Raw genomic sequence first — 70,388 nt, 5'->3', positions numbered from 1 at the left:
GTATCCACTCTGGAAATGATTGTATGTTGACCTGTGTTGAAAAGAATACTAGAGCTCCAACTGACACTTATTATCAATTAATCTGCCAATTATTTTCTGGATTCACAGATTGATTGCTTTATAAAATGTCCGAAATATATAAAAATGTCCTTAAACCAAAAGGGACACCTTGTCAAATTATTGAATAATGCAAAAGCCTTAAAATATTAAGTTTACTTTCACATAAAACAAAAAAAATGTCTTATATCTAAGACACAGATATAAATGTATTATTTCTTTTGTTTGACTTAATCGACTATTCGTTTCAGCTCTAAAGAGGACTCTGGTCACTTTTAGCCAAATATCCAGGTATTAGTGGAAAGAAAATGTGTGTGTGTGTGTGTGTGTGTGTGTGTGTGTGTGTGTGTGTGTGTGTGTGTGTGTGTGTGTGTGTGTGTGTGTGTGTGTGTTTCTTACCTGTATTTGGGAAACAGAAGAATAGAGGGAACATGATCCACCATGAACTCCCAGGGAAGATCATTACGCGCAACATTCACCCTACACAGAAAAAAAAATGTGGTTATATTATTTTTATTTTGTCTTAAAAAGGGTGGACCAGAAAACTAAAGGTTTACTGTTGAACTGAAATTAAAACAACCAAAAAAGAATATATTACAACACACAGTACTGCCACAATACCTGCATCAGATCAAACATAAAAACAGACTGTACCTGGCCACAGTGATGGTGCTGTTTCCCTGTAACAATCTGGCCAGCTGGATGATGACGTGGTTGAGAACGGAGCAAAATCCACACCACTGAGTGTAGTAGAACAGCAGCACATCCTACAGAACACACACACAAACACACACACACATTTATATTTTTCTCCACAGATCAAGTCAGTAAACTCGATACTGAATCCTTCACACAAATGGACCAAGACTGAAAATGTTGAGAGTGAAAACTAAATCGAGTCTCTTCTCACCTTCTGGAGGTCCATGACGGAGGGCAGGAAGGAGGAAGTGGTCAGTTCCTTGATGAGGAGGCGTGGAGGCGAGTGCTGCCCGGTCTCCTCCTCCCTTCCTCCTCCTCCTCCTCCTCTCCTCTCTTCTTCTCCCACCAGGTGTCTCTGTAGGAGGCTGTATGGAGCACTGAAGTTCCTGATGAAGGCCTCTTTAATAAGAAACACAAACACAAACAGAGTGAATACAGAGACTTATTACGGTGGATCAAGAGACGCATGCAGAATGGTTAAAAAGTACATTTGTTTCAGTTCATTAGAAACATGAAAATGCAGATTACCATGAAATCATTAGAGCCAAACATAACATTTGCATTTTTCCTGTGAAAAAGTCAACACATAGAGGTTCAAAAGGAAACAACACCATGTGTCCAAGTTATTTCAAGCCTCATTGCAAACCTCCAAAACATCTGGACATACTCAGTATGCAAAAGACCGTGAAACTAAGATATGAGCTGATCTGCTGATATGCATAATATGCAAAAACTGCTGTTTGCTTTGAACTTAATGGTTTGATGATGCCTCGGATTTGCACTTTGTACATGGAATCAATGAACCTAAACAGACATGGTAACCACACAGTAATATCCTTAACTTTTCATTCAGATTTCACAGAAATTACCAATATTTAAGCAGGCTTTACGCATGAAATGTGTTTCTAAACTATGGCTGCATCCAACTTATTGGACTTAGCCCAGACAGGCCTTTATTCTGCAGATCTAAATCTAAATTTGGAGTTTAGCAAAACTGATTGTGTAGCCTATTATACTGAACAATAGCCACTTTTCAATAGAAATACGAGTGTATCCATTAGAATGAGTGTAAACTCTCCAATGTTATGCATACTCTGAGAGATATGTGGATTTTAAATGCATCACTTTTGTACTGTAAACTATTGGATGGATTTTGGGCTATTAATGACGCATTTTTAGGGTAGATGCCAAAGCAATGGTGACACGACTTCTCAAAAATTGCTAAATTTCATTAACTCAAGAGAAGTAATGGGGTCAGTGTGCTTCAAAAAAAAAAAGTGCTTTTTGGATCATGACACAGCATCTGAGACCAACCAAGTGTGTGGTGAGAGCAGGCAAGACTTTAGCTTTTCTTTCAAGCTTCCTTTTTTAGTCTTTACGCAACTATATCTGTCACTTTTGGTGAGGGCAGCTAAGTGCAACGCTATGAATAACTTAGAAGGAATGTAAAATTGTGCACCATTGATCACATTAAAATGATAACTGCATCCCATCTTTCTCCTATGAACTTCGAATGTGGCCATTTGGAACAACTATAAACTCTTTTGCCCTTAGACGTGATCTGACGACATTTTGTACAAAACTGTTTGTTTCGAGCACATCCTCAGTCTTTAGAGCTACAGCCCAAATAAAACAAAATACTGCCCTAGTCTTACCCAGAGACTCTGTCAGCGTGGATGCTGGGCTGCGGTGGAGAACGTAATGAACCTCATCCTTCAGGTTCACAATCGCTGCAAACGACCCGTCGCCGTGTGAACCGGCGCCCTGGTGAGGAGGAGCACTCCTGTTGCCTGTCGCCCCGAGCCTCACCGCCAGAGGCCAGTTCAGAGCGACATCCAGCACATAAAACCTGAGCGTCCTGTTGGTCTGACACCGCAGCCCTGTGATGCCGTCTCCACCCTGCTCCGGGGCGGAGGACGGAGGGGTGGAGGAAGGAGGAGGTGTGAGGGGAGCTCCCTGCAAGTCCGGCTCCTCTTTGGCTTGTGATTCATTGAGTTGAGGTTCTACTTTTCTGCAGCAGGCACTGTATTGACTGAATGGGCTGTAGCTGTTCAGAAAGTTGGTACAGCCCGCTGAGGTTGTGGTTTTGATGGACACAGCAGGTAGTTGGTGTAGGCAGCAGTGTCTGAGATAATCCTGCAACATGTCTCCTCCCTGAGCCGTGGAGGAGGAGAAAGAGCAGCGTACGGAGGAGCTGGTCAGGCTCGACCGTGACGAACTGAGGCAGACCTCGCACACACTGGTACTGGACTCTGGGAGGAGAACCGACTGGCAGCACAGCGGGTTGGAGGAGAAACCGTGGTTATTGTTGACACAGGAATGGTAACGCACAGCAATGTCTGCAACCTGAAAGACAGGAGAAACACAAAGTAATAAGAGTATATACATATATATATATATATTAAATGTAAGCAATACAAATTAACTGGTAGCCAGTGAGGGAAGGCTAAGATAAGGGCGATGTGGTTTGTGTCCTCTCTGCCCTGCTCCATGTTTTTTATTCATATCATTCTTGCTAAGTTTAATTTTGTTACTCAACCCTTCTCTTGTTTTTCAACCACTTCCCTTCCTTTCTGTGTGTTCTCACATCTCCCCTATCAGTCATCCGCTACATATGCCAGCCCAATTCTCTTTGTTCCGACAGACCTTCTGGCGTTTTGGACTCTTTCAACTGCTGAGACTTAAATAAATCACTAAAGTAAGCCTACTGCCTCCCTGACACTTCTTTGGGTCAGAGCCCTGTTTGAGCATCACAACAGTTTGTTAAAATCCTTGCTGCTGCATTTTGAACCAACTGCAATCGGGAGACAACTATGGCTTGAACATGAAAAATGGAGTTACAGTTGTGTAAATAGGATAGATACATTTCTCCAGGTCAGCAGAAGATAGAACTATAATTATGGATATGTTGTTTAAGGGGAGAAAGCATGATTGTTTAACCTTCTTGAGCCTCAAAAACTGAGGTAACAGTTGAATAGGACTCACAGATCTCTTAGGTTTAAAATGTATTGACAGACTAACAAGGTCAATAGCTATGAGCTGAACGGAGTCTGGCGGACTGAATACAATTATATATTTTTATCATTAAGCTGCAGCTTAATGGTTGGCCATACAGCAATTAATATCCATGCAAGTAATTAGAGTGATTGCTATTATCACTAGGTGTTATTGGTACATACACCTGGTTGTATAAAAAACCGAGGACCTAAAACGGAGCCCTGTGGCACACCAAAAGTGTGACATGCAGTAGATGATGAAGCATTGCAAACAACAATCGATTGTTCTATGCCTGAGGTAGGATTGCAACCAGAGTAAAGTAGTATCAAAGATGCCTACTCATCTCAAGGCACTTAAAAAAGATGCTTTGGTCCATTATATCAAATGCAGCACTAAGAATGGTTGGCCCTCAATGTGTTTTTTACCATCCCTGCTCACCTGCTGTAGTAATGGATTGGGTTTGGACCCGAGTGGATTGTGCGGCAGGAACAGCAGCAGTGCAGGACCTTTAGTTAGCTCGTGCTCCAGAAGACGGGACTTTGTTCCTGGAGGCTGCAGCCACTGGAGGACGGTCTCGTGGTGTTCAAACACCCAGCTACAGATGGCCTCTGATGTGAAGTTGCGTTCCCTTCGAGGGAAAATCTAACAAAGGGAAAGGGCATACAGAAATATGCCGGAGCGATACCTTAGTATACATCCAAAATGAAAGTTAAATGTATCCAGCAGTTAATACTAATAACAATCTAAATCAGTGTTTCATGGTCTGACATTGCTCACCAAAGGGGAGTTAAATCTTCTGTAAAGATAAACCGTTTCATCTTCTTTTAGTGAGATGGCATCTGCCACCAGTTTGTTGGTTACAACCCCAAAACGCACAACACCACGGAAATCTGCACCGGAAAAACAGAGACACTCGGGGCTTGAGACATACAAATGAACAACACGTTCTACCCATCATTGCACAGATTTCTTATTTTCAATCTACTCAATGCTACATTCACTGTTAAAAGTTTCCCAAATCTGGTAATTTCTAATCTAATTTTACATGCTTGAATTGACATGATTAAAAACTTTCACAAAGTCAAAACATCTGGATTCAGAGTTATATGATCACTTCGTACCCCTTTTTAGGGCCTGCAGAGCAGAGGACAGATAGGTGATGTACCCCGGCGGCTGAGGAGAGGAGTTAAACTGGAAGAAACCCACCACTCGAGGCTGCAAACACACACAAAAACAACCACTTAACACACATCAAATGGAAATAAACGGCTTAATCAAAGAAGACACATTTGTAAAGACCTAGATTAACTTTCAGGTCTTTCCATAAAGATAGCCGACATTAGCATAAATGTCACTTTTTCAACCAGAAAACACAGTAACGGAAAAAACTCTCCAACATTACCTCGTGATAGGAGAGGAACTCTTCCACTGTGGCTCTTGACGGGAGGTACGTGAGCGGCGTGATGACTCTGAGAATAAAACTTTCCACATATGGAGCCACAAATGGACCCTTGTATTCTATCGGCCCAAACCTGCAGCAAAGAAACACAAAGACAAACGACAAAACGGATCATTTAGGCAATCTCCTACCGACAGCTCAACTGTGGAAGTTAAGTTAATCATTCAATATATAAATTAAATAAAACATTAACATTCGGGGGAAGGGGAAAGGGGCAGAGCTATAATTTCCCACAGGAAATGCAACACATTGATTAAGTGTTGCCAGTGTTAAGGCCGTTGCTTTCTACTCTGTAAACTGATCGCGGGACGAGACGCGTCAGGATTTAAAAACTCTACTGAACAAAGTCCTGGGGGAAACCGTGAAAACACTCATCAACTGAGATACAACAAACCACAGCCACTCATGAAGTGATGGATGCTCTGGTACAACACTTACCACACCTAAGCCCTTTGCTGCATGTCGCCCCCATCTCTCTTTTACATTACATTACAGTCATTTAGCAGACGCTTTTATCCAAAGCGACTTACAGGAAGTGTATTCAACATAGGTATTCAAGAGAACTACTAGTCACCAGAAGTCATAAGTGCATCTCCTTTCTTAAACAAGCATCTTAAAGCATAAACCAGAGCAAAAGTATAGTGCAGAGGCAAGTTACTACGAAAACAATAATTGCAACAGACTAATCCGAATATAGTAAGTGCTACAAACTACTACGAATAGGATAAGTGCAGTAAACAAATATAAATTCAATAAGTGCAGCGAACTGATACGAATGCAATAAGTGCTAAGAGGAAGGCTCCGGGTAGTACTTCTTGAAGAGGTGAGTTTTCAGCCTGCACCTAAAGATGGGCAGCGACTCTGCTGTCCTGACGTCAGTGGGGAGTTCATTCCACCACTGAGGGGCCAGGACAGAAAAAAGCTGTGACCGGGTGGATCGGCCGCAGGGACCTCTGAGCGACGGGGCAACCAATCGCCCCGAGGCAATCTCAATCTTCGCGTCTACACTACACTAAATGCAAAAGAGCCACGAAAAATAATCCCCCCCCAAAAAAGAGAGAAAAAGAATAGAAGAGTGACCACTAGAGACCATCTTACAATTGGAACACTCCAGCTGTGAAGCACTGTCTTTAAGTCTATAAATAACAAAGTACAAAGCAGACCAGCATAGCAACTGTCCTTTCGAAGATACTGAATACACCACACACAGATGTTAAATCATAAGAATCTATTAAAGAAGTCAAAGCCAGCACAACGATACAATGCAAGCTGACTGAATAGCTGTTATAAAGTAAAAGCACCTGCCCTGCAAGATTATTTTAACTAAAACCTGATGAGTTTTTTGGCTATTTTAAGCCTTCATTAAGAAGTCAGACAGGAAATGACAGGAGAACAAGAAATGAGAAACATCGTGGAGAAAATGAACTGGCAAGTGAATGACTTACGTTACAACAACTAGAGTTCATCAAACCACAGCGACCCTACTGTCAACTGAAGCAAGAATGTAAAAGTCACAGTCGTGCTGTTCTGATACATTTTTCACACACATACATTATATCCTATCTTTCATTACAGTTAAAAACACATAACTTTAGAAAGGATGCACGTCTCACCTTCTATAAAACAGATGGATGATCGGGTACTGATAGAAACGGTTCTGCTTCCTGCATTTCCCATGATTCCACCAGCAGTTAACGGCCACAAACTGCACCTGTGTTTGTGTGTATGAGAGAGAGAGAGAGAGAGAGAGAGAGAGAGAGAGAGAAAGAAACAGAGTTAAACAAGCAGAACCATTACCAGACAAGAGATGGAGTACGGCGTGTTATCAGTCAGACATACATCAGATCAGGCTTTATTTTGTCATATTTACAAACTAAAAAATGTCCAAAAATACATGACTGAAGAATTAAATCCCAATAGTCAGACATAGTTTATAGTTAATAATCTTTATGTGAATTTAGGGTTTGTTGGACTTTATAACTACAACAGATTTCTATAAACTCCACATTAACTGAGTAGCTCTTTGTGGCTGTTTAGATTATTACTATAAATCTCTACAATTACTATTTTTGTCTTAGAACTTAAGAGTCCTGGAAACTTCAGATGTTTATGGGCAAGCATGTTACTGTAACAACCAGCCCTGGTTTGTCTGCTACCTTATCAGTGGTCGTCAGATAGGGCGGCTGGTTGCTATTTGATATTCAACACTCCTGCAGAATGCTTGTTGTGTACTCAGGTGTTCCGTACCTGTTTGGCCAGTTTCTTGGCCACCTGCTGCACTTCCTGGCGGGCAGCCATGGAGTGAGCACACCACGGTGCATAGAAGAAGATGAGGGAAACCTCCGCCACACTCCGGAGACGCTCCACCTGGAGTGGAAATGTGTTATGTTATGGATTGAACCGCTGTGCTGGATACTTTTTGAGACCATGCAAAAACACATGAGCAAGTGAGGCGGAGACAAACGTGTCCACCGGTCATTTTCACACAGGAGAAATGTAATCATTACAAGGCTGAATTGAAGCTGTATTGTCCTCTGTAGCCTCGTCCCATTGCTCCTCTGTTACAGCCATCCTCAAACTCATTCACCATGCAAATTTTTACAATTTTACAAATGACCTAATGAGGAGAATTTCAATAACTTCTGACTCCTGTCAAAGCGTTTTGCATCAGTTGTCTGTGAGTCTCACCTGGTCGAGCTGACCCAAGTAGAGGTCCACTACCGGGGCCTCTGCAGAGAAGAAACGCACCGGAGGCCGAGCGGCTGCCACCACATCTTTAGCACGGCTACGGGAAAGAAATGCATTCAATGTCAAAATATAACTCATGATGGAAGCAAAATTACTCTGGGGTTTTCACAGGTGGAGCAAAACTTCCACAGTCACAGAAAGAAGAGGAAGGATGTGACAAGATCTTTTAGCATTTGCTTCAAATTTCAATCTCATGGCTGATAAGAGAAGTTAGAAGGACAAGTCTGTGACGTTTACTGCCTCAATGATTTATCATTGGATTAGTAGATTTACTGAAAAGGAATCACCAATAATTATAACATTTTATTACTTTTAATTTATCCAGCAAACATGCAAGGAATTCTCTGGTTTGCTGCTTTTTATTGTTGTAAATTAAATTAGATTATGTTTTGAATTGTTGATCAGACAACATTTTGAAGATATCACTCTGGGTTTAAGTTTTATAAATAAGACTTTAATTTATTTAAGATCATCTGCGTAACATAATGAAGACCCCAATTGCTTTATGGCTGCAACTAAGGACTATTTTAACTATTGTTCAATGTTTTGTTCAGGAAACAGTGAGAAAAAAATATTATTCATTACATTACGATGTTTAATAAAGACAAAATAGCAAATCCTTTGATTTAAGCAGCTGGAGCTAGATCACATTTGGCATTATTGCTGTATTTAACAAAGCTTAATGATTGATCAACTCAGTTATTTGATTGTTTCAGCTGCACAGATTTAGCAGGAAGTACTTTTGCACTTCTACTTCAATACTATCTTGACTTATGTACTTATACGTGTAATAGTATACTTATTATTCCACCACAACCGGATAAGAAGCAGGATGTTACTCAGATCATTTGTTAGAAATGTCCTTGAAGTTTTCAATCTCTCCACAGCTGGCTCCACAGGAACATCAATCTGTGTTGTTTACTACAGAGTTATGATAGTTACACTGCTGTCTATGCTGTCATTTACAAACACAGAGGCCAAAACCTTATTATTACAATTAAGAAAACTTAAGCAAGGAGTTGGACTTGTCTGTTTAAACGGATTAACCCATTAGTTAATTAATCCTCCTTCTCAGATCAGCTGCACAACACAGTGAAGACCTCCAAGTAGTTACATTATAATCAATAATAGAGAAATAAAATAATCAGAAGCTGCTCTTGGCTGTTACCTGCATGTGAACTTGACGGCCAGTAAGAGCAGGACGCCGAGCACGATAGTCCCGCAGAGTAGAGCCGGTCTCCGGGCCATCAGAAACAGCACCTGCCGGAGAGACTGCCGCACCCGGCGCAGCATTACAGTCTGTCGGCTCCGCGTCCCATTTATACGCCCCGGCCGCTGCTCACACAGACCATTTGCCTTAATAGGGGAGGGGGGGAAGGACTGCTTTGGCTAAAGGGGAGGAGGGGGGAGTTAACCTGGATTGGACATGGTCGCTGTTGGTGTCTAAGGTGGCCGGAAGATTCAAACACGGTCAAACCAACCTTTCTTCCCCACGTCGACTTTTCACTTCCGCAATAGTGACGTCAGGGAGGGACCGTAAAAATGTTGTCGTTTTTTTCAAAGCGCAGCGGTTTTGTTTTTTTACGGTGGGAAATTAGGTGGAAATAAATACGTTATTTACGTAAATGGGGAATTAAATTTGTATGAAAAAATTATTATGTTGTGATTTATCAGCAATTATTGCGGTTGTAGTTATTTTTGCGTATTGAGTCTTTCGTGATTTTTTTAGACAGTCCCTACGTTGTTATGGTGACAGAACACTAGAGGGCGGTCGTTCCTAATTCAATCAATCAAACTTTATTGATATAGCACCAGATAGCACCACTCTCTCCTCACCCTTAAGATAACCATGGTTTTTATTTTATTTTATTTTATTCTTAGTCTTTTTTTAGTTACTTAATTAAAAAACAAGGCTAAAAAGTCTTTCAAGTTTTAGTTAGATTTTTTTAGCTCAGGTTAAAGTGTAGGAACCATAAACATTTATGGTGAAAAGCCTGTACCAAGTCACTTTCAATGATAAACACAAAAATCATAAATAAAAAAAACAATCTACATTATATCAAAGATGTCAGTGAGATATAGTTTGGACTTCATTTAATATTAAACAATATACATTATGTAAAAAGATATTACTGACTCATGGCTTATATAATACTCACCATTAAACATGTGCACCAAGGACCTATAAAAAGTGATGGTTTTATGGATTAATTTACCTAGAGCCAATCTGTTATATTATATACATTAATTCTTTTTTATCTAATATAACTGTGTACAGCGACTATTTAAGTATTTAAGAAGTCAGGCATTTTTCAATAATCTATCCTTTTTCTGCAGTTCAGATCATCTCATCCCCAAACTGTGGTTTTACCTGTCCTTTATAAACATAAATATCCTTACTACATTTAAATTGTCCAGCAATTACTACGTCATGAGAAAAACATATCTACACAACAGGATAACATTATTTAAAAATCTTTATTTTTCCTTTGTCATTATAGAACATTGAAGAACAGAATCACAGTGTAGAACTTTTAAGTGCAAATGAACAATGTAAAAAATAAAAAAAATGTATTTTCTTAGCTCTTCTCACCCATCAAATGGAAACGTATACTGCAAACAAAATGTTTCTGAACAATACAAAAAAAAAAAAAAAAAAAAAAAAAAGGTGCAACAAAATGTTAGTCGGCAGTACCAGCAAATAAAATAAGCTATAAACAGTTTCCCCTTTAAATCATACAAATTATAAAAGATCTGCTTCTGCGTCTAGAATTGAAGAACATACGTTTTGTTTCAAATCTAAGTGAGACATGAATTCTGAAATGAACGCCTGGAAAAACGCTTCAGTGTTGAACATTTGCTCGTAAGGACTGCCTTTTTGTTTACGCTTGAATCATCGGAGGTTCCCATCAGGCCGCAGAACTGCAAACCTCAACATTTGACACATTTGACAATCAGGTCACCAAACCTCGTGCAGTGAATTTTCAGACAGCTCTGTTGCACTAAGAAAGCCTGAACAGCACTAAAGACTTATCTGAACTAATTGAAATTCATGCAGATCAATATTCATATACACACTTATAATGTTGCTTCATTCAAACTGATACTTATAAAGCAGCATTTGTTCATTTTAATTGGTTGTGGATTACATGCCATAAAAGGACACATAATAATAAAAGTCAAACAAAAAATAATTTATCGATACTTGTTTTGTTCCAACTTCAGTCTGTTTGCATCAAAAAAGCTCACCCTTCATCAGACTGCATACATCTCAGTGCTACAAAGCTTTCAGAAAACTCCGGATGCTGCCAGTCTCCACTACCACCTGTGTTTGAACATGACTCATCATTTGCATAACTGCCCTCCAGACCATTTAGGCAATGTGGTTTGTGAATGCACTGCAGTAATTCTCATCTTGTTGGTTTTGTTCCTCCTTCACTAGCTCGTCTTGGTCCACATGGCAACCCATCCAGCAGAGAGACAAGACTGGAAGCGAGAACATTTCTTTTTTTCCCCAACAGCAAATAAGCCAGTCTCGTGTCATGTGAGTATACTGCTAAAAATAAACACTTTTTCCTCTTCAGCAACTGGATTTCTGGCTTCTTTTTTTTTTTTCCTTCTTTTTTTTTGCTGTGAACTGTGCGGCATTAATTTGGGCACTGACTTGCATGCAGTTTGTTACGGCGCCTGTGTCTCTGGGTGCATGAGCTGCTGCACCACCAGGTCTATGTTGATGATGGGACTGAAGTAGAGAGCCCAGTAGAAGAGGCAGTTGCACACAAACTGAGGGACGAAAGGCCACAGGAGGGCGAAGGCAAAGCCCTGCGATAACACCTTCCACAGGTGGTTCCACATCTTGCGAGGCAGAGACCTAAAGAAAGTGGAAGATACAAGTTAGTGCATGTGGCGTTCTCCACCACAGGAGCTGAGCGACCTGGAACTTCACATGCACAGGAGCTTGAAACAGCTGCGATACAAAGCTACAGACTAACTTTATCAATTGAAGTCCCGGAATTGTCTCAAAAAATAGTTTAAACCGTCCAAAAGTCATTGTCAACTGTCAAAAATTCTAAATGTTATCCTCTTATTTTGTTATTGTCATCTACAGTGGTTATTTGCATAAAATACATAATTCAAATGATAAGGAAATAACTTATATTAAATGTTCATTTAAATATTTGCTTTGATTAAAAAAAAACAACAGCTAAATATATTTTAAGCTGCTAAGAGCGAGTATTAGGAAGTTAAAGAGGTCAGGGTTTCCTCTTATATCCATTTATATTGCTTTGAAAACATCCTGTTCAAATAACTGCATTAATTCAATTTTCTCACCAAAAATGACACATCATGAAAAAACATATTATTTACCTTTCGCCCCAAAAGTCAATTTAAGAACAGCGGATCAATCAGGGAATCAACAGATTGCATTTCCCAGTAATGTTCAAGTAGTGTAGGAATTTTGAAATTTTGCAATACTTCTAGTGTTGAAACATTTATCCATCAAGTAGCAAGGAAGGGCGATCAAGTGCTACATATTCATATTTTATTCTCTATTGGAAGAAAATTTAAAAGGCTTAGAATTGACTGCTCTGCATCCCGTATGTTAAGAGGACGCTAGTACAAAGAGATAACACCTGACCCTTCTCCCCCCCCCGTTGTATACCTGATCCTGGCTCTTGTCCAGAGCCCCCACAGGGCGCAGCCCTCCAGCACAGACAGCAGCATGGCGTTAACGATGATGAAGCGAGATGTCCAGTAGTGGACGGCCAGCCAGTCCCAAGCAAACTCTGCAATCAGCTGGTACGGAAGCAGCAGGTACTTCACAAGAAACTCTGCCCACTGTCGCCAACTGGGCTCCAACTAACAGACACAGGAACAGCACAGAGAGAACAGCAGATGACGGGTGAGAAGGGGTTTTAAACAATTAATACAGGAATAAATGTCAGACAGGTGAGACAAAGTTTTTTTTTTTTACAGTAAGATCCATCATCACTCTGTCATACAAAGACAACCTGTTAACCTAAATAGGTACAGTATACTAGATGTTTCAATAAGATGATTATAGCAGTGATATTTCAGTCAGAATAAAGTTATTATCACTTATAACTGCTATCATGATGCCCATTTCAAATTTGGCCAAATATTCTAATGTTGTTCTCTTATTTTTCTACATAAAGTGGAGAAAGAGGGGCGGCTGTGGCGTAGTGGAGAGCAAGGTAGTTCTCCAATCAGAGGGTCGGTGGTTCGATACCCGGCTTCGGCAGTCGATGTGTCCTTGGGCAAGACACTTAACCCCAAGTTGCTCCTGAAGGCTTGCCATCGGTGTGGACTGGATGTTGCATGAATGTTAGTTAGAGTCTGATGGTGGCACCTTGCATGGTAGCCTGTCATCAGTGTGTGAATGGGTGAATGATATGTAATATACTACTGACTGTAAGTCGCTTTGGATAAAAGCGTCTGCTAAATGACTGTAATGTAATGTAATGTAAGATGACCCGGATCCATCGCCTCTTGCCTATATAATAAAATCCCAACTTTTAAAAAGGCCCCTAGGCCTCAAAACCAATCCTGATCTGTATAAAGGCTCAGTAGGAGTGATGGCTGACACCTGGGATAGTGTGACTGCTCACTAGGGATGTTTCAAATGACTAATTTCCCTGACTTTTCAACGGAAGTTTAAATTTTGACTAGTCTAAATGTAAGAAAACGCTAAGAACATACAAAATTCAGCCCAATTTAGTCTATAAGGTCAAACATTGTCCGAAAAATGTTGAGTTTATGATGAGAGCTATCTGAAATTGTTGGTCATGTTGATCTTGTTTTAATATTTAATTAAACTATTTTCTCGAGAATACTTGTCACTTGGTTTGATTAATCTTTGGTTGTTGTTTTTTTTGTTTTCTCAAACCTGTACATGTTCACACACTACATCCCTGATAAACTGACTGCATACTTAATTTTGCATCCTTAAATACATTTATTTTTCTTCAAAGAGTCATGGGTGACTCTTTGAAGAGAGAAGAAATACACTCAGTTCACCTGTGAGCTGAGGAAGCTGCTCTCCATCGACTGGCCGATGTGTGTGATGGCCGGGCAGCAGGTGTGCAGGAAGGGCAGGAAGGTTTCAGAGTAGTCGAATAAATACAAATAGAAGAGTGTGAGACGAGGGGAGCGCTTCAGTGCGTAGAGCAGGAACAGGGACTTCCCCGCATTAGTAGCCTGGCAGAAAAGGGGAGAAGGACGTAGAGTTTGTCAGCTGTTTGTGTAAGAGAGATATGACAAACACACTATTTGTGCGATTCAGTTTATTACAATTATGGAGCATTTTCTTCAATGAAGGGACTGTGCTAGAACACTGAAGCAAAGGTCAAATCCTTAATGACACGTTACGACATTAGTGGAGCTGAAAGCAAAACAAAATCTTTTACACAGATTTGTTTAGAGCTACTATCGCTTCCAATAAATCTACTTCTTATTTACTCATTTAAAAGGATGAAAAGAAGAACTGAAAGTGCCAAAATACAGAAAGCTGAAAAAGTTACTGATCAGCAGTTTCTTCGTCGCGGAGCAGGAAAGACTCCTCACCTTGTATTCCCAGAGGTTCTGCGGAGGTTTGACCCCCAGGGCTTTCACTCTGTCCAGTTCGGCCAGAACGGCCCGTCGGTGAGCCTGATTTTCGATGTTGTACGGAGGCTTTAACAACTCTTCGTCCCCCAGCATCAACAGCAGCCTAAAGCAAAGAAAATCCACATAAGGATCCCCTTTGATTAGCTGTTCATCGATAGGGTGGTCTGTGCACGTCTGAGCCTCGTTGAAGAACAATGTACTACACTTCACAGTTCTATTATGTAGGGGTCTAAGTGGAGTGAACAGAAATTGTCTTGATATGAAATTTGATTTATCTACCTCCCGTTGACGTTCTCCTGCTGGAAGGGTTCCCTGTAAAGCTGGGCCCACGGCCCCAGGTTCTCCAGCCAGGACACGACTTCCTCCGGCGCCCAGAGAGACACCGATTTACTGATCAACAGGTCGTGCTGCTCGACGACACCACTGCTCCAGTGGAACACCAGCACCAGCAACTGGAAACACACAGACGGTACAGTGAACGCTCGTTTTTGAGAGGCAAAGAAAAGGTTTTGGTGCACAAAGCTGTTGTAGGTGAGGAGGAGAAGGGGATTGACAGGTTTGCATGGCGGCTGGAATCCTTCATAGGACAGACCTGGTGCCAACTAGTCACTCACGGCTCTGGTTTATCCTACATTCAGTTACTGTGTCTTACATAGAGGTCACTATACGTGTTTGACTTAAACCTACAGCAGCATGGTTAATCAGAGTATAACTAAAAGTCTGAATTTGCTCTTACATATAGAATGATTTCAGAAAATTCGGTACTTATCACGTCGTTATAAACAATTAAATACCAATTCTCATTTGCGCCGTTATGCCAATGTATTGATTAACATGTGCGCAGTCATAGACCGAGCCCAGTGAGTGTGTTTATACAGATTCTCCTGCTCTCTATTACCATTTACATGTTAACTGTGTTCTCTTAACTGACTTGAGTTTTGCTAAACCCCCAATTTTTGGGGTCATTTGTTAAAGTAAGGAGAGCAATGTCGCTTTTTACACCAAGAAAGAACCCAATGCTAAAAACTAAATCCCTATATATGATTGCTGTATATGACAACTTATCGCCACTGCTGTAAAATTCCCAGTTGTTAAGCCAAGTGTCCATTTAGCACCACTATAGCTTAAGACTTAAAAATAGTAACTGTAACGACTCCACCTTGGTAAATATTAGTAATGTGAAAAATAGATGTAAACTTGTGATATATCTTTTTAGAATAAAGTTAACGCGATCATACCAATAAAGTAAGCCCTCTTTCTATCGAAGAATAATGATTAACAGCCCTGTGCTGTTTATTCTCCTTCAAGATTTTGTTTTTTCTGGTGGAAAAAAAAACCTTAAAAGCTATAAAAGAGGAAACCTAAACATCTTTGTCACTTTGTCTTTGGAGTTTTGGAAATCAAAAGGCAAGAGCTAAAATCTGAGTCTGTAACCAAGGCGGACCCAGACAAGGAAAGGATTGGTGGTTATACAAAGACACATTAGACTATAGAATTTAAATAATGAATAAATTAAAAGCTCAATTTCCATTTGAAATGATAATACTAGGTATTCTCATACTGGGACGACTTCTCCTAGATTTTTTTCCAGCGTGATTAATTCATAAATCCATGACCTAATGATAAAAAAAAACTAAAAAAAAAAAAAAAAAAAAAACTTACAAAACAAACTGATGCTTTGCACACAGACGAAGGTCCTCTTTAGTAAAAGGACCTGATTCAATAATGACAATATTTAATGAACTGGGGTCAAATAAAAGCCATGATCTCTGCTATTTACATGCTGTCAGCAACACACACACACCCACACACACACACACACACACACACACACACTCACACACACACACACACACACACACACACACCCACCCACTGCCACGTAGCAGGACACACAGTCATGTTGCTCCCAACTGCCACATGGACAAAATAAACATGACCTGTCTACATGATGTGAACACTGACCTCTTCATCCACTACTGGGATAACCTCTAAATATTACGTACCAGTGTTGTTAAAATGTACATCAACCGCAAAACGCACTCGTTGAATGTAGACGTATTATTTCGTAAAGAATAAACAGTGTAAGTGTAACATTACCTGACCAGCTTTTAAAGGGTCAGGTTTACACTAATTTCCTCTAAAAAGGCGCATTTGTCAGTATTATGGAGTAAACAAAAAAAAAATAATAATAAAAAAAAATGCATCTTGTAAAGCTTGTATCTACAACAACTTACAGTGACTGTTCCACACAAATCTGCTTCTATACCACACTTTGTAAAGAGACAGGTCTTTATCACTTAGTTTTACTTGCCAATAATTAATCGTATTCTCTATAAAAACAAACAAACTATAAAGTAATGTGTGTTCAAGTGAGGTCAGGTTAGTTGCCTTGTGTACTGACTTTAACATATAATCAGCAACAACACTGGCCAACTATCAATGTGTCAATGGAACCCAATAGGCAGGTTACAAAGTATCTAGGAACCGTGGCATACATTTCTGGGCCATTTGAAGTGAAGATGCACCGATCGCAATTCAATTTAAAAAGTCTGATCTGCCAATTTAGATTTTCTTTCTTTCTAAGAACTCTCATTGAGCATTTAAATTCAATGCTATGGTCATAATTAAACATTGACTATATAATCATTTTGTTAATACATTTTTTTTCAAAACTGCACCAAGAGACAGGGCCTCCTCTCACTCAAACAAATCTCTAAATAAACTTACAAATATAATCCAACTGAAAATGAAAATGAAATGAAAATTTTGAACGTGTGTGTGTGGGATGTGTAGCTGTACTGTGTGCCGCAGATGCCACTGGTTGTTCGACGTGCATTGTGTGCATTGTGTGTGTGTGTGTGTGTGTGTGTGTGTGTGTGTGTGTGTGTGTGTGTGTGTGTGTGTGTGTGGGGCTGTGACTCTACCGTCTGTGTCGCTTTGAGCGCGACGTAAGACCATTATGCGGCACGCGTATTAATACGACCAGCAAAGTCAAAATCAGGCATATGAGACTGATCATTTCAAACTATTGCTGATCAATATGTATATCTCTTCTTTTTACCGCCATCGAGTACTTACAGCCACACAGGAGAGTGCAGTCAGGACTCCAGAGAAGAAGAAGCCCGCTCCTTTGTGCTGGTTCGTCCTCGATCTACCCAAGTTGTCACCGTACCTAAAAAAAACCATGAAGATATTCAATGAAAGGCAGCTCTTTTGCTTCAGACCACAAATGTATCAAATACAAGTGAGCAGATCAGACACAAGGCAAATTCATGGGGATAAGATCAGCACTGTCAAAGGGATCTCTCTTTCACTTGTATTGTGGGTAATGTATGCACCAGGTTTGGACAAGGAAGAAGGATGCATGGAATACAAATGATAGGAGTGCAGTTCTAAATTGATGGAGTGCTCTTTTAAGTGTATACTAAGCTGACACACTGTAACAAAGCTTTACACAAAAAAAAAAAAACTTGAACCACAGATTATACTGTACTACCTCTGGAAGGCCAGCAAGCTCCGGGAGATTTTGGGGTTCGCCTGGATCTCTTCTCTCCTCCGCTGAACGACCTCACTGAACAGCTTGTCAGTTGCATCCCTGGAGAGGAGAGCATTAAGTTATGAAGTGCAATTAGTAGAGAAAAGTAAAAAAGTGTCGAATGTTCTTTGGGTTTATCTTTAGCATCGACCAACCTAGTTCATGATCCACAGCCATGTTGAGGAAAACGTATAGTTATTCTGCTTTGAAACTGTTTAGTCAAACTCTTAAACATTTGGAAAATGTTACAACTTACTTACTAGACAAGTATAAACACCCCTAAAAAGTATTTTCCTTTCCCAGACTAATGTCCATTACGGTGTACAAATGTAATCCCATACTGTAATATAGTAATATAGCATAATAATAAACATTCTTATAAACCTCTTCACTTCCCAGGTTCTTTGGTGAAACAGCATGTGTGTCTGATTGCAACAGCTTGCTTCCTCTTATTAAAGTAGAAAAAAGGAAATGATTTTGAAGATATTTAAAATGTTGAAGTAGCTGTGGTTGGTACTTTCTAACACCAACTCCATACATTTGAGTACATACTTCCATAGTGAGCTTTTTTTTTTCTTCCTTTCACTCTCTAAATTCCTGACCGATGAGCAAAATATATTTTTGTTTACTTGTTTTGGAACAGTGTGAAAGTGAAACCATGCTAGACGAGGCAAACAGACTATATAAAAACAAAAACAATATTATTTTAGACCAGATACTTAAAGGGAAAGTTGGACACAAGAAATGTGCTACTGTCTCAATCATCATTCATTAGGCAGACAAGCTAAATACAGCAGAGCGGGCACTCCAGCAGTGACCAGTCAGCCAGGAACAAAACTCAATTCACCCCCAACTGTTGGGGTAACTTGGTTAGTTTAGTTATGAAAGATTGGCTGGATGTGGAGTCAAAGACGTGTCTGCACCACTGCAGATAAGTCATAAATCAGGATTATACATCTGCCTAGAAAAAGTCTTATTTAGAGAGTTCTACAACGGTGGCTTTTGTTTTAACATTAAGCATTTGAAAACAATGGCTTCTTTTATTACTTACAAAAAGGTTTTGTAGAAAAACAGGTTTATATTCCCTTAAGTAAGGCAATGTTTTAGTATTGGTACGAATACCTGGGTATTGGATCGGCACTAGTATCACAAAATGTCAAATATACCCAGGCCTCAACATATACAGTTGTATTTGAACAACACCAGTCACACACACAAAAAAACCATACGTTTTTTAGTGTGTAGAAGTCGTCAGTAGGTCTCTGTTCTCTACTGTACGTGAGAGAAATGTGAATACCGCGGTCAGAAAACCAAACATTCATTCCCTGATATGGTCTGTCTGTGAAAGGCATACCTCAGCAGTATGTTGATTTTAGGAAAGCCTTCCCACTTCTCCCGGCACTCTGGGCACTCATTCTTGCGTGAGGACTCCCACCACAGAGCCAGACAGTGGCGGCAGAAGTTATGGCCGCAGGTCAAGGTGGTGGGGTTCACTAAGATGTCGTAGCAGCAGTGGCACGAGAATTCATGTTCTGAGATGTTGGTGGTGGAGGGCTTCGACTGAGGAGATTCAGATGAGTGAGGCGGGTCGTCCATCGGTGCTTCCAGACCATCATCGGATGAATCCCACTCCATCTGGTTCAACATATCCAAGTCTGTGTAGGAGGAGCAACGAGGTCACAAAAGAACTAAACAGAGAAAGTGACAGAAATATACAGTACGGGTAACACATTTCAAAAACTTCTCAAGCCCTGACTAATTGATTAATGGGCTCATTGTTTCAGCACTGAAAGCTCTTCACTGCTTTACAAAAAGGAATGCAGACTTGAGGTTTCCTCTGATCATTATGACAACTCCAGCAAATATCTAGTTTGTTTATGATTTCCATGCAATGCGGAAATGAATGGTTGCCTGTAAGGCATTTGAATATGGTCAGCATTAAGGTTTTTCATTGGGTTTAGGGAAAATTTGCAAATTACAGCCTGTAATAGCTTGATTTCTTGCATTATAGATCTTATGAGTAAGTCCAGTTACACATGTATTATTTTGCATTTTTCAAACATCATCTAGTAGCATTAAGAAAACAATGAAGGAAGTCTGGGCTAATCCCACCTGAAACAGGTTTGGGTGGATTTTTGCAAAATGGATTGCAACATACCCAGAAGTAGGCAAGAGTGCAATCATAAATCAATACATCATTCAGCAGTTTGATGTGACATTGAGTTCATGGAGCCCTGCTATATTGGGGGAAAAAAAGTCTAGAAGAAGTCAACTGCCACAAGACAGCCTATACAAATGTAAACGTTGATCTATTAGATATTAGGAAAAAAAGGCCACATTATGTATCGCACAGAGACGTAAAACCTTGAAGTCAACGTAGTACAAATATACCTAAAAACATATAGATATTTATATGAGGCCAGCTCTTTTGCTTTAGAACAAAATGTATCTAATGCAAAGGAACAGATCAGACACAAGGCAAGTCCATGTGGATTACATCATCACTGTCAAAAGGATCTCTAGGAAGATAATAGAATTTAAAAAAAAGACACAAACTTCAAAGTGTAACTACTAAAAAGGTCTTTAGAGTAGAGCTGTAGGATTCCCCCCCATGGATTGAATCAAAATGTACAAATATACCTAAAAACATATAGATATTTATATGAAGCCAGCTCTTTTGCTTTAGAACTAAATGTATCTAATGCAAAGGAACAGATCAGACACAAGGCAAGTCCATGTGGATTACATCATCACTGTCAGAAGGATCTCAGATAATAAAAACACAAACTTCAAGGTTTAACTACTAAAAAGGTCTTTAGAGTAGAGCTGTAGGATTGAATAACACATGACCTGGGAGGTCTTGGTGAGTTGGTATGGAAGCTGAAACCATGAAATCCTATGTTTTCTATGCAAAAAATCTTAATATGTAAAGTAACCAGTAACTTAAGCTTTTTAAATGAATGTAATGGAGTAAAAAAACATCCCCTTTAGACATGCTGTAGAGCAGAATGTGGCATGAAAAGAGAAGAGGCAAGTTACAGATCTGTGAAGCAGAAAGAACAGGTAAGGTAACATAATTAGCTTTAGGACTGCAATGCTAGGTCCAATGCTAACGTTAGCATAACAATTAACACCAGGAAGGGAAAGCCATTAAACAAAAAGACAGTCAGTTTTACCTCAGGAACGGAGGAGGACATCACTCTCAACAACTATGGTGAGTTAACCTCGGATCAGACCGTCCACAGAGGAGACACACATCCTGCCCGAGCAGCTAGCTTAGCTGTCTCCATGGCTTCGACTCTGCGCTGCTGCGTGGAAAGCCCCCTACGCACACGGCGGCGCGCACGTCCGCGTATCCGCCTGCGGGTCCCTGACGTAACGCTCGTCATTGGAAGATGTGGTAAAGGCATCTGATTTGGCTTTAGTTCAAAGTTCACATCAGATTATGTCACTGGAACTCAGATTCTGGGCTAAAGTGTGAGGTTTTAGCTATTCATGACCATGATAATAACAAAACAGTAACTTATTAATTTAAGATAAGATAAGATAAAATAAGATAATCCTTTATTAGTACCGCAATGGGGAATTTTACAGGATTACAGCAGCAGAGAGGATAGTGCAAACAAGAGACATAGTTAAAAAAAAAAGATTAAAATAAGTATTATAAATAAGCAAATGAGCAATAAAAAAACAGTAAAAAAGTCATAGTCAGTATAAGTCATAGTTATGACATAGTAAGTCATAATTATGAGACAGTAAGTCATAATTATGAGACAGTAAGTCATAATTATAATAATGATAATAATAATGGATTTTATTTACATATTTTTACACTTTAGAATACAATGAAATCTCAAGGTGCTGATGAGATACTTAGTCATAATTATGAGAAAAGAAGTCATATTTTTTTAGATGCTTAGTCATAGTTATGACATAGTAGGTCATAACTATGAGATAGTAAGTCATAAATAAGATACGATACTTATTCATAACTATGAGAAAGTATCTCATAATTATGAGAGAGTAGGTCATATGATAGTAGATATTCCTTTATTGATCCCCATGGGGGAAACTCGGGTGTTGCAGCAGCTCAAGTACAGAGTAAACAGATTACGATAATAAATAAAAGATATAATAAAATAAAATAAAATAGAACTATAAGACAGCAATGTACAGTATATCTACATGTGTGCAATGTGTGATGATGATATACTAATTCATAATTAGAATAAGAATCATCTTTATTGGCCATATATGCATATGCATACAAGGAATTTGACTCCAGTTTCTTTCACTCACATTTACACGGAAACAGACAAATAAATAAATAAATGAGATAAAAGAAGAACAAAGGATACACATTCAACAAGTATGTACACATGAAATATAAAATGCAAAAGTATATATAGGAACATAAATATATAATAATATTTATTTATTTATTTCATTACTCTGGCTTCAATACTTTTGTGCCCAAATTGTTGTCTTCACTTTTTACTAGTTCTCTAAAACAGTGGTTCTCAACGTTTTTTCAGTGATGTACCCCCTGTGAAATAGTACCCCCTAACCATTTTTGGTTGAAATAAAGATGTAATGCTAAGCGCTCTGCCATCAGTGTATGATTTATTAAAAACCTGTGCAATACAAATACACCGTGCAATTATAGTTATAATAGTTAGTCTGTCTGTACATATAATATTTCAATTATTGTGGATTTTACTGTTTTTTATTGCTATTTATAATAGTTGTTTTTTTATTGCATTTTATTTTTTATCTTGTCTTTCTTTTACTATGTCTCTTGTGTGCACTTTACCCTATGCTGCTGTAATCCTGCAAATGTCCCCGCTGCGGGACTAATAAAGGATTATCTTATCTTATCGTAGTTGTATAGTATGTGTATTTATTGTCTGTGTCTGTGTAGTTGTATAGTATGTGTATTTATTGTCTGTGTAGTTGTATAGTATGTGTATTTATTGTCTGTGTCTGTGTAGTTGTATAGTATGTGTATTTATTGTCTGTGTCTGTGTAGTTGTATAGTATGTGTATTTATTGTCTGTGTAGTTGTATAGTATGTGTATTTATTGTCTGTGTAGTTGTATAGTATGTGTATTTATTGTCTGTGTAGTTGTATAGTATGTGTATTTATTGTCTGTGTAGTTGTATAGTATGTGTATTTATTGTCTGTGTCTGTGTAGTTGAGCTGCTGCAACACTTGAATTTCCCCCATGGGGATCAATAAAGGAATATAATTATCTCTCTCTCTCTCTTATTAAACTGTCAACACTGAAGATTGCATTGTTGCATTGAATTCAATTTATGGACTATATTTTATTGAATATTTATTAAACAACAATTTTGAAATAATTTCTGAATGGATGCTAATTTTAAATATAAAAGAACCACTGCTGTAAAAAATCCCGTATTACCATGCAGTACCACCGCTCTGTCCAGCAGATGGCGCTGTGATCCTGACTCACCATCACAGCCGGCAAAAAAAACAACAACAGAAGAAGTGTTGACGCAACTAGCTAGCGCCCACAGACAGGAGTTCATGACGCGCTGCTGTCACCCAGAACACACTATTCACCCTGTTTTTTTTCTTCCTATGTCATCCTTCAAACCCTGCGGCAGCATCGCATTATGTTCGAGGTAACTGCGCCGCTATTTGCACGGCTAACTAACTGTCGTTTGCTTGGGATGTGGCGTAAAAACTGCTTTACGTTAGCTCGGTAGACGCGTGTGCTTTACCCTGCTGCATTACAGGTGAATGCGTCATAACTGTGGCCCCTGTGAGGTGTCAGCGGACTGGTTTGGGACAGAGGTTCGCATAACAATCCCAGTTCAATGCCTACATGTAACCACAGCTCCCAGTATAGCCAGAATAGCCCTGGTTGCTATGCTACGTCTGCTAGCTGGTGACGTCTGTTATTGAACCTGCTCCCCTGCAGGTCATGTGACAACGTGTTGGTAAAGAAAAGGAAAAGACAGAAAGCTCACAGTGTCAATAATAATAATAATAATACTAATAACTAAACAGAGAAGTGTATTGAAGTCATGCAGGTGTGATTGGTGTCACATGTGTCAACAAACCTCATGCCACTCATTAAAGGGGGGGTGCAGAAAACCTCCCAAATATCATCACAGTGCTTTTAATAACTAGATGTAAGCAAAGCAAGTCTTCTTTTCAGTAAAAAGGGTACAAGTAACTTAAAGGACAGTGATTAAAGCTTTTAATAATACACATTAAATACAAATGAATGAGAAAAAGGAACTGCACTACACCTCTAACTCTCCTAACACCTCTAAATATAGTGCCACAGTAATATATTGTGTATTAGTGCAAGTCGGTTCAAAAGTTTGGACACACCTTCTCATTCAACTACTTTGAAGAATTTAAAATATAAAACATATTCTGGTTTGTTGAGCATTTGTTTGTTTACCACATAATTCCATATGTGTTCCTTCATAGTTTGGATGTCTTCAATATTAATCTACAATGTAGAAAAAAATAAAAATAAAGAAAAACCATTGAATGAGAAGGTGTGTCCAAACTTTTGACTGGTAGTGTAACTTAAAGGACAATGATTTAAACTTTGAATTAATACACATAAAATACAAATGAATGAGAAAAAGGAACTGCACTACACCTCTAACTCTCCTTACACCTCTAAATATAGTGCCACAGTAATATATTGTGTATTAGTGTGAGTTGGTACTATTGTGATCTGTATTCAAAGATTGAGTTTGCATAGATGTGTTTTACAGGTATGTGGTAATACAGGGATATAAGATGACCGCAATTGTAACATAAAGCATTGTTCTAATAAAAAATACAAAAGCTGATGATGAATAAATATTGTTATAACATTAAAACGATCGTGTAAAAATGAGAAATGTTTATAACAAGAAAATTAGCAAATTATTTTATTATGGTGGCAGCAATGTGGTGCTGTAGATGACACCTTAGTACAACACTTTCAAGAAAAAACGGAACTATATAACCTTCATAAAGGTAGAATTTATTGCAGGAACATTTAATTATTTTTAACTGGGTGTAATTAATAAACTGTGCATACTTAGAAGTATAATTATCCATAACGGTTAACCACTGTGTTAAGAATGCACTGCAATCCTTGTTCTTACAATCTGAGCCTGTCAGTGTCAAAAACAAGCACTTTTAGTGAACGTAAACTGGCGGTGATTTGCATTGTCTTGAGCTGAGCGGTTACATTGAAGCCTGTTATGTGGCTGCCAGCTGCAGAGATCTCACTCAATACTGGACCAGTGTCAAAAATTGTTTCCCCATCAGTCACTTAGATACAAAAACACAGCGAAGTAGAGAACAATACGGAAGTTACCCTTAAACATCCTGAAAATATAATGGGCACATTTTATCTTTTTAAAGATATAAAGATGTTGTTGCTTTATATTTTGAATTTAATGCCCCTAACATCGAACATTGCTTTTATGACAGCGTTCACTACCTATTTTTTTGCATTATTTCAAAATCCTACGGGGTTTGCACTGCATTATTAGATCACATATCAAATGTGAGACTGCAGGACTGGCAATGCGGGTCACATTCTTGAAATGATATATGATCACACCCAGGTGTTAACAATGGGATCTGACCTTTTATCAAGCCAAGGCTGTCATTGTATTCCTCTATAAAGGGCCCACTGGGTATTATTCTTTGCATACACAATATAGAAAGCTTGTTTCTAGAATTATTTATGCCTTATGAATCGTATATTATTGTAAAAACCTGCGTTCATTTCTTAGCATTAGTGTCTCTGTCTCTACTTCTTGACAGGATCCTGAACTCCAAGATCCGTTGTCGCTGAGTCTAAACGAAAACTACGATGACCAGAATTCGCCTCGACGTGATTCAAAAGAAGCACCAGCAAGCCCCGAGTATAACTGTGAGACACCGGAGATTCGAGTAATCATCAAAGAGGAAGAGGAAGGCTGGACTGTGAGTGAAAATCGTGAGTGGAAAAATCGTAAATATCAGCATCACGTCGCTCGATTACGTACACAAAAATGTACCCGATCATGATTTGTCTCATTTTCGTTTCTCTTTGTAATGTCAAACACAGATGAGAGCTTCAGATCAGAGGGTGAAGAGGAGGATTCTTCCGCACGCTCCGGTCATCCCGACCTCAAAGCGTGCGGGAAGGAGAGCTGCATTTCAGACGGAGTGAGGGGACAGCAGAGAGGGAATCCAGTGGAGAAATGTTCGGAGGAGTCTGGAGAGCAGAGCTCCTCCTCCGCCAGAGAGGGAGAGCAGACACAGTCGCTCATGGACACGGATGAGAAACCGAAGATCTCCCGCATACGGGGGAACGCGAATGTGACCTGGAATCAGTGCAACAACACGGGAGAGAAACCCTTCCCCTGTCCAGCGCGGGAGACGACGCTCAGCCACAAAAGGAACGTGAAACCCAATCAGAGAGCACAATCAGGGGATGAGTGTCCCTCTCAAGACCAGAGCCCTGATGTCAAACAAAGCACATCGACGACAACAGACGCAGAACAGACCAAAAGATCAGCACCTTGCCAAACAGTATGCAAAAATACGTCTTTTTTCTTTTAGAAACATTATGCAAACTTTAGTAATAACGTTATCTGGTTTTGGTTTCATATGTTCAGCGTCCGCTTGCTTTCATAATTTATTTGTTTGTTGTAAATGTATTTGAATAATGTCTCATAGGAGAATTTGTGGCATTTGTTTTTTAAATTTTCTGTTAAGTAAGTGCGAAACTCGCCTGACTGTCATATGATGGTGTTTTATGTAAATTTAAGGAAGGTAGATGGAACTTATGATCACATCTCAGGGACAATTGTCCAATTAATAGAGTTCAGTGAATCCAACGATCAACACATCCAATGACAGTCAAGAAGTAAGAGAGGTTTAGTATAAAAATACAAAACATTTTCTTGTGTGAGGCTCTTTGTTAAAAAAAACATAAAAACAAATGCAAATTTTAGTTTTATATTCAAAGTTGGTTTAGAGATTTGAATTATTCCAAACTAAAGAGAGAAACGTCCAAATCTGGTGTCACCACTTCTCTGTAGAAAACGAATGCTGTATTCTCACACTGTGTTCTGCCTTCAGGATTCTCCTGAAAGTACGACCCGGACGTCACATGGACCGAAGAAAGCATCTGCAAACTTAGAGGACCAAACTCTCCATTTGACTGTCAGACTGCAGGCGGGGGAGGAGGAGGAGGAGGAGGAAGAACAAGAAGAACAAGAAGAACAAGATGAAGAAATCGGTGGTTTAATCAACTCTGATGGAGAAGTGGTTGAATGGGACGCCAGTAAGTGATTCCTCACAGCGCAGCATGTTGTTTCAGTTTCCCACTGAGTATAATTTCTAGGACGTATTCTGGGAATTTGCCACCATATATTTATTTATTTGGTATTTTCTAAAACAAGACCTATTTTTTATAAATGAAAAATCCACTGTACAGAAACTTAATTATTCTATTTTCTGTTATCGTTCTGTTCACGTTAACAGTTGAATGAGTCATAGTCATAACCCGCATTAGTTTTGACTTTCATTTTCTTGTAGAATTCAGCCATTAATGTTGAAAACATCAGTTCTCATGTCTGGTTTCTCTTCAACCTGAGCTGACCATCTTTATTTTTTTTACAGGAGGCGGTCCTGACCGAGGCTCTGACCGCAGAGAAAGTCCTCATGCTAGCAAGGTAATTTGTCTTAAGACACGATTTATCAATTTGTCGATACAACCCCATTGATAAGGTCGGTCCTCTTCAAGTCTCTTGAAACTACAGATCGCATATATAGCATATAATTACATTACATTTAATACAATTCAACAGCACCACATGCAAAAGCTCCAGAATTACAAAAAAGTTTCATTATTATGTTCCCTGCAAAACCTGAAAAACATTTATTTTGTGATTCAACTTGTACAGTTTGACTTATTGGAAAGTAAGAAATCAGTAAATGTCTCGGAAATCAATGACTTTTATTGTGCAGGAAAAATATGAACCACTTGTTGGTGTCCCGGAAGTTCCACAATTTTTTTTTTTTATCTTTGACTGTCTATGCAGATGATTCCTGCCCAAAATGAGTGACTTTACAAAATGATGGAATAGCACATTGTAACTTCCGCTTTCAACAGTGACCAAAACTTAGTTACCCTCTAAGAGCTGTTACCCAGGGAGGCCGTTTCTGATGGTTTCTGATGATTATGATCACAGGGTGTCGTCCTGTCCGAGCCTCAGCTGCAAGGCCAAAACCAGAGAGACAGCAGTAGTCCGACGCTCATCATGGAAGTTGTGTCTGTGGGGGAGGATGAAGAAAGGGAAGAAGGGGAGGAGAAAGAGAGAGTAGCAAAGACGGCAGCGGTCTCGACCTTATATCGTGGTAAACACAAGTCCAAACGAAAAACAATGAGAAGTGTACAGGTTGTAAAATAAAAAAAATAGTCATGACTCGGTTATCTTTTTTGCACACAACGCTGCCAGGAAAGAGACACAGAAGAAAGAAGAAGGTTCCAGAAATAACGGTGGTGTCAGTAGACGTCTCGGACACGGAGAAAGAAGCTCCTCCTGGTGAGTGAAGTGTTGGAAAGACGACAACATTTTCATTATAAAACATGTTATCAATTTGGTTTCAGTTGTATTTATGGAGTCATAATAGAAGTTGAGTGGATTTTTTTTACTGTAATTCAGAATTCAGCATCAATATAATCTCTTTTTTGCTGCTTCTCTTTGTCTCGAAGTAAAACGAAGGGGAAGAAGAAAGATTTCAAAAGCTCCAGTGTTGTCTGGTGAAGACCTCGAGGCAGAACCAGGAAGTGAGTGTTCTCGATGTGCTTTTTTTTTTTAAAGCAAGTTATTGTTTTGTTGTAATATGTCCTACTTCTCATCTTACATCTCACAGTATCAAGGCGCACCCGGAGAAAGACAAACTTCCCTGCCATCGTCGAATCGGAAGAAATAAACTCCAAAAAAGTCCGCCGGGTTGCTGGTAAGACAAGAAAATAAACGGTAGGGAATTGGCCTGATTTAGTTGACTGTGAATCCATTTCTGTGTGGTTTGTTGCGTACTATATGAGCAAGAAAAGAACAAAAGCAGCTCTACATTTAGATATGGTTAGGGTTAGGTTTCATCAGTGGTTCTGTTTGAAATATGAATCAGTTGGTGGTTAAATAACAGGAAGTGCATTAGAGGACGAGAAAGCATTTATTCATGCATTCTCTGTCATAGAAAAACACTTCACGCCTTCACGCCGTGCAGTTTCAGCCTCTCTTTTGAGCTTTGATCTGCCATTTTGTAAATAACATTTGCAGACTTTATAAGATTGATGAGCTGAATTGAAGAAAAAAAAACTTTCCTAACAAAACCACTGGTTCCTCTAATTTGAACCAGTTCTGGAAACCCGACCCATATAAATATATCAGTTTAACGTCTGTTTTTTGTTCTTTTGTATTTTATTTTTTTTTACCAGCAAAGCGACCTTACAGAAGAAGGAAAGATACCAAACTATCTGCTGAAGGAGAAGGAAAACACACAAGTGTTTCTGCTGGTAAGAACAAATATAATGGTTTATAGCTAGCTTGGTTAGCTAATCCACGGCAAATCCTCATTAATGATCGTCTCTTTACCAAAGGAAGGAAAGGGTGTCTGTGTTTGATTTGTCTTATACCACCTTACCACAGCTCAGCTTCAACAGATCACCAAAAGCAACAGTTCCAGTCCAACCTGTTTGGCTGATTAGTAGACATGACGATGTAAACAATCAACTGGCAACAAGTGAAGCAGCTATTATTGTTTTTGGCATGCAGCAAAAATATGTCCCCATCTGCAGGACTAAACTGCTGCTGCTACTATTTTCTTTGTTTGCGAGTGTAATTTTCGGCCTAACCATCCTGTCATTCCAACTTCCTTTTTTCTCCCCGCTTAGGAAAGAAGCGCCCCGGCAGAAAGATGGTGCGTGTCCCGATAGAAATACCTCCTGAGCTCCTGAAGCAGCCCAAAGAGAAGATGGAGTACCACTGCTCCGTGTGCAGCAAAGAGTTCCCCCACGCCTACAAGCTGGAGAGGCACGGGCTGATCCACACGGGAGAGAAACCCTACTGCTGCTCCATCTGTGGCCGCGGTTTCAACCAGAAGGGGAATCTCAAAACGCACTACAAAGTCCACCTAGGTGAGAGATGTTACAGTGCAACTGAATCATAAGAAAATGTTAATAATTATCCCATAGAATATCTGCCTCTCTGTGGTGTCGATGCAGGCATGTACAGGGTTTCCACACATTTTCAGGGACAAGATTTAAACTATAAACTATTCCATGACTTCAGGGACCCATAACAAAACAAATCTTGTTCACTCACAACCTATAAAACTAACAAACTTTATAGTTTACTTTACTTAAACAGAGTCTCTGAAACTGAATTTTTTTCTGGGGGAGGAACCCAAAATCCCTGTTTTGGTTTCAAAATCCTCTATTTTTTAGGTCTCAAGGTTGTCAAGTATGATTAAATAAAAAAATAATTTCATTTCACACAACTTAATCCCATGACTTTTCAAAAAATGGTAACAATTTTCCTTGAAAATTTCATTGTGAAATTCCATGATTTTAAGTTTTGGTATTTTGGAATTGTTTCGTATCTATTAGATTTATTTAAAACACATCATTTGAAACAATAATCATTATGGCTGCTCCATAAACATAAATGATTTAGGAGTGGAAGAGGCAGTAAGTCAAAACTCATGTTAATTGGCCTTTTTCCTAATGCATCATTGTACACAGGACAAACAGGAAAAGAGCCTGGTGGTCTACAAAGCTTTCCAAACCTTGTCTTGTCTTGAAATATCCCAACTGTGATGGTGATGAAAAGGAGAGTCGTATAATATTTAAAGAATTCACCCAAAACTGGCAACAAATCTGATTTCAGTACAGTAATAAATACCTGGCTCAATGTAAACCATAAGTGAAGTAAAACTAGAGTCTTAAACAATGCAAAGATCGTTAAACTTGTGGAGTAAAACATGATCGCTCTCTCATTTTGTGTCCTTCAAAGGTCGAAAGGGCGCTGTGGATTATGACGACGAGGTGAACCCCATCGCTTCAGAACTCTCCGAGTACTTGAAGTCTCTGCCGGGGGAGTCCAGGATCCGATCCTCCCTCCGTTGCCTGGAATGTGGACAAGAATGCGAGAATCACTCCGCTCTGCAAGCACACCACATCACCACGCACGCGGAGACGGCCGGGGACTCGGACGCGGCCGAGCGCGGCGCATCCAAGCTTCTCTTCTGCCGCCGCTGTGGCGTTCAGTTCGACGACAAAGAAAAGCTGGAAGAACACATGAAAACCCACGTCAAGGCCAAGCCCTACTCGTGCCCCGACTGTGGCAAGAAGTTCATCAACGAAAGCTACATACAAATCCACCAGCGGATCCACACGGGGGAGAAACCGTTCCTCTGCTCCGAGTGCGGCCGGGGCTTCCACACGGCCTCCTCGCTCAAGCTGCACGAGATGCAGCACTCCGGGGAGAGACCGTTCGCATGCTCCATCTGCGGGAAGACCTTCCGGATAAACTCGTACCTGACAGCACACTACCAGACACACATCAAAGACAGGCCTTTCATCTGCAGCGTCTGCGGGAAGGGCTACTCCAGAGCCGAGGAACTGAAGGTGCACCACAGGCTGCACACCGGGGAGAGACCCTACGAGTGCGGGGAGTGCGGGAAGAGCTTCATTTACCGGCAGGGTCTGCGGCAGCATCAGCGCACACATGCCGGGAAACGCATCGGACCAACCAGACAGCTCGGCAGACCGAAGCAGCAGTCCCGGCTGGACATCTAACAGTTGATCTAATGAAGATTTTTATTTTTTTGATGTTGTTGTTACCTGTGTTTGAAGATATAACAGTGAAATGCGCTTCTTCCTTTCCATTCCTTCCACCTCCAGCCGAGACTATTATCGTGTCTGAAAATATGCGCTACAGAGTCGGTCGTGGGTTGCCAAGATTTATTTGGAGGCTTACTGTGTTGTCTCTCTCGTGTCCCATGTTTTTTTGTTCACTCTGCTCTCGTAGCCCATCTGTACAATTTGAGTGCCTTTGTATCATGCATGCCAAATACTAATACTTAATGTTTTAAAAACAAAAAATAATTATGCACAATAGCCTTGTTATTTTAAAATCCATGTCGATGGAATACAGACGTTTTTCAGAAACATGTCTGGGTTTTTTTCTATGTCTGAAATAATGTGTCCGTACATTTAAGTATAACAGATTCTCCACAATCATCTTATTACACCTCTTTTGTCGGTTGCTATTATTGTAGCACAACAAAATGCACAAAAACTCAATCAATCATATCATAAATCATAAACAGATTCATACAAAATGTTTTTGAATAGGAACTTACTATAAATTATGGACACTAACGTTAGATATTTATTAACAAAAATGTATTGTCAGTGTAGTTCTTCAGTGTGTATTCAAATTAAAAGTATTTAGATGCTGTGAAGAAAAGAATGGATGAAAATTGTTCCACTGAAAATTGCTGACAGAGAGAGTCTTGGATTATTCAGAGTAACAGGGAAAGTGTAACTGGTAAGAGATGTTGCTATTCATTTTTAAATGTGATTTATCAATGTTTTGAGCAGCAGACATCATCTTAATTGTTTTAGGATGGAGGTAGGAATCCTAGAGGAGGACATGTCAGCGAATAAAACCAAAATGAAATGCGTGGCTACATACCGCAAGGAAGAAAAACAGAAAATGATGTTTTTTTGAGTGAATTGGCTCTCTGATGACAATATTCCAAGTCTGTTGAAATAAAAATTGCACAATAATACCTGAACTTTCATTGCAGAACATGTAGGTGCCAAACCTGAACATAACCATTCTCCGAAAAAAGACACCCAGGAAACGTTTGAAGAAAACAGAGTCCGCAGCGAAGTGTTTCCAGAGCGTACACGCCAAAGATCGCCGTCTGAAAGAGGAACATGGCAAGCACCCCCTGCACATGTGCAAAGGCCTAATTTTGTTTTTCTTCCAGTAGGGAAATTCACCAACATGTTGGCGTTAAATAAAAGTTTCCCTCAACTGGATGTGGATCAATCACCGGTGGAAATCTGGGTCTGTCATTTGTGTTGTACACAGTTTTTAAAGAAACAACTTTTAGAAGAACACTTGAAACAAGTCCATGAGTAAAAAAAAAATGTTTTCCTTCACACAGAGTGGCAAAAGATTCATGTGTATCCAGAAATGAAAAGAACATGAAGCTGGTAATGAGAAGTGCTCACAGTGCAATAAAGATTTCCAGACCTCAAAGGGACAAGAACCACATGTGAGATTGCACAGGAGAGAAACCCTTCCAGTGTGTTATGTGTGGGAAGTGATTCTACTACAGGCAAGGCTTCAACAACCATAGAGGAGGAGGAGGAGGAGGAGACAAACCCATAGTGCAGCCGGGTAACTTGGCAGACCCAGAGAGCTGGAGAGAACCAGGAAGTCAAGAAGGAGCCGGCCTAGGTAGGTGTGTTTATTATGCACCTTGTGAAAATGTAAGTGTTTAAAGTGTGCAAAATGATATTTATATACTATTACACAAACTAGATAAGTTGTTTCTCAGTTGGAAACTATAGTGCAAGAGCTTCCTCCAACTTCTCGTTTTTTTATTTGCTTTTTTAAAAACGTAACTGTAGACTACACAGCATATAATGATTCCACCAACTATTTATATTTATCAATATAATATAGCTCTGTTTTTCCTGCTCTACACATTACATGTAATGTCATAAAAACACTTCTTAAAGCTAGGGTGGGTAATTTCTTTACTGTAATATTTGGCAAAACTGTCCTAATAGCAGCTATATGTAGGTGAAGTGCTCTGAGAATATCTGCTCATAACTTTGCTCTCCCCTGCCTCTGTGGGCCGCACCCAAAAATTGCCACCGCTCATGTACACTTTGACCAATCAGAGCGAGGCTCCGATTCTCCGTTCTTATTGGCTGTGGGACTGTCCGGTCACCTTGGCAACGACGTTGGTGCGTCCCTGCGTGAGCGTTCACGAGCCTAGCGGTCTGACAGTTTTGTACTACTACTACTACGGCGGACAACAAATGAATAGCCATGTCTTCATCAACGGCCCATAAATTTCCCATTCCCCGGATACCATCAACTAACACCACTAAGACAGCGAAAAAAAGAGGAAAGACACTTGTTGAAAGGACAGCTACTAAAAGGGAGGCGGAGAGAGCTCGAAATAAAACCAGAGTAAACATCGGCGTGGCTTATGAGCGATGGAGAGAGTTACGTGACCTGAGAAACTTAAAATCGGACGCTGAGATGGCTACATTTCTTATAGACAGGTAAGGAATTGTGTTATCTCTCCATGGTATATTGTGATGAATATGTAAAGTGTCGGCTGGTATGGTTTTTACTAAGCAAAGCCATGATAACCGTTATATTACGGTTCTGTAATGTAACCATTTCAATACGGTTCTGTAGGATGTCTGTAGGATGTCTTGCATCAGCCCATGGTTCTTTTCCCGGTCCGTTTTATAGGTTAGTTATGGTCACACCAACCCTGTCGGAATAACACAGAGATTGTGCTAACACGTGGCCTAGGCCTCAACTCAACTAGGGAATATTGCACTACGGACCTCTATGTTGTTACACATAACGGAACCGGAAGTTAATGACTATTTAGATGTAAACATACCAGCACCTTTAGCTGCTCATGACATGTTTGGTTATTGTCATTTCACTGCTATCTTTCATTAAAGAAAGTGAACAAATGGAAAGTTGTTCTTATTTATCAACTGTGGATAATGTCCGAGTCACGTTTGTGTAAAAGCTACTTTGACACAACTGCCAAGATAAGCACAGCGAGGGAAGTCTAGCATAAGATATTCCATGTATTGTTATAACGTTGTTGCAAGCTAGCAGCAGCCTAGCTCAGTTTCGCGATCGCTTTGAAGTGACGGTTTCCTTGTGTGTAATCTGGCTTTCTGTGTTATTTTAACAAATATATATATTTTTTTAATTCCGATAACGTTTTTCTTTGTTGACCAATCACTGTTGTGCTTCACCTGTTTTGGCAGTTATGAGAACCTCACATCCCCTACTTCATCCACACCATGCAAGCGCAGGAGAAACCTGCCTCTTCCCCCAGCTTCAAGCATACATTCAGAGACCCTCTTAGACAGGTGATCACTACCCCACCACCGTTTTCCATTAACATTTCCAAATTATGCAATTGTGTACATTTATTTTCAGCTTCCACCTTTATAGAAGACAATATAGCCTAATAACTAATTTCAAAGATCTTTATTTCATAACACTATTTATATTCTCAGAGCCGATGACTTCTTGGATGCTGAAGATGTAGAGGACACCAATCCTGCCACTACATTTCAAAGTATGGATACAAGGTAAAGAAAGAACAGTGGAAAAAGTTACTTCTGTATCAACTAATCAACATTAATACCTCTCCATTTATTGACTTCTCAAGTACTCCAATATGTTAATATTGTATTTTATTGTTTTTGTATTTGTAGTATTTCTCCACAGGTAACTGACATTGAAGTCATAATTGAAGAAGAATTTAATGACATCCGGAACTCTACGTAAGTGTGTCCTCGGCTCTAGTGTTCCCTTGTATGTTCCATCAAATCCCTGTATTATTGATGCAATACACTTTTTAAACTTAGCCCTCTAAAAAATCTCCTTCATAGAATTGGCTGGGCCGATAACACCTGGGAAGATGACAGTGGAGAAGATGACACAGGGTGGCCGCGGGGTATTAAAAAGTCTTAAAAAGTCGTAAATCAATTTTCATCAAAATAAGGCCTTAAAAAGTATTAAATTGTCTTAAATTCAGATTGCATTGGTCTTAAATATTTGTGTGCCATGTCAGTGCGAAAATGCGGGCAATCTGTTCTGCCAGGTCAAATATTTTTTCCGGTAGCCTGTGCGCTGCGTTGTCTTTGGTTAGGTCAGAGCGTAGACTACTGCGCAGCTGTAGCCCCACCCCCCCGATTACGCCACTGCCAGGGCTCCTGTTTATTGGTTTATCATCTAGCCAGGGCTCCAGCCTGTTCGTTTATAGATTTTGGCGCGATTCAGACCCCTCACTACGATATAGACACTCGACTCTGAAACATGGGTAAGTGTAAATTTAATGATAAATGGCTCGAGAAGGACGAGTATGACTGGTTAAGGTCGGTGCCTGGTAGCGCCTATGAAGCTCGGTGCACTGTGTGTAAAAAAACCTTCAAACTTGGGACAATGGGGATCGGAGCGGTGGAATCCCATGTCCAGAGCCAGAAACACAAAGCTTACTCAAAAGCACGCCTGCAGCCTACAATTACTAGCTTCTGCTCCACCGCTAGCAATGATGTAATTGACAACGCTAGTGTTGCAATAGGAAATCCACAGCCTGTTACAAGCATGCCATCTGACCGCGCAATTTGTGGCTCTACGCCAACACTGCGAGCAGAGGTGATTTGGGTGATGAGGACCGTGACAAGCCACCATTCCTGCAGGTCCAATGACGGAATTGATGACTTGTTTAAAGCGATGTTCCCAGATTCTGCCCTTGTACAGTCTACAGGTTATTATCAGACATCAGTGTGTTTACTTGGAAAGATTACTGTATATTTCCCCTTTTGATTTGTTTTTCCATCGTAAGTTTGGTCTTAAATTTCATTAAGAAGTGGTATTAAAAAGTCTTAAAAAGTCTTAAATTTAATTTGTTTATACCTGTAGACACCATGATGACAGTTGGCACCCAGAAATGGAGATGGACGATGGGTCATCTTCAGAGGAGGAAGAAATGATGGGGGAAGACAGCGAATGCAGTGATGACAGTGACATCGATTACGTGCCTTATCTCTGTGTGCGGTATGTATAATAAATCAAATATCTTTGAGTGTTGTGACCCGTTTATCCATTGCTGGTTCTTGCTCACCGTAGCACATGATGCAACTAAATTACAACACAAAAAAGAAAACAAAAAAAAACACATTTATACTGAAAATTGGCTCGCCTGATTTTTTTTGGTTAAAAGTATGACATGAAATAAACATACCTGCTCATTTGTGATTCGTTGAATCCTGATTGTTTCCACACGGGCCATGTCCTCTTGCCCTATCGTGTCAAGACCTCTCCGACCGCGACCTCGTCCCCTTCCTCTGCCCCTAGGCTGCCTGCCTCTAGCAGCAGGACGTCCGCTGACCCTACATATCCCACGTCCTGTGCTGCTAGGACCTGGGACATAATCGTCCCCAGAGCCAGCTTGGCTCTCTTCTTGGACACTCTTATAATGCAAAAAATTAGCGTTATTGTAGTACAATTCATGACTTCAAAACGTCAGTATATAATATATTGATGACCAGGTTACTAGCTCTGGCAGCTTATGCTAACGAACTACAGTTGCAATTAGTCTGCTATCTTGCTTGGCTGATACAGCTACCTTTCTTAGGCCTACCAGCGCAATTGCAATGATTTTAAGATAACATACATGTTATGTCTGTGAGTAAGATGTTGATGCTATATATGTACTTATGTAGCTATCAGCACTAATGTTTAATTACCTCGGAATCGGACATGGTGTTTCGTCTTCCTATCAATGTAACTGAATTCACATGAACGCGCATAACTGACGTTCGGTGGGAGGAGCTACAGCAGGTAGCGTGGCAGGGAGAGGCCAGAGAGCACGCGACGGAATCTCAACGGCTGTTTTCTCCAAAATCGCCCACCCTAGCTTTAAGTTTGCCTTTCAGAGACCTCAAACTGATCTGTACATCATGTAAACACGACATCATGTCCACGATCGCAGCGTACGAGTGTCCCTCATGAAAATAGAGTGTGCACTGCTGCAGCACATCTAGTCCTTCCGTCTGGTCAGCGCGATTTAAACACTCTAAAGACCTGCCACACGAAAAACAAAACCGTGTTAATCGTCTCATGTGTTGGCCACAGAACGGACAAAACGCTGCTCTACCGCTGTCCATCTTGAATCGCTATGAATGAACTTGAATTCGAGCGCTTTCGTTATCACTTCCGGGTCAACATCGGAGCTTGGACATTCCCTTTCCGTAAGAAAAATGAACTTGCAAAAATGTTTTTTTGAACTTGCAAAAATGTTTTCTAAGATGTTATTTTGTTCCGGAACTTGCAAAAGTTTTTTCTAAAATGTAATTTTCGTAAAAAACTTGTAAAAGTGTTTCGAAACTTGTTAAAGTGTTTTACAAAATGTAAAAATGTTCCCGAGTTTGTTTTTGTGTTTTGCCCTTCTCGGCCACCGTACAGTCCAGATGTGAATCCTCATGGAGAACACAGACCTGAGACGCAGGACCAGGATCACAGAGCAGCAGCTACAGGTGAGCTTTACTGGGGTGGTGGCGTTGACACATGCATATCTGACAGATCAATCATCAACATGAGAAGGATTTTGGTCTTTTATGTTACTCAAGTTCAACCCCTCTTGAAGATATTGGCACATCTAGACTGTTTGAGCCTTAAAATAAAATCCTAATTTAGTTTCAAAGGAATCAACAGGCCGTCAGGAAAATCACAGTCAGTAAGCCTGGAACAAAAAAAATGTCAGCATCCTTTCTGATCTTTAATATCTTAAACGATTTAAGAGAAAGACAATGCACTACTATATACATAACGACATCATATTAAATAAAAAATAATACGGAATAAACTCGAAGAACATGATTATATTGCAGTGAAGATCACGTTTGTATAATAGTTTTATTAGAAAAGCGGTCTTAAAAAAACAAACTTGTTGCTTAAAGCTGCATTAATCAATATTTGATGTATTTGATGCAATTTACGTAATTGAATCTAATCGGTCAAGTCTTGCATATCTTCTACTGGTCTTTAAATCATGTTTTCTTTTTTTAAGCTCACTGATTAATGAGTTAAGCTTAATGTTTCTGTGGAAATATATCAAAAACAACAAACGATTTGGTGGAGATACATGTGACTATCCCTTAGCTGTGTCATAATTATGGACGGTGTTGATAGCTGTGTGAGAACGATACACAGACAGAACACTCTGCTTAGTTTGGTTTCTTAGCCTGCTTGCTTTTTGTGATTGTGAATTGAACGGCACTATTTAAATCCCCCCTTATTGTAGCAATCCAGATCAGAAGGGAAACTAACAGAGAACAGCCAAAGAGAAAGAGAGAGAGAGAGAGAGACTGTCTGCGGTGATATCAGGAATGCTGATGTTGCTCCCTTATTTCTGCTGCCCAGATGTGACAAATCCCTTTTTATAAATGTTCCTTAGAGAATAATAACCATATGTTCACTACTTTGAGTTTTTTTTCTTTTTCTTCTCTTTTTAGATGAAACTACAAGACGTCCAGAACCTAAACACAGCAGCTCCCACGATGAGCCTCAGAAAAAGCCGTCGAAACAATGCCAGCGGCCTCACAGACTCAAGAAGAACTACGACTGTCCGACCTGCGGGAGAGTTTTCTCCAACAACATGGCTCTGCGGCGCCACCTTGTGATCCACTCGGGGAAAAGGCCGTTTAAGTGCTTCATATGTGGGAGAGGATTCACGCAGCGTGGAAACCTGAAAACGCACATGAAGGTTCACAAAGGTCAGAAGGCAACCAGAAGTTCCTTTGTCTTTAAGTCAATATGTTTTTATGCCTCCGAGCCGCATTGTGAACATGATATCTCATGAACGCCTGCAGTTAATTACTTCAAACATCCGGTTGAACACAATAAGGAAATGATTCTCTTTTGGTGGTCAAAGGTCACCTCACAAAACGCACTGTTGGCCATAACTCAAGAATTAACATGCTAATTATGACAATTTCACACAAATGTCTAAAAGCATAAAAATGATGAAGTGAGGACAATTCGGACAGACATGGATGTGACTTGCAACTTGACTGGGTGGCGGTGGCATAAAACCACGAGGAGGTAACTCTAGTTAAAAAAAAAAAAAAAAAAAAAAAAAAAAGAGTTACTTCGAAGAACTCTGGTCTATATTTTCATTTAAAATCGTAAAGGTGCTAAATCCGATCCTCAGATTGTAGCTTTTGCCTCTACACGGCTCTCAACATGGCGACGGCAGATCCTAGCTGACGGTGCTTACAGTTCTAACAGTGCAAACAACGGCAACAGAGCTGACAGTGTTCAGCGTCCATTTGCTAGCCAGTGGTGCATGCTCTCATGCACTAACATGCAGTAGAAAGCCCGGCCGGCCTTGCTATGTAAACAAAAGCACAAAGAAGCTCGGATTACAGCACACACAGAGGGAGAGCGACTCCATCCATTCTCTGCTCAGGAAGACATTACTCCATCTTTACATTACAAAATAGTTGTTTGCTGCTATATTGATGCTTAAAATTGTTGTTTAGAGCAGTGGTTCTCAAATGGGGGTACGTGAAGGCACTCCAGGGGGTACGTGAGATTTTTAAAAATATATATATTTAAAATTAGCATCCATTCAAAAATCCTTTAAAAATTGTTATTTAATAAATATTCAATAAAATATAAGTGTAAGTTCATAAACTGAATTTAATGCAACAATGCAATCTTCAGTGTTAAATAAATCAGACACTGATGGCAGAGCGCTTAGTATTACATCTTTTTTTCAACCAAAAATGCTTTGCGCTGGTTAGGGGGTACTTGGCTGAAAAAGTATTTCACAGGGGGTACATCACTGAAAAAAGGTTGAGAACCACTGGTTTAGAGAACCTTGAATTTACTAATCTTATATCTAAATTGTTTGTGTAGCTCTGAGTCTTCTTACACTACAATGTCTTTTTTGATTTATGTGTAGAAATGATTTGTCCTGAGGTCCTGTTCACGTCAAAAAGAGGCAAAGCTAAATGAATCCCCATGTCTTTGAGAAACATATTTGGTTTTAGAAGCAGCTGCTAGAAGGATAAACATTCACACATTTTTTCATTAGATGAATGTGACCCATTCATTCCTTCTCGTGACTGTCTGCCAGTGCTTTAATGAAAGTGATGGTGCAACACGGCCTAAAAGTAAAAAACAAAGTATGTGGATTGACTCGGCCCACTCAAGCAGATCCACTGATTGCCGTGATACCAATTCTATGAATTTATTTCACAATGCTTGTATGACCTAACTTTATCAATGCAGAACTATAAATGACTCGAACTGTCCTTTTGTTTCTCTCACAGGAGAGTTACCAAATTGGACATTAGTTCAAGAGAAGAGTCCGTCCAAAGAGTCTCCTGCCATGGTTCACGTGTGTGGAGAGTGCGGCATGGACTTCCCTCAGAAACAGCAGCTGGAGAAACACCACCAGAGTCACAAGAAGCCGTACGGGTGTGCTGACTGCGGCAAGACATTCAAAAACGAATATTATTTTAAAATACACAAACGCATCCACTCTGGAGATTCACCGTTCCTCTGCTCAGAGTGCGGGAAGAGTTGTTTCACAGCAGACTCGCTGAAAAAACACGAGTTGACTCACACCGGAGAGAAGAACTTCCACTGCGACCAGTGCGGGAGGTCGTTTTCACAATCCTCCCACCTCAACGTGCACCGCAAGACTCACACCGGAGAGCGGCCTCACCTCTGCTCAATCTGCGGGAAAAGCTACTCCAAAGCGTCCATTCTGAAAGTTCACCTGCGAGTTCACACCGGGGAGAAACCGTATACTTGTGAGAAATGTGGCAAGTGCTTCTATTACTCTCAAGGTTATCAGAAGCACCTGAAGATTCACGACAAGAAGCCGAAACCTCAAACAAAACCGCTGGGGAGACCAAAACAACAGCCTTTAGTGGTAAATAATCAATGATTTATTCTGGGAATTCACAATAGTCTAAAACAATATAAACTGTAAAGAAAATACTTTTAATTTTGCCCATATTTTTGTATAGAAATTGTTTTTCTGTCATGTCTCTATCAAAAGCAGATCATTTATAGTATCACTTTTTATTGAAATAACATTATGAAGAACATGAACCAAGATTTTTTCCAACTTGTTAACATCAGTGTGCTCTTGTTTCTTAATAGGAGACATTTTGCTTCTTCATTGCAGGAAATGCACAAGAGGGTGTCATAAGATTAATTATGACACAATGCATCAGTCAGTAATGCCATTAATAACACCTGTATCTGACCACTCAAAGTGTCTGCTGTGTCACGTTTTCTCCTTGTTCATGTGTGCCTCCTTCTTCTCTATTTGGGAACCAATGATTTCATCTTTGAACATAAGCCGTAATCCATGCACCACACACTGTATCTTATCTGGTTCTAAGTCTCAATAAGAAGATTAGAGATTATTCCTCAGCCATGTTGTCCCCGAGACATCCCCTAGTCTTACAAGTCCATGTGCTTGGAAAATACTTTCAATAGGAGGCAACATAGGTCATCAATAAAATAAAAAGCTTGGAACTTTTCTACTGGTTTCACTTTTTTTGTCAGTTTACCTTTTCCCCACAAAAGTATTGGCTGTTACAACCACAGTGGAAAAAGTTCACGTATACACAATAATATGAATACCAATTTATAAAAACACAGTAATTAGTCTTTTCTTATTGATAATCTTAAAATAGTGATGCAAGAAGTATCCTTGAATTATGTAAAAAGTAGAAATACAATGGTTTAAAAAATATGTTACAAAATGTTACTTAAATAAAAGTACATAAGCATTAGCGGCTACATGTACTTTATATAAGTAAAGGTACTCATACTGCAGAATGGCTCCTTTCAAAGTGTTACATTATTATAGAACATTGTATTCTCTTTTTTTTATCACTAACAAATATATGCAAGAGCATTTTTTTATATTGCAGTTTGACAAAGCAGAAAGTATAAAGTGGCATTACATGTGAATACTTGTGCTTAAGCACAGTGCTTGTGTAACTAAATATGTTTAGTTACTTTGCACCACTGACACTGGATATTAATACCAAACTGAAGGTACAGTACCAGTCAAAAGTTTGGACACACCTTCTCATTCAACTACTTTGAAGAATCTAAAATATAAAACATATTCTGGTTTGTTGAGCATTTGTTTGTTTACCACATAATTCCATATGTGTTCCTTCATAGTTTGGATGTCTTCAATATTAATCTACAATGTAGAAAAAAATAAAAATATAGAAAAACCATTGAATGAGAAGGTGTGTCCAAACTGTTGACTGGTACTGTATGTGTATAATTAGTGTACTTTTGATAAATACACTTTGCTCGTACTTTAATAATGCGTTATTAACCCATAAGAACCCAGACCCATTTTTCCTTAAAGGAAAATTATAGGGGATATAAAACAGACTAAATGGACCCCAAGGAACACATTTCTGAAAATATTTTTTAAACAATAGCACCTAAAGCCAAAGATCTGAAATGTCACATATATGTCACAATGGGCGTTTAGGTATAAATTTACTCCTCATTTAAAAATCAATCAACGTGGCCTTTTTTTTGCTCAGTAACAAAGATATGCCTTTTTATTTGCATTTCCACAAACCATATCAAAAGTATAACTTTGCTGGTTGGGTTTAACCCCAAAATATTTTTCTGATTTATTTTTACAAGACAAAAATGTGCAAACTGTCTTCTCAGCAAGCTACTGTAGCTGTATAAAACTGAACATCAAACTTATGTTGTAAACTTGAGAAAACATTCACATAGTGCATAAAAAACTAAAAAAAAACTACCTGAGGGAAAACATCAGCACCATGTTTGAACCATTGTTAACAGCGTCTGTTGTGCATTTTACGGCAGTTTAACCTCGGCCAAAATGGTAATATTTGAGACAATTTCTGTCTAACGATTTAAAAAAAAAAAAATGAAAAACTGTCTGCATTAATCTGCTCAGTTTTAACTACAATAATCATGTTGGGGTTTTTTTACAAGCTAACTTGTTAACATCAGTGTGCTCTTGTTTCTTAATAGGAGACATTTTGCTTCTTCATTGCAGGAAAAGTACAGGAGGACGTCATAAGATTAATTATGACACAATGCATCAGTCAGTAATGCCATTAATAACACCTGTATCTGACAACTCAAAGTGTCAGATACTATTCTCAATTTTGTATTTGTATGATGGGGGCGGCTGTGGCGTAGTGGAGAGTAAGGTAGTTCTCCAATCAGAGGGTCGGTGGTTCGATACCCGGCTTCGGCAGTCGATGTGTCCTTGGGCAAGACACTTAACCCCAAGTTGCTCCTGAAGGCTTGCCATCGGTGTGGACTGGATGTTGTATGAATGTTAGTTAGAGTCTGATGGTGGCACCTTGCATGGTAGCCTGTCATCAGTGTGTGAATGGGTGAATGATATGTAATATACTACTGATTGTAAGTCGCTTTGGATAAAAGCGTCTGCTAAATGACTGTAATGTAATGTAATGTAATGTATGAATTCAGAATTATGAATTCAGAATTAAAAAAAAAAGATTTATGTCAGCACACAAGAGAGTCAAAACTATGGGTTCTAATACATATAGATTTAATCAACCTGATCATAGTATTGTTTTAAAATACAATGATTTATTATCAAAACAACATAAAAATGACTACACTAAAATGAAATAAATGATATTAGCAGGGCTTTTATTCTGGTGTTTGAAATCCAACCGGAAGTTCCGACCCTGCTGTGAGTGTCTAGCTATGAGCTGAAGCTATAAAAGGTCATCATCAGCTCCTTCTTCATCTCCACTCCTTCCTCAGGTGCCTTTACTGTGACACCTCAGGCTGAACACACGAGGGAGGAGTAGAAACACACCCAGGTGGTGTTTAAGAGGCTTCTCTCGTGGGACTACTTTTTACCTGAGAAGGGAGAGAAAAGACAAATCAATGCTGAGGTTTGCTCAACACGTCTATTGTCTGCTGTCAACGTGAGCTAGGCTAGCTGGGTTAGCATGTGCTGCACAGACAGATGTAGCATGTTCAAGGTGGTGTTCCCCCACGTGGGACTGCATGGTGGCTGTGTCGGGACTGTTGTTTGTTTGTTGTTGTTGTTGACTTGCAGGCTGTAGATTAAAGAGGAGGAGGAGGAGGAGGAGGAGGAGGGGCTAATTGCTAGTAGCAGCTATATATGCTAGTCGGTGGCTAGCTGGCTAACAACAGTCTCAGAGGCAGAGAGGAGGTGGTCAGCTGACCAGAGCGCTGTGACGTCACACTCAGAGGTCAGATGCTGATGTGTGTGTGTGTGTGTGTGTTGCAGGGATGCTGTTGTGTGTGTGTGTGGGTGTAATTGCAACACACACACACAAACCCACAAACCCACATCAACAGGTTTGTCAATCAGGTGGTTTGAGTTGATCTGTTATTAGTGTGTGTGTGTGTGTGTGTGGTGGGGGGGGGGGGGGGGGGTTAAAGGGATGGAAGATGAGGTGTCATCAAAGCTAATGCTGCTAAGCTAACTGGGGCTACACTGTGCATGTAGGTGGTGTTTCCTCCAGTGCATGCAGCCACTTGAAAGCACCCTTTTATGTCATTTATTATGTCACAGTTTTCATAGTGCAATTACCAAAAAAAAAAACACATTTAAAAGGAAGATGCATGTGTTTTTTTTTTTTTTTTGTGTGTGTGTGTGTGTGTGTGTGTGTGTCAACCCTCTGCCACAACAACAAAAGCATCCGCCCTGCTGAAGTGTCCTTGAGCAGGGTGATGGATGTCCTGCAGGGTGGAGGCACTGTGTTGCAGTCGGTGAATGAATGGTTGAGGGTTATGTGATGGAAGGGTGTGATGGGGATTTAATCCAGCCGTGGGTTTTTCCACTGGGATCAAATGTTTTTTAATCATTTTTTTTTTTAAATTCTAATTAACAGAACGCTGAATGTGATATTTGGGTTATGATGACGAGTTAAGGGGGGGTGAAGTCGTATCTTTTCGGCTGTCAGATTTGTCCGTAAATGTCGGCTTTGGTTTATGTTTGTATTAGTTGGAATCATTATAGGACTATGAATGATTAATTAACACAACAAATGCATCCTAATATTGCAAATGACCCCGCTGATGGCCACAAGCCGAAATGAATCAGTCCCAACGATGCACTACAAGTGTCACTGACATTTTCTTCATACTTCTTCTCTTCTACATGCACCTTGGAAGTAGCTGAAGTTGTGCCAGCAACCCCACTCTGCTTCTACAATATTGCAAAGTCACATTGATTTTGACAGTTGGGTCATTTACTTGCAGAATTGTCATTAGGACCTTGATATTGAAGTCTTGTATTGAATTAATATTTGTACTGATTTGCCTCTTTGTACTTGTATTTCGCCTCTCTTTTCTTTAATTTTTTTTTTTAAGGGGCTTTAAAATAAAATACAATACAGCACAAAATTGTGGAATTATGTGTATACAATTTTAGCCTCAAACACTTCCTAAATCCTGGCCCACAACGGTTTAATGGGTCTCATAGTAGTCCCTTATAGTGTAATACTAACACACAGTTATTTCTTATACGACCTTGTAAATGCAACATCGGACCCTCTTTAATTTAACCATCATTATTTCAAACACATCTGATGTCAGACTAGTGTTTGGCTTTGTGTATTCAGTGATTTGCTCTGAATTGAATTCTCATTTGAATGTCCGTTTACTGACTCTTGGTTTTTCCACCTCTGCAAGGTTGTGTTTTTGAGCGATGGGCTCTGAAAACCCAGAGGACTTTGGACCAGCCGAGATCCTCACAGAGGAGGATCCGCAAGCCATCGGAGGCCTGATCAACTCTGACGGAGAAGAAGTGGATTTCTCAGATCTCAGTGAGCAAATAGATTTGATCGGTACAAGTATTCACTGAGTGACATTGGATAGTGCAATCCAATCTGACACTCGTGTAATAAATACTATTTTTGTGAAACTTAATATTTGGAGTAGACACTGAACTTTTATAGTTTGTGGTGTCGCTCTGTTTGTTAATGATGTTGCCAATATATTAGACATACCTTTCAATAGAATATGATATAAAGTGCAGGCTCAAAATGTACAACTAGTAGTTACAACAAGTAGTAGCTAGAAAACTGAGGTGATATTTATTGGAGGGTGTAGTTATTGCATTGGAAAACATCATACAGGTGTTTCCATTTCTCTTTTCAGCCACTGTAACATCTGGACAATTATCTGTCAATATATGTTATTTAGGGAATTTACACTTCAAGGACTTATGGTTGCCTTAGTAATTATCTAAATACAGAAGTCTGTAACTTTTGGCAGCAGCAGCACATATAAACAAGGTAAAGTTAGATCTAAGATGGTAAAAATGTCTTCAGAACATCTAAATATGGCGTCCTAACTTTACCTCAGAGGGAGCGCTACAGCTCTGCTGTGGAGGTCTAATGTTAGTGAGTTACTTGTACAACGTCCTAAAGTTTGACAGATATGTTTAGATTTCCTCAGGAGCTATTTCAGGTTCAAAACAAACAAACCATTTACTCTGCACTACTTTAGTGCAGTTTGGACTATATTAAAAGGATTGCTGCAGTCAGGATAAACATCCAGGGCCATTTATATGCATGCAAGTCCCCCGTTATTTCTGCTGCTCACTCTTCCTCCTTGCAGTATGAGTAGACTTGTTTTATTGAAGAATAACAAAGCTCTGCTAATTTGGTGATAAACACATTTTCTAGAAGTTCTTCACCATAACACTATTTAAAAAGCTTTTATTTTGAAGCAGCAAAATCAGGAAACGTTGGGTTTTCATCAGCAGTAACTTGACAAGACTCAGACGGCAGTTTTCCTCCTCTCTTTTTCCTTTGCTGTCCTTTGGGAGAGAAACTCCCGTGTGTGGGGGGGGAGATGATGCGAGAACTTAGTTTCTTTAATTGTCTGCATTGTGACCACATCTGTCCAAACCTCACTGAAATGTCAACTAATTACAAGCCAGGCCACCTCGGCATGTAGGTCTGGCTGATCGGATCTCAATGCGAGCCTGATCCAAATGAGACAAGTTCAACAAAGGCCTTAGATGAGGATGTGAATGCATTAAGGTCCCTGAATGCACCACATCTGACAGCTTTAACACGGATAAGAAATGCACGATCCCACTTTTTCTCCCCCCAATAGCAACTCTTGATATCATAATAAGGGTATCAGCCTAAATTAAATTGCTCTTTTTTTTTTCTTTTCATATTTGTCAAATGTTCAATTTCATACCTGTGAGATAATTCATTGTAATAACACACAATTTCATCACAAAACTGACCCACAGTGTGTCTGAACACCATCGGCGTTGTGCTCGGGGATAAACCGTTTTGGAGATGTTTCTTCAACAATTTAGTTTCCTTAATTCAATGCTTTTCTGGTCTTTCTGTTCACACAGGAGAGAACGCCATCCCTGTCGTTGTGCCTGCAGAGACGCCCTCCAAGACGTTTGATCCGAGCGAGAATGAAAAAACGCCGTCCCTCCACAGCTGCTCCGTGTGCGGCAAAGACTTCCCTTACGCCTCCAAACTCCAGCGCCACTTGCGCACCCACTCCGGAGAGAGACCTTTCCCCTGCTCCATGTGCGAGAAGAGGTTTCCGGAGAAGGGGCTGCTCATGATCCACGAGAGGGTCCACACCGGGGAGAAGCCGTTCCCGTGCACTTTCTGCGAGAAGAGGTTTGCCAGCCAGGGCGAGCTCCGGCTGCACCGGCGGACACACACCGGGGAGAGGCCGTACCACTGCTCCATCTGCCTGAAGAGCTTCTCCCGACACTGGCATCTGAAAACGCACTTGGACGCGATGCACTCCGAGGTTGTCGCGGGCTTCACGAGGAAGAAGTTCCCGTGCTCGGACTGCGACAAGAGCTGCAACTCGGCCGCCGAGCTGAGGGATCATCAGAGGACTCACACCGGCGAGAGGCCCTACCAGTGCTCCTTCTGCGACAAAAGGTTCGCCTTGTCGGGCACACTGGTGAGACACGAGCGCCTCCACACTGGAATTACGCCTTACCACTGCTCCGACTGCGGCAAGACGTTCGCTCAGCAGTGGACGCTGACGACGCACATGCGGACTCACACGGGGGAAAAACCCTACAGCTGCACACAGTGCGACAAGTCCTTCGTGGCTCCCGGAGAGCTCCGGAGGCACACCAGGATTCACACGGGGGAAAAGCCGTACACGTGCAAGGACTGCGGGAGGCACTTCTCACTGGCGGGAACTCTGAGGAACCACAAACGATCGTGCACGCAGAACAAGAATGGATCGGTCACAGATGTCGTCTTGGACCCGGTTCAAGCTGCTGGTGTTGAATCAGCGCAGCCGGACCTGGCCAACAACGTCAGCTCTGAGGTAGAGACGGCTTTTCACTGTGATTGAGATGTTTAATGTTTATTCTGCTGCATTGATATAGTTCTTTACAACCTCCTAACACCATCGTTTCCATTTGTTCTCATTTAACTGTTTTTATAGGTGTCTGACAGTAAGAGTTTGCCCAGTGTGGTTGAGCCCCAGTCCTCAGAGGCTCTTAACTCTGACAAAGCAGCTCAGTGTGAAAAAACCCCGCAAGAACCAGAAGACCGACCGGAGGACGTCGTTTCCAGTCCACCTATGAATGTAATCGTGAAAGAGGAGGAAGAAGAGGAACCGTTGTGCGGTACGTGAACACGAGATTCCAGATATCCCTTCTTGTATAGTATAAGTAGCGTGAACTAGTTTGATGGTGATTTATTTATTGTTTCCTTTTGTGCTGTAGAAGAAGCTCCCGAGCAGGTGTCTGGTAGTGAGGACTGCACCATGCAGGAGGAGACTGAAGAGCAGCGTCAGGAGAGCAACACAGAAATTAGGATTACAGTAAAGGAGGAAGAAGATGAACTTATTAACAGTAAGGAAATACAGATGTCACTCACACTGAAAAACAATGTCACTGTTTTTATTACAGTCATTAGCTGGGACCTCGTTCCACTGAATGACTGGATGAAAACATGTTTTTCCTCACTGGTTTCAGCCCTCCCTTCTCTCTCTTTTTACCCTTTTTCGTTGTATTCAGAGACTTCATCCACACTACACTGGGTAATTCTGAAAAAAATAAAAAAACGTTTGTGTGTGTGAAACTGCACTAGTGTTTTCAGGTAGTTTTAAGGTTTATGTCCACACTAAAACCCTTGAACAGGAAAATTGGCACCACAAAGTTAAAAGGCAACAGGAAGTTGTCTTTTTAAACCCCTGGCCCTTTAAATGAGAGGACACAAATAATACTTTTCCAAAAGCAAAAGTTTCTCAGTTTCATATTATCCCCTCTGTTCTTTTAAAAAGCTAAGTTTTAGGGAGATAAATACCTGGATAAATGTGGGAAGGTGAAAAAAAAGACGCATTTTAAGATTTAGCTTGTTTAGTGAAGACACATCGTGAGTGACCTTAAGATGACAGTAGCAGGCTTCTCATTTTTTCCGGTTGAAAAGTCAGCAGTCATTGACGATTTTCATTACCTGTAGTTCAATTATATGATTTATATTTTCGTCCGATTTAAATATGTTTTTTAAAAGCTGCCTTCTTTATACTGTGTTTGTCTCACAAGCAGAGGCTGTTTTTTTTGTTTTTTTTAAAAAGAAGCATCAATCTCTACTTTTTTGATATTTGAAATGATAAAAAGCGGACTGTGTCTCTTTCAGTTCACTCCGACTGACTCTTTGCTGTCTCTGACTGACTGGTTTGAAAATGAGAACCCTGCACTTGTGGTTAGTGTTGATTTTGTGTTTCTTCTTTAGACACATTAGGATTTTATATGATCCGTAGTTTTTTTTTTTTTTTTTTGAATTTCCTATGATAAATAACAAAATAGTTGATTATTTCAGGGACTAATTAGAAAAATGTGTAGCTTTGCATCTTTTTTATCAAGGACCTTTGTTGTATCTATTTCAATTCAGTGGATTACTCCTAAAATGAAACATTTAGTGTCAGGCCTTTGATTCAGAGTGGACTCTTGTCTTGGACTTATGGAGATAGCAGGAAAATGAATGATGCTCCTGTGGACATTTTTAGAGTTGGGACAGGTGCATAAAGTATTTATATCATCATCGCCATCTTAACTTACACAATAAACACATCAAAAAAAAGACTGCGATTAAAATTTTTATTAGCTTTAATTTTTTTTATTGCTGCCTTTTGTGTTCAGTTCAATTTTCAGTTTGTTCAATAAGAGAATGTTGGAAATGTATATTTTTTTTAATTCAACAAGCAGCAGAAAAACAGAACTCAGTAAACTAAAATATCTGTTATTTATTGCAACTAATATCATTATCTCATGTTGCACATTCTCCTATGAGCGACAGCACTAGACAGGTACCTGTCCATAGAGGAATGAGACAGGTTGTACTTGCTTAACATGAATTTATGGCTTATTTAGCACTCAAATGAGTTGAAGGCTGATCAACAGATTATTTGTTTTTATCTCATATTTATCCTTTCAATCTTTTATCATGTTGGATTCTGCTGTGAGCAGTGTCTTAAAGGAATACTTCACCCACAAAATGACCATTTGTAAATCAGTTATTCACCCCTTGAAGCCTTGAGTTCTTAAAGAAAATGTTTTTTTTTTTTTTCTTGTCTGCCTCCCTGAAGTATGGAGAATCCGTTAACGGAGAAAAGTCTTGTATAAATTGCAGTAAAAAGGAGCCACGGTTAAAGGTCCAATACATGGGTTCAGAGCATTAATATAGCATAAAACAACTATTTGTTATGTAAAAAATAAAGTGGAGTAATGTCGACCAATGTGTTCACCCTACCGCCTTCTCAGCAGTCTGCATGTTGAGAGCCGTAAAAGTCAATCGAAATGCTCCCAATCTCGTATTTAGCGCCTTTAACAACAGCAAAACGATATCAAAACAACCACTTTGAACTCTTGCACAACTAGTGCAGAATAATCCATGTCTCATTTATTCAGTTGTATGAACAGTAATTCCCAAACACACGCATTTTCTGTCTCACACGGAAGAGAAGCACGCCTGCACAAGCCTGAGTTTGTTTCATGCAGAAGTGTTTGAACTAGTAGGTTTTAGCAGAGATGCATGTGTTTGGAAAGTAATGAGCATATGACTGGAAAAAATACACCTAGATGATACTGTGTGAGTTTGTAAACAAATGTGTGTAGATGTAGTTTTGCTGTTGTTCAAAGTGGCTCATGTTTACTTAAATGTATCAGACCGTTCTCTGTTTTTTGCTTATTCACCATTCACCGTGGAGGCATGCGATTAAAAACAGTATTCCTTTAACAAGTAAAAAGGTTTATTTGAGGTTTTTTTTTTGTTTTTTTTTTAAAAATGTCATGTTTCAACCTGTCACCTTTTGTTCCCACAGTGTCTGAAGAGGACCCCGATCATGTCTCTGACAGTGACAAAGACAGTCCTCCAGCCTCGCCGGGGCAGGACCAGTGCAACGAGCATCTGACGAAGAGCTCTTACTGCTGCGGGCTCTGTGGAAGAGACTGTCACAAGATGTCTGCCCTCCAGATTCACATGCGGATTCACTCGGGAGAGAAACCCTACCAGTGCTCTCTGTGTGGCAAGCAGTTCACCCAGAAAGGTCAGCTCAAAGGTCACCAGAAAGTCCACACGGGAGAGAAACCGTTCTCCTGCCCGGACTGCGGGAAGAGCTTCGCCCACTCGGGGGCCATGAACAGACACCGGCTCACCCACACGGGGGAGAGGCCCTACCACTGCTCCGTGTGCGAGAGGAGCTTCAACCAGTCGGGCCGCTTGAGGGAACACGAGAAAATCCACTTCGGGGAGAAGTTTGACTGTCCCGAGTGCGAAAAGAGTTTCACGCGAGCGTCGAGCCTCAAGAACCATTTCAGGCTTCACACGGGAGAGAGGCCGTACGGCTGCGACGTCTGCGGGAGAGGATTCAGCCGCTCGCAGAGTCTGAGGCTCCACAAACGGAAACACGAGCAGATCCACCCCGAGGAGGAGGAGGAGGAGGAGGAGGAGGAGTCGGCATTCGGCGCCAGGAGCGATGATTTATCACAAAGTGACGATAACTCTCCGCTTAATATGTGTATAGCAGACAAAAATGACTGATGATGTATTTATATATGAAGAAATAAGAGAGAACAGTAGTCGTGCAACTCTACAAGATTTTAGGCAGTAAAACATGAACCGAAAGAGGAGAAAACAAGGGACTACCTCTGTGAATAGACCGTTATTAAACATTTACGTAGTGGCTCACAAAAGAAGTATTAAAGCTAAAGCATTTAACGCCCTGAAATTAATAAAGAAATATGTGTCAAATGATGTTCAGCAACTAACAACAGTTTCACAAAATGACCAAATATTTAATACAAACACAGCTTCAGTAAAATCTTGGAAAAGGTTCAGATGATACATTTTAAAGGTCACATTTATTGTCTTTTATAACTCGGACTTATGTTAGTTGAATCAAAATATCACACTCACATTTATAGTATTTATTGTAGTACAAATGGCTGATTTGAGGTCCGTGATTTCACATTTTCCATGCAGTATTTGTCCTTCGAACTAATTGTGTATGTGGAAATTGGATTTAAGAGTAAATATATTATTGTATCAAACGTTATGATGGCCAATGAGCGGTCTGTGAATCAGGTGAAACTGGAATTCATCCTTTGGGTAGGAGCTACTGAAATGTCTGAAATGTTTTAGCCAGTAATGAAGCAACAGGATTATGATATTCATCAGAAGTTTTATTTATATTTTTGGCCAAAACCATTTTGCCTTAGTGGTGATAAATCTTTTATCTCTGTGTTTGTGTTATGTTCACAACCAGGTTCACCTGGTTTGAACAACTCTTAAAGGCCAACAACTGTTGTGAATAAAAGATTCATCCTTAAAGGCTGTGATAGAAAAGTACTGCCTCTGTCTAACTGTATGGGACATGTTATACTGTACAATAAAAGTAAAAATACTTAAGACTGGCTTATATATTACAAAATTGTGGTATATTAAAAATGAAGATGGTATTAGCATAGTGTGGTGGAAGTTGACCGAATAAGGGAGACCAACAAAGAGAAATTTATCTTTGTATATATTTTATAAAGCTTTTGCGCAAAAGGACCGAAACCAACAAAGTGACAGTCAGCTACTGCATCTTCACCAGGGTTTTATATGCATAAGAACAAAGAGTCAATAGTTACATTCAATGAAGGGATAGACATACTTAATATAGAACAAAGAGACATCACTTAGTAAAGAACACGGGATTTCCCAAATGAAGGCACACAAGAAAAGGTTAATGTGCAGGCTAGGCTATATTTCAACCTTCCATCATTTAGCACGTCAGTGTGGTATACATTATTATTATATTCCTTTATTGATCCCCATGGGGGAAATTCAAGTGTTGCAGCAGCTCAACTACACAGACACAGACAATAAATACACATACTATACAACTACACAGACAATAAATACACATACTATACAACTACACAGACAATAAATACACATACTATACAACTACACAGACAATAAATACACATACTATACAACTACACAGACAATAAATACACATACTATACAACTACACAGACAATAAATACACATACTATACAACTACACAGACACAGACAATAAATACACATACTATACAACAAAATAAAGATAGAACAGGAATAAAAATGTACATATCAGGCATTGTGTTAAGAAAGACAGTTCATATATAAAATCAGAGGTTCAAGTAATAGTTCAAGCGGAAAGGAAGCCGGTCATGCTTTCGCGCAGGCCACAAAAACAGTATAAAACAGAGTCACACTTAATACAAAGGTTATACATTAAATGATAATTTTTTCCTCTACACCTCCCCCCCTTTTGATCATACATGATCACTTAAGTAGTAGATAAAAAAGATAAAAAAGTATTAGATCATGACTAACATATTAAATGTTGTAATAAACATTAGTAAATCAAAACATCAGTAAAACAGTGACAATAGTAATCAAAGTAATATATGGCGTAAAAGTTTATACAACTCACAGGTAATTAAGCATCAGTGATGTCAAGTCGTTAAGATTTAAGATAACACGTCATCAGTCCCGTGAGGGGAAACATCTCTTAACAAAATGAGACATAGGATAACAAAAGATACGAAAATGAATGATATCAAAGGTTAATCTACGTTCACATACACATTACATTACATTACATTACAGTCATTTAGCAGACGCTTTTATCCAAAGCGACTTACAGTCAGTAGTATATTACATATCATTCACCCATTCACACACTGATGACAGGCTACCATGCAAGGTGCCACCATCAGACTCTAACTAACATTCATCATCCAGTCCACACCGATGGCAAGCCTTCAGGAGCAACTTGGGGTTAAGTGTCTTGCCCAAGGACACATCGACTGCTGAAGCCGGGTATCTGATTGGAGAACTACCTTGCTCTCCACTACGCCACAGATTCTTCCGTAACATTAGACGTGACATTAGACCATTCACGTCGCCATGTATGGATAGTAGCATCAGCGCGGTCACGCCTGCTTTCTTCTATCACCTGTATCAAGGTCATTTGATGTGAGACACACGCATTATCAAGCCTCTGACCATTGGAATAACACAGCAACCTAAAAGACACAGTATTGCTAAAGTTGATAGATTCAATGTCTCCATGTTGCACTTCTTGCATTACCCGTGCGTCTTTGGTTTGGTGAGCTGGAGTGGATCTGCGTGGTCTTAATTTAGCTACGTTTGTCCCATTGTTTGAACTTGAGGGTGTCTTAGTGTTCTGTGATGCGTGTCGTGCTTCGAGCCATAACAGTGGGATAACAATTAGTACAGCCAGGGTAAGAAGGAAACACATTGTACCGCGCAGGCCACAAAAACCTGGGTGTCTGAATGGACGCCATGGAGGTCCTTGTGGTGGCGCCATCTTTGACGCGCGAGTGAACCTCCTACCACACTTATTTATGCTACTACTAAATCTCTAGAGGCTGTCACTGCCTTCTCTGCAGCTGCTACAGCTCTCAGGCAGAGGGGCAGACCCGCTGCTACTGGATCCAGGTTTGTAGAAAAATAAGCAACAGGTCTGAGTTTATCTCCATGTTTTTGGCAGAGGACAGAAGTGGCATATCCACCCTTTTGATCAATAAACTGTACAAATGGCTTATTCGAATTTGGTAAGCCAAGTGTTGGAGCATTTCTGAGTGCACTTTTCAAATCTACAAAGGCCTTTTGTGCTTCTGGGGTCCATGTGATTTTACCATGAGCTGTCAATTGTTTGCCATGAGCTGTCAATTGTTTGCCATGGACAGTAGCTGAGAGGGGTGCCTCTCGTTCTGAATAGTTAGGGATCCACTGTCTGCAATATGACGTCATTCCTAGAAAACTCTACACGTGTTTCTTTGTTCCTGGCAGAGGAACGTTTTGGATCGCCGCAATTCATTCGGGAGAGAGGGATTTGCCCTCTGCTGTGATCACATGTCCCAGATATGTTACCTTTGTCTGGACAAATTGCAATTTAGACAAGCTGGCTTTGTGACCGCTGTTGGCCAGAAATGTTAATAGCGCAACTGTGTCTGTTTTGCATGCCTCCTCTGAGGGGCTGGCCTCCATAAGGTCGTCTACATAAGCCAATAAGACGGAACCTGATGGAAATTCAAAATTGTGCAAATTTAGGCTCAGCTGCTGATGAAAATACGTTGGACTTTCCGAGTACCCTTGTGCACATCTTGTCCAGGTGTAGCTACGCCCCTGAAAGGTGAATGCCAACCAATATTGACTTTCAGGATGGACGGGTACGGAGAAAAATGCATTTGGCCAAATCAACAACCGAAAAATGAGTTGCGTCTGGTGTAGATGAGAGACAGAACGGTATGTGGATTGGAAACTTCAGGTACAAAACGCCATTCTGTTGGTTGATCCTCATCCCTGATTTTCTTAACAGGAAATATTAGAGTACGTACTGGTGAATCATTACATGGGACAATTATGCCCGCTTTGAGTAAAGCTTTAAACACCGGTGTGATGCCATCTGTGGCTTCTTGTTTTAAAGGATATTGTTTCAGACAAGGCCTGTAGTCTGATTTTGGATGAATTACCAAAAGGTGTCGCATCTTTCATAAGTCCAACATCGTACTTATGTTTTGCCCAGAGGCAATCCGGCACCTGTGTTAATTCAGCTGGCATGCTTTCAGTTGTCATGACAACTGCGTACACAGATGAACCACGTGGTTTGTTCTCGAACAGTTCTACTGTTCTTTTAACTTGCACTGTAGATGTGACTACTGTGCGATGTACATCACCGGTCTCTCTGTACTCTGTCCTAGGATCCATTGTTCTGCAGAAATCTGAACACCCGCATTTGCCCAGGAGCCATGGACCCAGATCCTGCCATTTCCAGATGTGTGGGGGTTGTTGTCTGAAAAAACTCACATGGAGGGAGTTATTTTCCGAAAGGTTCGGTCTTGGGCAGCAGAGAGAGTAACAGAAACAACAGCGACTGACTTTGTCCAGTAAATGTGTGTCAAACTCAACCTCTCTGGCTTTTCAAATACCGCACACCAATCTTTCTCAAAGTCTGTGTCTTTTCCCTCACTGACATGTGCTGTGCAGTGCAGTCCCTGTGGTGTCATGTAACTCCCTGCTTGTGTGCTGTGTGTGTGTGTGTGTGTGTGCAAATCACATCAATTCTTCTGAAGAATGTGTGAGTGAGTTAGACAATAGTTGCCATTCATAGACATAGAGCAGTTATAATGGGGCTATACTTAACCATTTGTGTTGTGAATGGATAGTCTGGATTACTTTGTTTCAAAACCTTCACCGCGTCCGGGGTGGAGTGAAGAATTATGCCAAAACAGCACATCAGATCCCTGCCCAGCAGATTGACTGGACAGTTCTTTGAAACAATAAATGAATGTTTAGTCACCTGATCATCCAATTCGCACCGGATAGGGGCCGAATAACCGTCTCTACATGCCTGTCCATTGGCGCCAACAGTTAAACAGGTTCTACCGCTGAGTTTTGGAGCAATAGGTAAAGCTGACGCAGTCAAAAACAGATGTAGTAGCTCCTGAGTCTACCAAAAATGTTACATCAAGGTTAATGTGGGAAATTTTCTATAACTTTCATCATGATACATTGTATATATAAACATGTCGGTTTTAGGAATCTGCTTTGAATTCCTTTTCTTTTTTGGGTGATTCTGGTGTTATATTTGTGTCTTTATCTCGTATTTGAGTGTGTGTGTGTGTGTGCATTACCTCATCATCCTGCTTCGCCCCGGGTGGCTCCTGCTCCTCTGGGGTCCGCCCATCGCCACCGTTTCAGCTTGAGTCCATCTCGTCATTACATTGTACATGCTCAGCTGGGCCTCGTCCAGTTTCTCCTGTTTCTTTTTCTTCTTTAGTGCGTCCTGACGTTTTCGAAAGTCTTCTTCATACTCAGCATGTTGCAAATATATCTGCTAAGCTGCAGGATTTCCAGGTGATGCAGGAGCGGCGACAGGCCTCTGCCAGTGAGGGGTGCATTCTGCTCAGAAAAAGGCTTTTCAAGTTTGATTCATAAGCTGAGAGTGGTAAGCCTTCCATTGCATTTGGGCGCTCCATGCCGCTGTGACAGTAATAGTGAGGCGCGCCAGGAATGCGCCCACAGCCTCGTCCGAGCCCTGATTCATCAGTTCCAGAGCGGTCATATCTTGTGGAACTGGGAATGCGGCCTGGACCGCTGTGCAGAGTGCTGTAATTGAGCCTCGGTATTCTTGGTTGGCATTATCATCCCATGTGGGACTTTTCATACGCAGAGGCATTCTGGCTTCAATGAAATAGCCCCTGATTTTGTGATAATGAGTCCCAAAGTTCTTTAGCAGCACCCTGCGTACTTCCCTCATGGTTGGCCTAAAGTCTCTGCAAAAATGTTTCAATTCTTTTACCCACTGAGTGGAATTCTTTTCTGGCCGGGTCAGGTGAGCGACGGCGTCGATTAGGTCTGCCTCTGTCCAAGGGCGATGGACCAACATCACGCCTTCGGATCCCGCTACCTCCACCATTGGGCACAGCAGTTCAGTGCTAAACCTGTGTAAGCAAGCTTTGTAAAAGTGTTTGATTTCAATTCAAACCAGATTTCTTTTTAGTTTAGGGGGTATGATTTCAATTTTGTTTCATATTTATTCTCATTATTATCTACCCAAGATCTTCCTTGTTGCCAGTGTTTTGGTACTTTTTGTAAAAAGTCCCAAGTTTAATGAAATCTTAAGTAAAGAGGTAAAAAATGAAAACACCAAAGTATGGTTTACATTTTGTACTACCTTGTCATTTGCAAGTGCCTTCGGAGCGGATTCCAGATCAGGATGCACCTTCCCAGGGTTCAGCTCGGACAGAAGAAGAAATAGTTGGTTAATATTTTGTGTTTGTGATTTTTGTTCTTTCTTTCCTTTCTTCTCTTTTTTATTCTGACCTTTTAATCGCCGTGTTTCTCTTCTCTGACATTCATCCTTCCACGCTTTCCAATCTGCCTTAAAGGGTGCAAATCCCCTTCTCTGTTTCTTTGAAAATGCTTCATATTTCTCACAATCACTCTCTTCTTTTCTCTCTAGTCTCTCCTTCAGTTGTGTTAATTGTCTTGTCACCCAAACTGCCTTTTTCTGGGAATCCCAGTTCCACCCACACACCAGACTGCCTACAACTGCCAGGATATCTTTCTTTCATAAAATGGCACAATGGTGACAATTTATTTGGATCTTTTATTCAGTGCACTTTTCTGTTGTTCCAACGGAGTCCAGATCAGTCGTCGCATCCCATCCTCGTCGCCAAGTTTGTGGTGGAAGTTTGACCGAATAAGGGGGACCAACAAAGAGAAATTTATCTTTGTATATATTTTATAAAAACCAACAGAGTGACAGTCAGCTACTGACTGCCGAGGAATCGGTCCTGAGTGCATCTTCACCAGGGTTTTTATATGCATAAGAACAAAGAGTCAATAGTTACATTCAATGAAGGGATAGACATCAATAGTTACATTCAATGAAGGGATAGACATCAATAGTTACATTAAATGAAGGGATAGACATCAATAGTTACATTAAATGAAGGGATAGACATCAATAGTTACATTCAATGAAGGGATAGACATCAATAGTTACATTAAATGAAGGGATAGACATCAATAGTTACATTAAATGAAGGGATAGACATCAATAGTTACATTAAATGAAGGGATAGACATCAATAGTTACATTCAATGAAGATAGACATCAATAGATCAAGACATCAATAGTTACATTCAATGAAGGGATAGACATCAATAGTTACATTAAATGAAGGGATAGACATCAATAGTTACATTAAATGAAGGGATAGACATACTTAATATGGAACAGAGTTAATGACATGTAGAAAAAGGGAATTTCCTAGGTGAAGGCACGTTCTTGTCTCAGACAGCATTTGACACGTTATGCGGATCAGGCATTTGTATTAAGCATATAATATAATCAGAGGTTCAAGTACAGTTCAGAATAAAGTTGTGTATAACGTTGGAGATCCACATTTCAACTTTATATTGTAATAACAGCATATAACAGCAACAATATGTCACATAAGATTGCTTTTACACAAAACGACTTTCCAGGAATATGTACAATATATTTTCACTTTTAGTATTTCAGCAATATCAATTTAATCTCTTGAACCATTGAGAAAGTTTTCAACTAAGTGTTCCAAGAAAATGAAATGAAGTGACTTATTTACATTTAAATATATATATATATATATATATATATATATATATATATATATATATATATATATATATATATATATAAAGACGATAAAGATTACTAACTTTTTTATGATTGGTTGTGCTGTTTTCTTTTATTTATTTTAATTGAAGGATTCAGGTGTGCTTCCGTCCCACGGTGCTGCCTTCAGGAGCAGCTCTGGGTTTTGTAAAACCTTTAACCAAACTAATGTAACTACCTGTTGATAACAATCCAATAAAATGTGATTATGTTACCAGTATTGCAGTATAAAATGTAAATAAGTCACTTCATTTTATTTTCTTGGAACACTTAGTTGAAAACTTTCTCAATATATATATATATATATATATATATATATATATATAATATATATATATATATATATATAATATATATATATATATATTATATATATATATTTTATTATATATATATTATATATATATTTATTAAAATAAATATATATATATATATATATATATATATATATATATATATATATATATATATATATAATTAAAATAAATATATATATATATAAAGACGATAAAGCTTACTTTTGTATGATTGGTTGTGCTGTTTTCTTTTATTTATTTTAATTATATATATATATATATATATATATATATAACGTTGGAGATTTTACAAAACCCAGAGCTGCTCCTGAAGGCAGCACCGTGGGACGGAAGCACACCTGAATCCTTCAATTAAAATAAATAAAAGAAAACAGCACACCCAATCATAAAAAAAAGTAATTTCATCGTCTTTTTAACGTTGTCCACGTGAGATTATTACATGATATTTGTAGTTAAATTTAGCAACAGATTGAGAATCCCGATTTATAAAAGAGCTTTTTAGACGCTTCTCTACGGAAGTTGTTGAAATTCCGAGGTTCTGTGAATGTGACATGAAGATAAACAGACGCACGCCATGCGGACGTTCAGTGATGTCAACCTTACGGGTCATTTAGCAAACAATACGTGTATTTAAAGGACGCATCTGCTCTGTAAGCTTCACTCCTTGTGTCTGTACGACTCAGACTGTATCAAAAGGTAAGCGGCTCTGATGCTAACGCTCCTGTTAGCTCCCGTTAGCTCCTGTGAGCTAAAGTTTAAACTCTGCGTGTTTAAAGTCACAACATGTGACGTCAGCAACGTGACGTCAGCGGTTAAATTGTTGTTGTTGTTGTTTTTTCTGAATGTCTGAATTTATTCAAGAGGTCACATGATTCCCTGGTGACCTTTGACATGCACAGGGTCTGTCCTGAGCAGGGTCAGCTATGAATACATGAATGGTCTTTGGACTAAATGCGTCATAACGCGTCATAGCAGTACAGGCCTTCATAAAGACCTCCACGTAAAGTGACGTCACGTGATGAGTCACGTGGGTGTTGTGTGTGAGGAACACGTGACGTCAGATATATCATATATAACAACACTTTGTTGTCTATGGCAGCTTTATTTTTGTCTTAATGTGTCCTTAAATGTTAAGTATAGTGTGTGTGTGTGTGTGTGTGTGTGTGTGTGTGTGTGTGTGTGTGTGTTTTAACTGTAATGACTTTAAATGAAATTATATTCTTTAATCCCTCAGTTTGCATTATATCTGTGGTAGAAGAAGTATTCAGACCTTTTACTTAAGTAAGTTAAGTAATCCCTTATTGTGAAATACTCTGTTGCAAGTAAAAGTGCTGCAATCCAAATTAGTTTCTTAAGTAATGGTAAAAAGAAAAAGGTTTGCATCCAAATATACTTAAAGTACAAATGTTAAAGTACTCATTCTGCAGAATGGCCCATTTCAGAGTGATATATATATATATATATATAAATATATATATATATATATATATTATATTACTGAATTATAAATATCAGTGCATTAATACATAGATCTATTTAATGTTGCGGCCGGTTAAAATGGGGCTATCTTTTTGCTATATGTACTGCCAGGTAGCTTGTGAATTCCACCAGGGTATCAATAAAGTTTTATCTTAATTCCATCATGATTCATTTGTTTATAATATTTTGTAGTATTAATCTAAATCTGCATAGTAACTTAAGTTATCAAGTAAATGTAGTGGAGTAATACTAAATTAGAAGTAAAGTACAACTACCTCAAAATTGTACTTAAGCACAGTACTTGAACACATGTACTAAGTTACATTCCACCATTGCATTATAGTCCATAGTGTGTTCTGCTCTCTCATTCCTCTGTTATAGGGTTCAAATGAAACCATCGAAATCAACTTTCAAATGAAACAATCTTTTTCACTAACCAGTGCTTATGCTCACTTCTCCCACCAGCTCCAAACAGCAGGAAATGAGATTTGTCATATAACTGAACTTTCATTCTGCTGTCTCTCTCTCTCTCTCTCTCTCTCTCTCTCTCTGTCTTTCTTTCTCTCATGTGTTCAGTCGCTCAGTCTGACAAACACTTTCTCTCAGGATGGTGTCATACAAACGGCTGAACCCTGAAGATGTTCAGTTTTCCAGGGAAGTTTTGTCAGAAGAGCCTCGTCCCGTTCATGAAGAAGTTCCGGTGAGTTCATATGTTTATGTTTCCTGCTGCTCCCTTTGCCTCCAACCTCCTGCAGTGTTGGTGTCTTTCTGTAAATCTAAAATAATTACTGCAGAAAAATCCATGCTCTTTCTTCCGGCTGCCAGTAGTTTGGGATATTTTAGAATCCAGATGTGTTAGTCTCATTATTTGTTGTTTGATAGTAATGATTTGATCCTCTCAGGAGCTGTTATTAATAGTCATTTTCTTCTTCCAGCTTCATACTTATGAGGATTTGTTGCTTTCCTTTGACTTATGTGATAGAGAGCTAAATGTTTGTTGGTTTTGGGCAGTTTCTTGGACAAAACAAGACATTTAAAGATTTCACCATGGGCTATCTGAATGGCATTTTTCATTATTTTCTTACATTTTCAACACCAAACAATTAGTCGATTAATCGAGAAAATAATCAGCTCTTAAGTCGTTTTCAAGGTGGCACTTAAGTTGTTTTTAGGATTTCTTTCTGTTTCCTGTTTAATCCATTTGTAGTCTATATAACACTGTTAATGCTGCCTGTCTTTACAGAATAAGATAAGATAAAATAAGATAATCCTTTTTTAGTCCCGCAGCGGGGAAATTTGCAAGATTACAGCAGCAGAGAGGATAGTGCAAATAGTTAAAAAAAAAATATATATATATATATTGTAAATAAGTTATAACACAGTAAAGAATATTAAATAAGTTTAAAAAAAAAAGTTAAAAATCCACAATAACTAAAATATTATATATACAGACAGAATAATTGTTGCTTATATGATTCCCTCGTTGTGTTTTCAAGGTGCGGGAGCCAGAGGAAGCCTCCTTGCTTCCACGAGGGCCGCGATGCTCCGTCACCACCGGCCTCCTGGTGATCGCCGCCCTGCTGCTGCTCCTCTGCGGAGGCTGGTTACTGGGCACCATGTTCTGGCTGCACCGTCCGTCCAACCAGCAGCCTCACGGGCCCCCGTCGCCGGCCGCTGCTCCAACACCGGGCCCTCAGGTAGAAACCAGGGTCAACGACACTGCAGCTGCTTCACGCCGCGGCGCCTGCCGTTTGATCCCTGAGGCGTGGAGGTTCGACTGCTACCCGGAAGAGCCGTGGTGGTGACCCGAGAGATGTGTGAGGCGAGGAGCTGCTGCTTCATCCCCGCCTCCTCTTCACCCTCCTCCTCTGCCTCCCGCCCATCGGGGAGAAACGGCATCCCGTGGTGTTTCTATCCTCAGGACTTCCCTTCCTACTCGCTCGTCTCGGTGAACGACACGTCGCTGGGGCAGAAAGGAACGCTGGTCAGGGAGGTGAAGACCTACTACCCAGCAGACGTCCTCACTCTGGAGGTGGAGATACGTCACGAGACAGGACAACGGCTACGTGTCAGGGTGAGTGAGTGAATGAGGGACTCGCATGAGCATTCAGTCATTCTTTAATAATAAGAATAACTTTATTGATGTAGCACCTTTTTAAAAAACAAGGTTTACAAAGTGCTTCGACAGACAAGCCAGCAAAACAGTGCAATAGAAGAAACATTAAGAACAATCGTTAGGATAAAACTAAACAAAGAAACAAAATGAAATAACAAGAGACAATCAAATAAACAAACAAAATAAATAAAATAAATAAAATAAATAAAATAAATAAATAAATAAAATAAAATAAATTAAATAATGAAATAAATAAAATCAAGTGATACCCAGCATGCAGTTTCTCTTTTTGTTCAAGAGCTTTACTCTTTATACCTGTGTGGAGGACTTGAGGCATTATCAATGATCTAGCATGGATTGAAGGTACATGTAATCATACTGATCTAATATAAAAACATATCTCATCAAAGGCATATTAGAATATTTAGTAATTTAGCAAGTTCTTCATGAACAAAGACTCTGATATCTTTGTGAATAACCGCTGACCTTGCAGCTGCTAAACGTTACCGACGGTGTAAAAGTCATGAGAAAGTGATTTTTAAAGTTAAAGCTCGTGTAATCAATGGGTTTATATTGATTCATTTATTGATCAAGTGACTATTCACAATGCCAAAGGGTCATTCTTAAACCCACAAACAATTAGCACCTGACTCTGCACTTCCTCTTAACCATGTGACAAAGTTAGTGACAAGCTTGTTAAGAAGGTGGAGCATCTGGCAAAACTCAGGAATATTTTACAGGAAAATACCATAAATAATCATACTGTGGTAGAGCAGGTGACCCATGTACATTACATTACATTACATTACAGTCATTTAGCAGACGCTTTTATCCAAAGCGACTTACAGGAAGTGTATTCAACATAGGTATTCAAGAGAACTACTAGTCACCAGAAGTCATAAGTGCATCTCCTTTCTTAAACAAGCATCTTAAAGCATAAACCAGAGCAAAAGTATAGTGCAGAGGCAAATTACTACGAAAACAATAATTGCAACAGACTAATACGAATACAATAAGTGCTACAAACTACTACGAATAGGATAAGTGCAGTAAACAAATACGAATTCAATAAGTGCAGCGAATACAATAAGTGCTAGTTGTTGCACTTATTGTATTCGTATCAGTACCAAGGTTCCAAGGTTGAGTCTTAAGCCCAGGGGCCCGGGTTGGAGTCCGACCTTCAGCCCTTTTCTGCGTGTCATGTTCTCTTTCTCTACCTGTTGCATAAAGGCAAAAAAAAGCCTAAAAAATAATCTTAAAAAAAAGAAATATTGTACTTCGTAATTAACTGTGAAAACTCATCGCCACCATGAAAAGAAGTTGAAGAGAAATCTTATCAACCCAGTGTTCATGTGAGCTCATTTATAAGCCAATACAATCTATGCCAATCCTTTGATTGTCATAAACTGATTTTATTACATACCGCTGTAATAATATAATAATAATAATAATGGATTTTATTTATATAGCACACTTTAAAATACAAAGAAATCTCAAGGTGCTGCACAGGGTAGAACAATCACAATAATCAAATATAATAATAAAACGCTAAAAACAAACAAAAAATAGAATAAGAATTTAAATAAATAAAAATAAATAATAAATTCTCTGTTCTGTGTATTGATAATAAACTCTTTGTTTTTCCCATGTTTCCATATCTAGATTACCGACCCCTCTGACTCGAGGTTCGAGGTTCCGATCTCTGTTCCCGCTGCCACCAAGAAGGCGGAAAGTCCAGACTACGTCGTGGAGCTCTCAAAGCAGCCGTTTGGTCTCATGGTGAAGAGGAGATCCACGGGAGCAGTGCTGTGAGTCTGACTTGAGGAGGCTACTTTAGGATGGGCGACAAAAAGGGGGCGACGGATCACAATCATTATAATCAATTAAAATAATAATGATTAATATTATAATACTGTGTCTCCTTTCAACTGCTCCCTGTTAGTATCAACACCACAGTGGCTCCTCTCTTCTACGCCGATCAGTTCCTCCAGATCTCCACCTCCCTGCAGAGTCAGTTCATTTACGGCCTCGGCGAGCATCGCTCCACCTTCCTGCACGACGTGCACTGGAACACGCTCACCATGTGGGCCAGAGATGTTCCTCCTATGGTACGGGCACTCATTCATTTGTCTTGTTTTTTTTGCTCATAGTTACACTGAAGGCACAGCTGAAGGGAAAGGCGCCGGTGTTGCTGATTCTATTATCGATGTCATTAAGCCATGACATCGAGTCGGCATGCACAGCGGACTTTAGGTGTGTGTTCCGACACTCGTACTACCAAACTTATTTAGTTTGCAAGAAAGAGATTAAGTGTGTCTGAACACAGGGCTTTCATTTTAAATATATGTCTAAACACTTTTTTTCATTTTTAATATTTTTCACTTCTTATTCATCTGTTGACATTTTTTTAAATGATACTTAAAATGTAAGTGCAAAATGCATGCTTTCTCAATACCACTTTTGTTTATTTTATTTGTAAAAGGAAGGGTTTTCAGTTTTTTTATAATAATAATAATTTGTTTTTTAATGTAGAGCACTTTGAGCTACATTGTCTCTATGAATTGTGCTATAGAAATAAAGATTATTATTATTATTATTATTATTATTAATAATAATAATAATAATAATATGTCCCAATTCATTGTATGTCAAATACAGTATGCCAAAAATAACCAGGATGTTCTACTATATCTTGATGCACGTTGCAACATGCAAGCCAGCTGGCTTTTCTGACCCACAATCCTTTGCGCTGCAGATATATGAGTAACTTACAGTGTCAGAATTGAATGCATACCGCAACAGTACGTATATTATTACTGCAGCTGCAATATGAACTAAAAGTCAAAACAAAAAGGATGTGATTTGGAACGCGTCTCTGGTGTTGTGCATGCTGACTCACTTGAACAGCTTTCTGAGACACTAAATGGAACAGAGCCGTCGTTTGTGTCCCTCTCTCTCTCTCTCTCTCTCTCTCTCTCTCTCTCTCTCTCTCTCTCTCTCTCTATGTAGGAGCTGACCAACCTGTATGGAGCTCATCCCTTTTACCTGGCGATGGAGGACGGAGGCAACGCACACGGCTTCTTCCTGCTGAACAGCAACGCGATGGGTCAGTCTGCTGCTCGCCTCCATACTTCCTCTTTGGGTTTCACGACGTGCGATGACACACATCAGCAGATGATTCCTACAGTGTCACAACAGTTCACATGACAACATTAAGCAACTTTATAGAAACAAATAGCAGAAGTCTCTAAATGGGCCGTTTGTACAGTCGGCAGTGTAAATATCAACTGTCCAGTGTTATGTGAAGAGGTCATTTAGGGGTCATGTTGTATTTATTTTCCTAACAAAGATACTGAGGGCTCACTTAAAGGTTGAATTGTTCTGCAAACTTAGCCAAAGTTTAATTTAATTGGTTTCTCTTTGCCATCATTATAAGGAATATTGAAAATAAGCGTTGAATGTTTTAATGCAGATGTTTGTTGTTGTTGTTTTTCCAGCTGTTGCTCCGTGAGAAGAGACAATCAGCTGCTTATTCTAAAGTATTTATATAACTGTACATTAGATTCTTAGTTACTCCTTATATCCCATGTACTTTCTTTATTTCTTTGCTCCTTAGCTTCATAGACATGCTCTCGCTGTCCTAATTGTAGCTTAATCTGCAGGATTTTTCTTACAAATAACAAAATGTTTCATCAGCAGTTTTTTTCTGTTTCCTCAGATGTGGTCCTCCAGCCGGCCCCGGCCCTCACCTGGCGCACTATCGGTGGAATCCTTGACTTTTACGTTTTCCTTGGTCCGGATCCTGCGTCTGTGATTGAACAGTATGTGGAGGTCATAGGTCAGTAGGAGACTGCTGGGATGTGGGACTGTTGTTCAGTAGCTGCATGACTTGATAGCATATTGAATGTATATGACCTGTAGCATGAACTTTGCTGTTTGTTTTAAGTCAGATATTTTTTTTTTCTTTTATGTGAAATGTTTAACTTTTTGATGGTTAGTTTTTAAGTAAGTTGTTTGTGCTTTTGTGTGAACATTTGCTGCTGCTGTATTGGGTGGTAGATTTGGAAAAATTAAGGTTGAATACAAAAAAAAAAAGTATAGTCTTACAAAATAAATAAAAAAAAAAATAAAAAATAGTGGCATTTTGTAACTGTTGCTCTCTCCACATTTCCGTAACTTGGAGGAACTATTGTCTGATGGACTTTGAATCCTATTAGTGGATGAATAAAACGACTATAAACAGACAGACACAGGCTACACAGATATGAACAGCTTCAGGTTGTTTAACTTTGTAAAGTAGCAACTTTGTCATTTGTTCTCCAACGCACATAAAAACCGATGACCATAAAATACAGTGTTTTCATTAAGGGTTTTGATTAAAAATAATCCTCACAACCTGTTTCTGTATCACATCTGACCGTTTGATCCACAGATTGTGTCTCTTGTCGACTTTATGTAATTCTCTTAACACCAGAGTTTGTTTTAATTTCCCTCAATTTCTGCATTTCTTAGTAATTATGTCCGCTCTCACGGACAAGGAATTTGCTTTGGTGTGTAGTTGCACAGACAAGAGACATCAATATAGAATAGAAAAGAAAAAATATAAATATGTACAATGTAACTAAAAAGAAAGAGACATATATTCTAGTGGATGTCAATGTTTCACAGTATTAATTACAAAATATTTTGCATTACACTTTATTCCATAAAGGTGTACTTGAATGTAGCGCAGTACAGATGTGAACTCTCCTCATCCCTCCACCTTTTCACAGGCTACCCATCGATGCCCATCTACTGGGCTTTAGGCTACCATCTCTGTCGCTGGGGTTACAACACCAGCAACTCCACCTGGGAGGTTGTCAAGAGCCTGAGGAATTATGGGATACCCCAGGTACAGTTGAGCCAGCAGAGTGTCTGTTTGTTTGTGTGTCAGAATGAATTGTTTCCCGTTCTTTTGTGGAAAATAAACATACCTGTGTGTTGATTTGTTCTCAGGACGTCCAGTGGAACGATATCGACTACATGGACCAATTCATGGACTTTACTTTTGACCCGACAAAGTTCAGCACGCTGCCGGATCTGGTGAAGGACCTGCACCATCACGACCAGCGCTACGTCATGATCCTGGTACACAGGCGTTTTGTATTTCATCTAAATATGTGCATGTTTTAAATTATTTGGAGTGTTTGTGTGACAGTTTGTGTGTCGGACCTGCAGGATCCAGGTATCAGCAGCTCGCAGCCCGAGGGCTCCTACTGGCCGTACGACGAAGGGCTGAAGAGAGACGTTTTTATTAAAGATGCCGACGGAAAAACACTCATCGGGAAGGTGAGACCCTGTAAAGATGTTTCAGAAATAAGACTCCAAAGACACTTTTTACTGCACTCCCCTCTGTTTTCAAAATAAAAGGTTATGGCTCCATTAGAAATAAGATTCTCCGTCTCTTCCTCCTCCAGGTGTGGCCCGGTCTGACGGCGTATCCGGATTTCTCTGATGACGCGACACACGATTGGTGGTACGAAAACCTTAAGAGGTTCCACGAGAAGGTTCCATTTGATGGATTATGGATTGTAAGTATGGGAAAAAAAAACAGACTCTCTGCACCTCACGATATCTTCTTCCTGACCTTCATCTCATTTTTTTTTTAGGACATGAACGAGCCGTCAAACTTCCTGGACGGCTCCACCAACGGTTGTCCATCGAACAGTCTTGA

General features: G+C 39.7%; 6 protein-coding genes across 7 annotated transcripts in view; 4 read left to right on the top strand and 2 right to left on the bottom strand.

Annotated features, from left to right (window-relative positions):
* The window catches only part of txndc11 (thioredoxin domain containing 11), a 12,079-nt gene extending 2,664 nt beyond the window's left edge, over positions 1-9,415 (bottom strand). Inside the window, exons 1-12 of the mRNA XM_054604436.1 lie at positions 9,129-9,415; positions 7,901-7,997; positions 7,460-7,579; positions 6,826-6,923; positions 5,156-5,285; positions 4,875-4,968; positions 4,531-4,643; positions 4,192-4,395; positions 2,412-3,102; positions 968-1,155; positions 712-824; positions 457-537 (exon numbers count right to left, since the gene is read on the bottom strand). Coding sequence (XP_054460411.1) covers positions 457-537; positions 712-824; positions 968-1,155; positions 2,412-3,102; positions 4,192-4,395; positions 4,531-4,643; positions 4,875-4,968; positions 5,156-5,285; positions 6,826-6,923; positions 7,460-7,579; positions 7,901-7,997; positions 9,129-9,253 — 2,054 coding nt within the window. The 5' untranslated portion in view covers positions 9,254-9,415. The remainder of the gene's footprint in view (positions 1-456; positions 538-711; positions 825-967; positions 1,156-2,411; positions 3,103-4,191; positions 4,396-4,530; positions 4,644-4,874; positions 4,969-5,155; positions 5,286-6,825; positions 6,924-7,459; positions 7,580-7,900; positions 7,998-9,128) is intronic.
* Positions 9,416-10,422: 1,007 nt separating this feature from the next.
* Positions 10,423-21,475, bottom strand: LOC129095856 (bifunctional apoptosis regulator-like). Its single transcript, XM_054604441.1, has 9 exons — positions 21,302-21,475; positions 19,480-19,780; positions 18,087-18,185; positions 17,669-17,762; positions 14,867-15,039; positions 14,546-14,690; positions 14,000-14,179; positions 12,624-12,820; positions 10,423-11,831 (listed from the first exon to the last, which is right to left on the bottom strand). Exons 2-9 carry the CDS (start codon positions 19,770-19,772, stop codon positions 11,639-11,641), a joined length of 1,374 nt encoding a protein of 457 aa, XP_054460416.1. The 5' UTR covers positions 19,773-19,780; positions 21,302-21,475; the 3' UTR covers positions 10,423-11,638.
* Positions 21,476-23,655: 2,180 nt separating this feature from the next.
* On the top strand, positions 23,656-33,209 carry LOC129095853 (zinc finger protein 37 homolog). Its single transcript, XM_054604437.1, has 12 exons — positions 23,656-23,774; positions 25,939-26,113; positions 26,225-26,691; positions 27,244-27,448; positions 27,787-27,839; positions 28,359-28,524; positions 28,626-28,712; positions 28,883-28,957; positions 29,044-29,130; positions 29,612-29,689; positions 30,068-30,310; positions 31,188-33,209. Exons 1-12 carry the CDS (start codon positions 23,766-23,768, stop codon positions 31,970-31,972), a joined length of 2,430 nt encoding a protein of 809 aa, XP_054460412.1. The 5' UTR covers positions 23,656-23,765; the 3' UTR covers positions 31,973-33,209.
* A 953-nt stretch (positions 33,210-34,162) lies between these two features.
* Positions 34,163-42,252, top strand: LOC129095855 (zinc finger protein ZFP2-like). Its single transcript, XM_054604440.1, has 8 exons — positions 34,163-34,489; positions 35,225-35,329; positions 35,480-35,554; positions 35,681-35,749; positions 36,891-37,025; positions 38,436-38,506; positions 39,485-39,745; positions 41,309-42,252. The coding sequence occupies exons 1-8, from the start codon at positions 34,251-34,253 to the stop codon at positions 41,929-41,931; spliced, it is 1,578 nt and encodes a 525-aa protein (XP_054460415.1). The 5' UTR covers positions 34,163-34,250; the 3' UTR covers positions 41,932-42,252.
* A 2,530-nt stretch (positions 42,253-44,782) lies between these two features.
* Positions 44,783-53,936, top strand: LOC129095854 (zinc finger protein 250-like). Of its 2 annotated transcripts, none has more exons than XM_054604438.1 (6): positions 44,783-44,941; positions 46,713-46,846; positions 48,403-49,355; positions 49,476-49,659; positions 49,759-49,887; positions 52,359-53,936. In XM_054604438.1, the coding sequence occupies exons 2-6, from the start codon at positions 46,729-46,731 to the stop codon at positions 53,075-53,077; spliced, it is 2,103 nt and encodes a 700-aa protein (XP_054460413.1). In that variant the 5' UTR covers positions 44,783-44,941; positions 46,713-46,728; the 3' UTR covers positions 53,078-53,936. The 2 variants fall into 2 exon arrangements, with proteins under 2 accessions (XP_054460413.1, XP_054460414.1); XM_054604439.1 differs by lacking the exon at positions 44,783-44,941 and adding an exon at positions 45,245-45,265.
* A 7,696-nt stretch (positions 53,937-61,632) lies between these two features.
* The window catches only part of gaa2 (alpha glucosidase 2), a 16,103-nt gene continuing 7,347 nt past the window's right edge, over positions 61,633-70,388 (top strand). Inside the window, 13 exon segments of the mRNA XM_054604046.1 lie at positions 61,633-61,776; positions 63,136-63,259; positions 64,056-64,350; positions 64,353-64,633; positions 66,338-66,483; positions 66,618-66,783; positions 67,685-67,781; positions 68,394-68,513; positions 69,448-69,566; positions 69,671-69,802; positions 69,893-70,003; positions 70,132-70,245; positions 70,324-70,388. The exon segment at positions 70,324-70,388 is cut by the window's right edge and continues 20 nt beyond it. Coding sequence (XP_054460021.1) covers positions 63,167-63,259; positions 64,056-64,350; positions 64,353-64,633; positions 66,338-66,483; positions 66,618-66,783; positions 67,685-67,781; positions 68,394-68,513; positions 69,448-69,566; positions 69,671-69,802; positions 69,893-70,003; positions 70,132-70,245; positions 70,324-70,388 — 1,739 coding nt within the window. The 5' untranslated portion in view covers positions 61,633-61,776; positions 63,136-63,166.

This window comes from Anoplopoma fimbria, chromosome 9 (assembly GCF_027596085.1).
Source record: "Anoplopoma fimbria isolate UVic2021 breed Golden Eagle Sablefish chromosome 9, Afim_UVic_2022, whole genome shotgun sequence".
NCBI classification, from domain to species: Eukaryota; Metazoa; Chordata; class Actinopteri; order Perciformes; family Anoplopomatidae; genus Anoplopoma; species Anoplopoma fimbria.
This window is presented reverse-complemented; position numbering and strand designations above follow the sequence as displayed.

Coding starts and splice junctions, on each gene's coding strand:
- LOC129095856 (XM_054604441.1), bottom strand. CDS start 19,772: ATGTTGAACCAGATGGAGTGGGATTCATCCGATGATGGTCTGGAAGCA. Junction 18,186..19,479: donor AAAATCAACATACTGCTGAG/GTATGCCTTTCA, acceptor TCTCCTCTCCAG/GGATGCAACTGACAAGCTGT. Junction 11,832..12,623: donor TGGACAAGAGCCAGGATCAG/GTATACAACGGG, acceptor CACTTTCTTTAG/GTCTCTGCCTCGCAAGATGT.
- LOC129095853 (XM_054604437.1), top strand. Junction 26,114..26,224: donor CTGGACTGTGAGTGAAAATC/GTGAGTGGAAAA, acceptor TGTCAAACACAG/ATGAGAGCTTCAGATCAGAG. Junction 29,690..30,067: donor ACACACAAGTGTTTCTGCTG/GTAAGAACAAAT, acceptor CTCCCCGCTTAG/GAAAGAAGCGCCCCGGCAGA.
- LOC129095854 (XM_054604438.1), top strand. CDS start 46,729: ATGGGCTCTGAAAACCCAGAGGACTTTGGACCAGCCGAGATCCTCACA. Junction 46,847..48,402: donor AGTGGATTTCTCAGATCTCA/GTGAGCAAATAG, acceptor CTGTTCACACAG/GAGAGAACGCCATCCCTGTC. Junction 49,356..49,475: donor CCAACAACGTCAGCTCTGAG/GTAGAGACGGCT, acceptor CTGTTTTTATAG/GTGTCTGACAGTAAGAGTTT.
- LOC129095855 (XM_054604440.1), top strand. CDS start 34,251: ATGTCTTCATCAACGGCCCATAAATTTCCCATTCCCCGGATACCATCA. Junction 35,330..35,479: donor TCAGAGACCCTCTTAGACAG/GTGATCACTACC, acceptor TTATATTCTCAG/AGCCGATGACTTCTTGGATG. Junction 37,026..38,435: donor GTGCCTTATCTCTGTGTGCG/GTATGTATAATA, acceptor GCCACCGTACAG/TCCAGATGTGAATCCTCATG.